The following is a 72,089-nucleotide window of genomic DNA, read 5'->3' as shown; positions in this document are numbered from 1 at the left end:
CCACATGTATTTCCTATAGGTATCTGCTGGAACGCGAAGGGAATGGGCTGAGAGAAATTTTGTCCAATGTCGAACCAATAGCAAGTGCGTAAGCCATTTTTCATGCTCTCACAAATTCCTAAATCCCCAAAATCGGCCAAACATGGTTGTTTGAATAGACATGGAAAAAACTTAGCAATCGGAGCATCGTTAGCATGAGGGATAAGCGAAGCCTCCCCCTCAACTCCTGTTGGTTCATCCAAATCAGAAGGCAAAACCTCATGGGAAACAAATTTCTCAATAACAACAAGCTTCAGATGTACAAATTCGCAATGTTGCTCGAACCCATTTTGCTGGAGACTTTCATCAAACACAACGTCCGTATTAGTTTTGAGACATTCATCTTCCTCAGCAGTTGTTTATCTTGATTGTGTATCATCGGATAATCAATTTCAGTGCACCAAGTAGGTTTGCTTATCATCTGAGTTATTTGCAAAGGCAACCCCTCTGAATTATCCGCTACCAAGTCAAATGTAGTGTCAAATTCATGGACTGAGTTTTCAATCTGGTGAAAACTTTCATTGAATACTTGGTCCACATGGCCTGAGTGTTCATCTTCCAGAACAAAATCTGTCCCGGAGAGAAGGAGATTTGTGTCGGTCGAAGTATCAAACGTCTCAAGATGTACCTTAGAATTATCCGCAGTGCTTGAGTTTCCATCGGCCAAAGCAGAAGCAATCTCTCCGCCACCGCCGTAGTAGCACTGTCAGTTGCATCTTTTAATGTAACCTCTTGCATTATTGTTGGTGGCAATCCCATGAGATTGGATATACTGGAAGTTGAGAGATGAATTTTGTCAAATTGCTTATGCATAACTGAATAATTTTCTTGCACCTTCTGTAGCAAATCGAGAATACTGGACATTTGAGAGTGCACCGTAGGAGACTCTGCGGAGGATCGTGCTCGAAAACGCAACGCTAATTTCTCCGTGAAATGCTTCCAATCCCAAAATTGTTCATTGCGATACATCCAACAGAACCAGTCTAGTGCCTCACCATCGAGATAGAAGGAAGGAAGAGGTAACTAGTATTCGTCAGAGAAGCCAAGGAAAGTGAAGTATCGCTCCACCCAATAAATCCAATCCTCTGGATTACCCGCACCGCTGAATCAATCTAATACCACTACCGCCATTAGAGTACGTCAATGAAAGCACCAATGTAACGAACCATATTCTCAACAGAAATATATATAATCTGATAGCCAAATTACAATTATAATACTCAAACTACCGAATAACAATGGAAAATACTGAAATGAAGTAACTAAAGATAGAGATAAGAATGGGGATGAGAAGTTAGATTCTGAGAAAGGGGATGAGAGGAACAGACATTTTCTTCATACTAAGCATAGTCCTATTTTGCTCTCACAAACTGCTATTTATCAACCCGGATCCCAAACATAGCCACTTAATCTGATATTGGGCTGCTTTGCCAATACCATTACAGGCCCATTCATAACACAAACACATTAGCAACCAATATGATGCCTTAGTGGTTTCCGTGATGTGTATCTATGCGGTTGGTTTTTGTTGGTCATGGGGTCCTCTAAGCTGCCTCTTTCCAAGAGAAATATTTCCGATGAACATTCGATCAACTGGGTTGAGAATAAGTGTTGCCGCCCGTGAACTTTGCCACCACATTCGTGCTGTCTCAAATGTTCTTGGCCATGCTTTGCCACTTCAATTTTGGGGCTTTCTTATTCTTTGCTGGTTGGATTGCTGTTATGACCATTTTTATTGCTATGTTCATGCCTGAGACTAAAGGTTTTGCTTTGAATTCCATGCATCAAGTGTGGGAGAATCACTGGTTTTGGGGTAAATATGTTAAAAGATCACCTAGTGCCACAACAAAGAAGTTGAGTTGATTATGCAAAAGTTTATATGCAGTTGCTTTTGTAATCTAAAAAGAGGAATTCTAACATAAGGGATCACTGGAAATAGAAGTTTATAGTTACTCTTTTAGTGATTGAGTAGTTATTTAAAGTTAAGTATTGGTTTCAACGAAAATTTAAGTGAAGGTGACTTTTAAGTTTGGAAATTACTAGAGGTGACTTGTAGGGACCACATCAAGTCAAAACCCAATTAAATTTGGGATTAAGAAAATTGGGGTTGAAAATGTATTTTGCCAAACTTGTTAATCTTTTATAAAATACAAAAAAGACCCCAAACCATTTAATCCAACCCCCCATTTATTTCAAACTCAACATCGGTCCAATATCAAACCACACGAACTTCATTCAAAACACGAACTGATCTCAACTGCTCCTTTAAACTTTCAACTTCAAACCCACGAACTGATCTCAACTGCTAAATGTGCTTCTTGAAACCGTCTTCAACCTCTTCAAAAGCCGACTCAGAAACGAACTGCTGCTCTCCATTTCTCTCAGGTAAAATCGCTCAAGTTTTTCTTCTTTTAAAGTTAGGGTTTTGAAATCAAAGTGAGAAAATGATGATTTTGGTCAGAGAAGAAGAAGAATAACATGGGTTTGTCTGCAATGTTGTTTATTTTGTTGTTCAATGCTTGAGAAACCCTTATTTGCTGTATTTGTTCGAGTTGTTGGGGTTTGTGTGTTTGTAAATAGTGTATGTGGTTGTGCAATTCTGGTTTTGGTGTTGTTTGTGTTCTCGTTCTCCATAGGAGTTCAAAAAAAGGGCTTGTTGGGCTTGACAAAACCCGTATTTGCTCTATTTGTTCCACTTGTTGCGGTTTCTGTGTTGTTAAATAGTGTATGTGGTTGTGAATTTATGATTTTTGGTACTGTTTGTGTTCTTGTTCTCCTTGGGGTTTTGAAAAAAGGGTTTGAATTTTTTTTTGGATTTTTTCCAACAGATGAGTAAGTTGTTACAGCAATTTCAGCACTTGTTTGACAATTGAGGTTGGTTTATTTTGTTTAACTTCTGATGGTTGTGTGTTTGTATTGAAACAAATGTTTTTTCTGGTTCAAAAGTTAGGGTTTTGAAATAAAAGTACGAAAATGACTAATTTTGGTTAAAGAAGAAGAGGAAGAACATGGGCAGGGTGTCTATGCAATGCTGTGTATTTTGTTCAATTTTCGACTGTTGTGTGTTTGTAATACACTGATATTGCACCCTGATAGTGAAATAGATGTTGTTGTCCTATTGTTATGTTGTTGCAACAGATTTAAAATCTATTGAAAATTGTTAAAACAGTTGCTGAGGAAGCTGCAGCAACTGTTCTGATGGTTTCAAACAGATTAGTCTGTTGGAACAACTCAATCATATGTTCCAACAACTTTACCAGTTGTTGCAACAGATTATCCATCTGCTGGAATTAATCAATACAGTTGTTGAGGAAACTGCAGCAACTGTATTGATATTTTCCAACAGATGTATAATCTGTTGTAACAACTTATGAAGTTGTTGGAACATATGATGGAGTTGTTCCAATATATTACACACTTGTTGCAACATATGCTTCAGCTGTTGTAAAAATTCATTATTTATTTACTTTAAATGGTGCACAAATCAATTGAAAGTGTTTTTGCTTATCTCCTGTGTGTAGATAAAATGTCTTCACGAAAAAGAAAAGGGGAGGAATCATCTACAGTTAGTAAAAGAGCTAAGGGGGCATCATTAGATGATCTTGCTGAACAGGCAAATATTCTTTCTGAACAAACTGTTGAACATGAAACATCTCAAGTAGGAGTTTCTGGAAGTAAATAATGATGACAATGAAGAGGATAAAAATGCATCTTTTGAAAGGTCGGCGACCGGGGCTGTTGATTCTTCTATTGGGACTTATATTGACAGACCTTCCAGTGATGAAGTTTTCAAAACTTTCAGTATTAAGAAGTTCCGTGTGCAGATGCCGATGGATAAACTAGGTGATTTGAATGGTGATCTTGTTGTAAAATCAGTCATGGGCAAGCCCTTTGATTACTTTAGGAAGATACTTCAGGAGGAGGACTTGGAGGATTTCTTCAGGGCCACATGTTTTGGCATGTATCTAGATTTGCCTGAGGACAACAGTGCAAGGTTTCAAATGACCATTGTGTATGGTTTTCTCAAACGAAGAATTATTTGCAACAAAACTGATGAGATATGGATAAACTACTGCGGCATACCAGTTTGTTTTGGCATCAAGGAGTTTGCCATAATCACCGGACTGAGGTGTCATGCTCCTTCTCAGCCTCTTCCTACAGTTACATTAAAGAAGGGAGCCATGACACCCAAGTCATCCAAGGGAGCCAAGACACCCAAGTCATCCAAGGCAGCCAAGAAAGGCAAAGCCAAGGTTGATGATGATTTGGATTTAGTAGATGTTTGTGGAAAGAGCTACAAGGCAGCGGATTTGCTAGCAGACTTGAAGTCAGAAACTATGTCAAGAAAGCACAAGGAGTCATTGTGCTTAGTTTGGTTTGTGAATTCTATTCTTTGGGCAAGGGATGTAAAGAATAATATACAACTTGGTTTGATTAAACTATCAGAGGATCATGAGGCATTTAATAACTATCCATGGGGTCATAAAAGTTTCAAGTTGACTTTTGAATATTTGTGCAAAGCTTTGAACCCTAATGTGAAGACTTCCAACATCTATGGCTTCCCTTGGGCCTTCATGGTAAACTTTATTTCTTCTATATTTTATCTTTTAATTCTTTTCCTTCATTGATTATTCTGATTTTTGGTGGCATAATTTTTTCTAGGCTTGGGCATTTGAAGTCATTCCTCACCTACGGAGTCAAGTCAGGGACTACTCGGAAGAAGTTTGTTTTCCAAGGATCCTCAGATGGTTGACTACCAAAAACAGCAATAAAAAAATGAATCTTCATCCTTTTAACCCCCCCCCCCCCCAACCCAAGGAAGCAGTAAGTCAGAATCTGTTGGAAAATATCCCTGAAAAGTTTTATAACAAGTAACTACTTGTTGCAACAGATACATTTATCTGCTGCAACAACCTCAGAATATGTTGGAAAAGTCAAAACAGTTGCTGAGGAAGTTGCAGCAACTGTTCTAATATTTTCCAATAGATAGTGAATATGTTGCAACAACTCCTAAGATGTTGGAACAACTTACTCAGTTGTTGCAATAGGTTCACAATCTGTTGGAAAATATCACAACAGTTGCAAAGGAAGATGCAGCAGCAGTTTTGGTTTTTCCAACAGCTAAAGAATATGCTGCAACAACCTAGGAGGTTGTTGAAACATATGTGGGGGTTGTTCCAACAGATTACACACTTATTGGTTGAATATATCTGTTTGTTTGTTGTAGGTTGTACATCCACGGCTTATCCCGACAAAACGAGAGGTGCAGATGCCATGCCTTGTTAGTTTAGGGCATAGGGAATCTGTGCATGATGAATTGATTGATCAGATAAAAGAAGAATTGGCTGGAGCCACAACCATCATAAGGGCTGGTGTTGTTGATGGTGGTGGTGATGAAGTTGGTGGTGGTGATGTTGATGTTAATGCTGTTGGTGATGTTGATGTTGTTGGTGATGCTGTTGATATGAATACTGTTGTTGATGTTGCAAGACAAGCAGTGGAAGGTCTTGCTGATAAAAGAAGAGATGATGATGGTGGTGGTGATGGAGTTGGTGGATATACTCCCCAAAGTGGTGGTGGTGGGCAGACCACAGATATCCCTTATAGGTTGGGTAGATATTCTTCAGTTGGTGTCGGTTCCTCCAAGGTGTATTCTTGTGCTTGTGAATGCAGTGCCTGCAGGCTGAAAATAGAAGGTTTGATAAACAAGGTTGAAGAGTTGCTTCAGGCACAAAAAGATACGAATTCATCTATAAAGAGTTTGATGTCCAAAAGGGGTGTCCAGCCATCCAAAAAGCTCAGCTCACCCTATACTCCTATTGGGATTCGCAAGAGGGCAAAAACAATTTCCAAGGCACTTGCTAATTGTAGAGCAAGGAAAATAAGTACAACACAGAAGTCTATTGCTACTCCTCCTGCTGAAGTTGTGCCACAAGTGCTGAAAAAAGTTGATATTTTCAAGCGTGTAAACCCCCCCCCCCCCCCAAAAAAAAGAAGCTTGAAACCTTGATCAACAAAAAGAGTGGGAGAGCACTGTACTCAATGCATGAATTTGGGGCCGAAGACTTCAAGGTTATGACAAACATGCACGAATGGTGGGAGGATTGGGTAAGTTTCAACACTTATATATATGTATATTATTCAGTATGCTGTTTGAACAAGTCATGTAATTCGATAAAATTTTTGCAACAAGTTAACTAGTTGTTATAACAAGTTACTAACTTGTTGCAACAAGTTAACTAGTAGTTCCAACAAGTGAACAACCTGTTGCAGCAAGTTCACTAGTTGTTCCAACAACTCTAACTACCTGTTGTAGCAAGTGGCTGACTGTTTTGATACTTTTACTGCAGTATGTAGATGAAATCTTATTGCTGATGCGTATGAGGTAGCTCAATTTCCCTGAGCACTATGATTCCTCTGATAAAATCATGGACCTCAACTTCTACCATCACTGTCGCAACAGGTACTTAGGGTTGTCCGATGAGTCTACAAATGTGGGTGTCGTGCCCTATGATCAAAGACTTGCTCTCTTGAGGTGGGACGATGATGGTCTCGATTTTCCCAGAGGTAGTGTGCCCTACCCAGGTGGCTGCGAGTGGATTGGTGCCAAAAGGATCATAGCTGTCATGAATATTAATGACAACCATTTTGTCACTGTTGAGATCATCATTGAAGAGGGTATCATAAATGCTTATGATTGCAACATCCCATGTAATGAAGACAGTGCTTTCTTCTACCACATGCAGCCGTTCATGGATTTGTTCCCCAAGTTGCTAAATCAGAGTGGCATGTTCTCACACTTACCTGAAAAGTTACTGAATGAATCATGAAAGTTTGTTCGGAATAAGGATATCCCCCGCAATGAGACCAATAAGGCATGTGCTTCCTGGTCACTTGCTTTTGTTGAAGCTTTGCTTACCCGCACGAATATGACCAAGCCCGATACCTTATTAAGGAACAATACTGTGGAGAGGATGCAATGGAGGTGGGCTTGTGGAATTATTGATAAGGTGTTGGAGCCCTAATGTGGGGACAAACAATTTCTCTTAAACTATGTTTGCATTAAACAATTTCTCTCATATTTGGCTTGCATTTGAATTATGGTGGATGAACACATTATGAAAATTTGTTAAATATATATTATATGCTCAGTACCCTTATATATTGTTTAAGTTGTTTCAGTAGTTTTACGCAAGTGACAGATATGTTGGAACAAATACCTAAATTGTTGATAAAAATAAAACAACTAGTGCAAATATTGCAACAGATGTGAAGATGTTGCAACAAGTAAGAATCTATTGGAACATATGGATCTTCTGTTGCAACAATTTACTTAGTTGTTGCAACAAGTAAGGAATCTGTTGGAACATATGGATCTTCTGTTGCAACAAGTAAGGCATCTGTTGGAACATATGGATCTTCTGTTGCAAATAATGCAGCAGCTGCTGAAGATGTTGCAACAAGTAAGGAATCTGTTGGAACATATGGATCTTCTGTTGCAACAATTTACTTAGGGGTTGCAACAATGCACTTGCAAATTGATTAAGTATTCCATTGCTTATCACTAAATATGGTTGATTTCCTTTGTTTATCACTAAATATGGGTGAATCAAGTAGTTCACATCAATTCGCTCTAATGATCACTCTATTTAGTGCATGCTGGCTTAGGAGATCCTCTTTGCTGACTCAAAATACATCAAATTGATTAAGTATTCCATTGCTTATCACTAAGTATGATTGATTTCCTTTTTTTATCACTAAATATGGGTGAATCAAGTAGTTCACATCAATTCTCTCTAATGATCACTCGATTTAGTGCATGCTGGCTTAGGAGATCCTCTTTGCTGACTCAAAGTACATCAAATTGATTAAGTATTCCATTGTTTATCACTAAATATGGTTGATTTCCTTTGTTTATCACTAAACATGGGGGAATCGAGTAGTTCACATCAATTCGCTCTAATGATCACTCAATTTAGTGTATGGTGGCTTAGGAGATCCTCTATGCTGACTCAAAATACATCAAATTGATTAAGTATTCCATTGTTTATCACTAAATATGGTTGATTTCCTTTTTTTATCACTAAATATGGGTGAATCGAGTAGTTCACATCAATTCGCTCTAATGATCATAGTGCATGCTGGCTTAGGAGATCCTCTTTGCTAACTCAAAATACATCAAATTGATTAAGTATTCCATTGTTTATCACTAAATATGGTTGATTTCCTTTGTTTATCACTAAATATGGGTGAATCGAGTAGTTCACATCAATTCACTCTAATGATCACTCGATTTAGTGCATGCTGACTTAGGAGATCCTCTTTGCTGACTCAAAATACATCAAATTGATTAAGTATTCCATTGTTTATCACTAAATATGGTTGATTTCCTTTGTTTATCACTAAATATGGGTGAATCGAGTAGTTCACATCAATTCACTCTAATGATCACTCGATTTAGTGCATGCTGGCTTAGGAGACCCTCTTTGCTGACTCAAAATACATCAAATTGATTAAGTATTCCATTGTTTATCACTAAATATGGTTGATTTCCTTTGTTTATCACTAAATATGGGTGAATCGAGTAGTTCACATCAATTCGCTCTAATGATCACTTGATTTAGTGCATGCTGGCTTAGGAGATCCTCTTCGCTGACTCAAAATACATCAAATTGATTAAGTATTCCACTGTTTATCACTAAATATGGTTGATTTCCTTTGTTTATCACTAAATATGGGTGAATCGAGTAGTTGATCACTAAATATGGGTAAACCAAGTAGTATCAGTTGCAGCAAGTATAATATCTGCTGCAGCATGTGAGGAATCTGCTGCAACAACTATAGTATCTGTTGCAGCGGCTATAGTATCCGTTGCAGCAAGTACAATATCTGTTGCAGCAAGTACAGTATCTGTTGCAGCAAGTACAGTATCTGTTGCAGCATATGTAGAATCTGTTGCAACAATTGTAATATCTGTGCAGCAAGTGATTAAGTTGTTGAACAAATCCTTACTCGTGTTGGATAAAACACAAGTTGTAACACATAACTTAGTTGAAAAAACACCAACATATAACTTGGTTGTTGCAACAGATTTATTAGTTGCTGGAAGTTAAACATAAATTACCATGCTAAGAAACAATAACATTACAATGTCATAAAGTTCCAACAGATAACTATTATTAAAGCATAATGCAATTTACAACTATGGAGCATTTAGGCTTGGACATGTTTTTTTGTGGCCGGTTGTTTTGCATAAGGAGCATTTGTTTTTCCTCATTGGAAATGATTCCCCGATTTCACGCCTCCTCTTTGTCCGCCTTCTTCCGGGTTTGCTTGGATCAACATATGTAGGAGGTATCTCTTTCTCTAAAATCTCCAAAGGAACTTCCCAAGATTCTTCAGAAGGCACAGGACAAATTTCCTCACAATATGCAATTATGTAATTCTCCACCTTATAATATGGAGATGAGTAGTCATAAATCTGCCTTCCAAAGTCGTCACCATATTGGACACGAAGCGCTGCCATTGCATATGGACAAGGTATTTTGTCCAGGTCAAAAACTCTACAAGTACAAGATCTACTTTGCAGATCGACTGTCGCAACTGCACCGTGACCGATGACGCTGAACTTGTAGTTGGCTATTTGATGGGCTAACAACTTGTTCCCCAAGTTGACAAATTTTGAAAAAAAAAATTCAACTGAAGGAACAAAGATGTTTGGTGAGTCGATGGACTCCATACGTCTCTCATGAAATTTTTCTGCAAATCTCCTGTTTATGGCATCAAATAAAGCAGTAATGGGAAACTCTCTTTCAACATTGAACATTGAATTCACCGACTCAACAATGTTTGACATCATAAGATTATACCTGTGAAAATAAAGAGCTTCAGTTATGGTCTCTGTTACCAAAATGCAACAACTAAGTGAGTTGTTGGAACAACTAAATTACCTGTTGCAACAAGTGAGTTAGTTGTTCCAACAGATGTGTTACTTGTTGGAGAGAGCTTCAGTTATCGTCTCTGTGTCATAACAAAATGCAACAACGAAGTGAGTTGTTGGAACAACTAAATTACCTATTGCAACAAGTGAGGTTGTTATTCCAACAGATGTGTTACTTGTTGGAGAGAGCTTCAGTTATTGTCTCTGTGTCATAACAAAATGCAACAACTAAGTGAGTTGTTGGAACAACTAAATGACCTATTGCAACAAGTGAGTTAGTTGTTCCAACAGATGTGTTACTTGTTGGAGAGAGCTTTAGTTATTGTCTTTGTGCCATAACAAAATGCAACAACTAAGTAAGTTGTTGGAACAACTAACTTACCTATTGCAACAAGTGAGTTAGTTGTTCCAACAGATGTGTTATTTGTTGGAAAGGTAATGTATGAGTACCTATTTCCGGGGAATAATACCCTGCTCCATCTGTGGAATCCAACACGTTCAAGATGTTCGGTGGCCCCAGGGACAGTATCTCTGATTTGATTGAAATGGTCATTGAACTCATCTATATTGTACGATTTTGCTACTTTATAAAACTGAGATATGATCTTCGTATTGTGAAAGGTGGTTCGGAGATTTTCCCCAAGGTGCTTCATGCAACAACCATAATGAGATAAAGGGAAGACAATTGAAACTGCCTTTTTGATACTTGGATGCCTATCTGAAATTATGCACAACTCTTTGGTATCATCTACAAAGCTTCTCATTTGTTCAAAAAAATATTTGTATGAGGCATCACACTCCTTGTCCACTACACAAAATGCCACAGGAAAAACATGATACTCCGCATCTTGCGCCACGGCTGACAATAACACTCCTTCGTACTTGCTCTTCAAGAATGTCCCATCGACAGTTATGACTTTTCTCATTTGCGCAAAACTAAGCATCCAAGCCTTGTAGGCTAAAAAAAGTACTTGAACTTCCTATTAGCATCAACCTTCAATGCCGTCTTACTTCCTGGATTTGCGTAACGAAGCATATAACGGTACGCGTCAAGCACTGCATACCCGTGCTCATATGTCCCCCTTGTCAAAGATTTTGCAATCTCCATGCCCTTCCAGACCTTCCAATAACTTACCTTACAACCCAATTCTGTGCGGAATGATTGGCTCATATCTTTTGTAGATGGGCCTTTACCATCGGGAAACCTATCTTTGAAGTATTCACCAATGACTTTTGTTGTGGCGTGTGGATTATGGCTAGTAATATGCTCAGAACCACATGTGTGATACTTTACGTAGGTTGTAATACAAAATCTGTCAGAACTTAAAAGCTTCATAGCCCTCAGCCACCACTTGCACTCCGGATGTACACATCTAAAGCAATACACAGTGCGCGAATTAATCACCTTCTTGAGTGTAAAATCTTTCTTCACGCAAGCAAGTTTCAACATAGTTGCTAGTTGTTCCTTGTTCTTGAATGACATTTCTTTATAAAATCCTGTTTCATCATCTTGAACATGGCTGCACTGTGAAGATTGAGTAGAACACAGTGTATTGCTCGCAACTTCGGGTGTAGGAATCGGCTCACCCCCACTTCCATTATCTGAAATATCCATATCCATATCTACCCCATCCAATTTATCATTTAACACATCTTGTTGGTCTTGACCTAAATTATGGTTCTCTACCGGGCTTCCAACCACGTATACCCTTAAAATGGGCCTAGCTACATCATTCAAATAAGTACGCAAACGATCCTGATCGGTTATCTTAAAAGGCAAGACCCTCTGGTTTTCAAAAGAGCTATGCATATAAGTGATGGCAAGATCTTTCGGTTCACAAGTTAATTCACAATAGGTGATGATTAAGTTCACAAAATCATCAAACACAACATCTCTTTGGACACTCATCGCTATCGTCTCTAACATGTGACTACCCTTCCATCGCCAAATATATCAATTGTTCTTCTCGATCCATTCGCCATGGCAATCAACACCTATTGTTATTGAGTCCCCCATTAATGCTACCTGAATATATTTTGTTTTTTAAAAAAAGGTCATGACAGTATAGTAACAAAATACAATAACTTAATGACTTGTTGGAACAGATGAATCAGGTGTTGCAACAAGTGGATTACCTATTGCAACAAGTACTATCCTTGTTGCACCAACTAACTAATTTGTTGGAGTCAGCTTCAGTTTTTTGAGTTCTGTTTAATCCAAAGACAGTTGAAGATGTCCAACAGATTAGTGAGTTGTTGCAACAAGTGCATTACTTGTTGCAACAGGTAATACACTTGTTGCAGCAACTAACTAATCTGTTGGAGTCAGCTACAGTTTTTTTGGTCCAGTTTTTAGGTTCTATTGGACTGAAGCTGAATCCAACGGATCAGTGAGTTGTTGCAACAAGTAAGATACTTGTTGCAACAGGTAGTACACTACTTGCAACAACTTACAAATCTGTTGCAACTTATACATACTACGTATTTAACAACAATTAGTATAGAAGTTGCAACAACTACATAATCTGTTGTAATTGTGGCAGCAACTACAATAGTTGTTGCATAAACTACAGCAGCTTCTGCAGAAACTACAACAGTTGTTGCAAAAATTTAGAAGCTCTTATACAGCAGCTTTAGCACTTGTTGCAACAAGTACAATTGCTACTGTAAATTGTTGGAAAATCAGCAGCAAAACCCACATAAATAATTGAAACAAAACAACAATATTTTACTTACCAAATGAGCGGAAATTACTTCTGAAGTAATGCCCAGCCAAAAAATTGCAAAATCTGTTGGTTTCATTTTTTTCTTTGTTGAGCAAATTCTTCAAAATGCCACACCAATGGAAGAAGAAGAAGAAGAAGCAGGGGAAGCAGCAATACTTATGAAGTAATGCCCATGTAGACACTAACGAAATCCAACCAAAAAAAATACAAATCTGGTGGTTTAGTTTTTTCTTTTGTTGAGCAGATTCTTCAAAATGGAACAGCAATGGTTGAAGAAGAAGCAGGGGAAGCAGCAATGGAAGATGAGGAAGAAGAATGGAGGGAGAAAAAGAATGAGAACAGGCAGATGGAAAAGAAGAAGAAGAAGAAGAAGAAGAAGAAGAAGAAGAAGAAGAAGAAGAAGAAGAAGAAGAAGAAGAAGAAGAAGAAGAAGAAGAAGAAGAAGAAGAAGAAGAAGAAGAAGGAGGAGGAGGAGGAGGAAGAACGAATCGAGGAAGGAGAAGAAGAACAGTGGAGGGAAAAGAGCAAAAACGGCTGCAGCTATTGGCGCCCTTTTTTTTTTGGACCCATTTTGGTATGTTAGGGTTTATATTGGCTGGGTCAAAGTGTTAAAAATAAAACTTGCGGGCAAAGTGTTAAAAATAAAGTTAAAGTGTTACACCTCGGAAAATTTTTCGTTGGTACGCAAGTGGATAAACTAGTGATGAATATGACTGCATGATGTCCATGAGCAAGAAATAACGTTTGATGACCTTAGGCGAGATTTCGAAAGTATCTGATGTGAGACGAGGAAGTTGGCTAAGTTAAGATGAGATACAAGGTGAGCAATGCATGTGCATGGACGGGGGTGATTAAAATGAGAAGTCTAAGAAATATGGAAAGTTGCAGAATTTTAACTGCCCAGTGGTCGTAAATTGCAAAATACGGACCGTAAAGTGCAATACGGTCCGTAAACTGGCAGTCGTAAACTGCCATGCAAGGCTTCAACTTTCTGCCAGCCGAGGAAATGGTTAAATACGACCTGGTGGACGGACCGTAAAGTGATTTACGGCCCATAAACCATGGTCGTAAATCACCATGCATGCAGCCTTAAGTTTCTGGTTCTGCTTAAGCTTAAAGACGACCACGAGGGACAGTCCGTAAACTGAAATACGGACTGTAAACCTCCATGGAGGACCACTGTTCACCCAACACAGATTTTCCAATTAATTAAATATGAGGATCAAGACTTATTTTATTTCATTACAACATTACACCACTTCTCTCTAAAACTTCTCTCTACATTTATTATATGAGTTTTCAAGGATTATAAGCCATCAATAACATTAAGACAAGTGAATCAAGGATAAAGGGAATCATCAAGGATCATCCAAGTCAAGAAATCCAAATGGAGAAAAACTAGGGTTTTGCTCAAGGAGGAGTATTATCAACCAAGGCTTGTTCCTACAACTTCTAAGGTAAGATTCATGATTTTTACAAGATGTTTAAGGTATTGGAGAATTAAAATACATGGATTGTAGAAAATGTGGTCAACTAGGTCATGAATGGTGAATAGTGACATTTTGAGGAATAGTTTGAATTGAATCATGAATGTTGTTGTGTTGTGATATGAATGCATTATGAATGGTACTAAGATCATGAACTAGACACTTTAGATGAATGGACGAAGTTGGATGTTATGACCATGAATATGGGTGAATTAGAGGCAAATTAAGGAGTCTAAATAATGTGGATAACGTGAATGACTAATGGCCATTGTTATGATATTAATGAAGGTATAGACACTAGCATTGGAAGGAAGCGTGCAAGTGTAGAATAGTTCGACGAAAAGGTATGTAAGGCTAACCCTTCTTTCATAAGGCATGGTTCCTTGGCCAAACTCTTACATCCTCTATATGAGTATGTTGTATTCAAGTGATTGACACTCCGAGCTCATAAGCTCACGACCCTCGATATGTGCTACGAATGTACCACGCACCCCATTGACAAGTAAGCATAAGATAGAGATGTAGCGAAAACGATGATGATAGTGATGACGATGATAATAATAATGATGCTAAAGGTGCCTACGGGCTATTATATTCACATGTGCCTATGAAGGGCTATAATGACACCCCAAGCCTAGAATGCCGGGTAGAATATGTGTATATGGATGTATATATATATATATATATGTATGTATATGATTACGTAACGCGCGCACACATCTGCAGATGGTACGGATAACCCTGAAGCCTTGGTAGGGCCAGGTAGAAATAACATTGAGCCTTGGTTGGCCAAGTATGTATGAAACACCGAACCTCATGGTCGGGTACGCTATGTATGTATATAAGTGTATGGCTATGTATATGATATGAATATGAATGTGAAAAGACTATGTATATGAATGCGAATAGGGGCATGTATACGAATACGAGCACTATTATGAAATACGCATGAGAAATGGAAAGTCCCTATGAAAGGCAGGTAAGTGCCATGATGATGATATTATTGTCTCTCCCCCTCCTATGCTATTTCATATGTTGTTCATGATGCTTATTTATTGATGTTGCTCATGCTTTACATACTCAGTACATTCTTCGTACTGACGTCCTTTTGTTTATGGACGCTGCGTCATGCCCGCAGGTGCACAGGGAGACAGGCTCGATCCTTAACTGCTTATTCAGAGATTGCATAGCAGAGCTCCATTTCATTCGAAGCGATAGCTTTTGGGTATTCATTATTTTGTGTACATACTTATGGGCATAGCGGGGTCCTGTCCCGCTAGTATGACATGTTATACTCTTAGAGGCTCGTAGTCACACGTATGTGGGTAGAGATGTTCGGCCATGTCGGCCTATGTTTTGTATACCTTTTGTTGGCCTCGTTGGCCTTGTACTTATGATGTGGCATAGATGTCTACGATGTGTTAGATGATGATGGTCGTCTAATGGGATTAACATGATTAAACGATTGAAATGCATGAATTGATTTATGGTTCACCTAGATGTTATGTTATGAACGATAAGGGGGTGCCCGGGTGGGGTAGCACCGGGCGCTCGTCGCGGCCCCTAGCCGGGTCGTGACATAAAGGGTCAAAGTGTCAAAATGAAAACTTTTGGGCAAGGTCAAAACCTCTTAATCACTAATCAAAAAACATCACCTTCACTCAATAATTAAAACTTGAGTCACCTCCACTCAATAAAAAGACTTAAGAGTCACCTATAGTTAAATGCCCTGGTTTCAATGTAACAACTGACATGTGTAAAATGGAATTATGAGATGACATATGTTTTGAAGCCTATAGGACCCTGTAAAAGCAAAAATCAAAAGTTCAGTACATCCAAATAGAAACTTATCCTAATTATAACAGAAAACAACACCCAATGAAATAATACAATAGAAATTATAGAGTAGATAAACATGCTCGCAATATGTTCGAGAAAAGGACCAAAATCATACATTATGTTTGGGTTTGGATCAAAATCATACATATATTTTCACATGGAGCACTAATAGTACATTATGTTTGCATAAGTGGTGCACTTTTAGTCAAACTCCCAAATATTTTTTTAGAAATTTAACGCAAAAGAACAAAAATGCCCCTGAACTTTTAGAAAAGGTATGAAAATACCCTTTATTCATCTATTTTGCTAAAACTACCCATCAATTCAACTTTTTGGCTCATTTATTCCCCTTGACTAACGGACAACACTAATTTTTTTTTAAAAAAATATTTAAATTGCACATGACATTTTATTACTGAAAAATTGATTTATTTTTTTAAAAAGAAATCTGAAAAATCGTTATTTGTAGAATAAGGAAAAATAATTTTTCAACACCCGTTTCTTTAAAAAACAAATGTAGTAAGCCTTATATATATATATATATATAAACAGAATTGGATTTTCATTAAAACATGTGGAATTTTTTTAAATTTGGAAAACTTTTTTTTAACGAGTGGAAACCCCATTTTTTTTAGAAAATTCAATTTTTAAATCTGAAAAACTGATTGTTTTTTTAAGTAAAATGTGCAAAACTAATACTCCATAATTTTCTTCTAGATTTAAAAAAAAAAGATAGTTTTCTGGGTTTTTTTTTTTAAACACAGTTTTTCCATAAAAAAATTTAATTTTTTCTAATTTTTATAAAAATCCAGTTTTTCACATTTTGAAAATAAAAAAAATTAGTGTTGTTCGTTAGTCAAGGTTTTACTCGTTAAAAAAAATTTTCCAAATTTAAAAAAATTCCACATGTTTTAATGAAAATCCAATTCTGTTTTTTTTTTTTTCATATATATAAAAGGCTTACTACATTTGTTTTTTAAAGAAACGGATGTTGAAAAATTATTTTTCCTTATTCTACAAATAACGATTTTTCAGATTTCTTTTTAAAAAAAATAAATCAATTTTTCAGTAATAAAATGTCATGTGCAATTTAAATATTTAAAAAAAAAATTAGTGTTGTCCGTTAGTCAAGGGGAGTAAATGAGCCAAAAAGTTGAATTGGGTGGTAGTTTTAGCAAAATAGATGAATAAAGGGTATTTTTATACCTTTTCTAAAAGTTCAGCGGCATTTTTGTTCTTTTCCGTTAAATTTCTAAAAAAATATTTGGGAGTTTGACTAAAAGTGCACCACTTATGCAAACATAATGTACTATTAGTGCTCCATGTGAAAGAATATGTATGATTTTGATCCAAACCCAAACATAATGTATGATTTTGGTCCTTTTCTCCAATATGTTCCATCCACAAACCTTCTCAGTAGTGGTTTCGTCCCAATTATCGAATTTGGAACTGCAAAAAGCTTGCAATTATGAGTTTGTTTCCTAGATTTGGAACAAAGATGGTGCAGCCTGCTGCCAAATAATAGGCATAATCCAGAATTGAGATAATATTGGTAAAAACATATAGATGTGTGCAAATTCTAGGTTATAAAACAATATGACAATTGCCTGTTTTCAAGAATTGGGATTCTTGAGGGTCTTCTTTTCCTTTTTATCTTGGGTTCTACGTTATTTGTTTGTCGATTGCATGAAACGTTCATCTAGAGTATTAGATTCTTCAGGTTAAACTTTTCATACTATCTTTTGGTTATTTCTAGTTGAAATATATCTTTAATTTTTTAATTATTGTTATTTGATATTCCGTTGTCATCCGTTTCTCGGATCACATCATAGTACCTCCAACAAGATGATCTTTTACAATACAAAGATTGATTAGAATGAAGAAGTAATACAAACCTAAGCAAGTAATGCAAGAAATATGAAGGAAGCAATTAACGTTTCTATGCCATAAGCTCAGCATAATGGTCTACCATTTGCTTATTGTGATTATGTAATATAAAAAAACGAAAAAGGTACAAGTATTATTTTCCACTCTTAAAAGTTACAGACGTTAATATAACCAGAATTTGCTCAAGTTTTTCACTTTACTTGGGACAAAATGCATGTTTTGGTCCCTTTTTTTTTTCACATGCCTGCCTAATTGATTTCCCTCTTTAATGACATTCAAGAATGTGAAGCATGTCAATTATTGTCGACTTTCTCATTTTCTGAACCAACCAGGAACATGGTGTCCTATAAATTTGAAGAGATATTGACTTCCCATCTAAATTAATAAAACCTGTTTTTTTCCAGTAATTGGAAGACTAAGCTTGAATAAATTGGCTTGCTACAGCTAACACATCTTTGCAATTGTAAATGAAACAGAGAAACCATAACTTGTAATTTAAGGCTATATTTCTGTACACATCATTTGAATTCAACAAATACGATTCAACTAGATAAGGACTATAATTAATGAACATACTTTAAATTGACTGAAAATTTGGTGCCTTCAACTTTATTATCTATTGGTAAAAATATACTAAGCTAGGTTATCTACACCAAATATGTCTTATATTTAACATGTTGTACTTATGCATGAGCTTATATTTGGTGGGGGCTGAAGAATAACGGTAGTTATATTTTCGGTACTTTGGCAATTACCAAACACTTAAAAATCAGGAGAAAGAAGAGAGCTCCGTACTGCTAGCGTCCCCACTTGACTCTATCAATTTAGCTAGATTCAGTATTACACTCTATTTAACTTGATACTATAGCAATTTTTGCCGATCTCATTATAGGGAAATTGACACTTACAACAATTTCGTGCGATTCAGATTATACTCGTTCGGCTTGATATTTTAGCAATTTGGGCTAAATTCTCAGTATGTCATTTGTTGGGTCGAGTGGACGTGTATAACCAAATTCTCAGTATAGAGAAAAAAGGAGATTATATATATATATATATATAACGAAATTTTTCAGTTTACAAAACATAGCAATAGATTTCTTACAAAATATATACGAAATTTTCGCTCAATTTAAAAAAAAAATATTTTGTTTATTTTTAAAAAACATTTTTTTATTTTTTAAAATAATTAAATTTTTTTCTGCTCAAGGCTTAAAAAAATCACTCAAAATTTTGTGTATGAAAAATGTATAAAATGTGTATATCTCGCTCAAAGCTTAAAAAGTTTGCTCAGAATTTTGTGTATGAAAAATGTATGAAATGTGTATATTTGGTTCGAGGCTTAAAATTTTCCCTCATTTTGTGTATAAAAATAGTATGAATTATGCATATCTCATTCAAGGCTTAGAATTTCTTTCACATTTTTTGTAAATAACGTTCATGTGAGGTTTCTCGAAAAATTATACAAGTACAACAATATTTTATATTGCATTCATACAATATTTAACGCTTTAAAAAAATACTCAAAATTTTGTGTACAAAAAATGTATGAAATGTGTATATCTCGCTCAAGGCTCAAAAAGTTCGCTCAAAATTTGTGTATGAAAACTGTATTAAAAATTTTGCATGCATACACACATTTCATACAGTTTTTATGCATAGAAAATTGACTGAATTTTTTAAGCATTGAGCGAATTTTTTTAAAAAAATATATATTTTTTTAAAAAAAAAAATATACACATATATATATAAGTATGAAAAATGAAGATCTGTTATATTTTGTAAATAAGAAAAAAATATCGTTATGTTTTGTAATAAATAGTCCTAAGTAGGTAGCCTATGTTATTTTTCTATAGAAAAATGAAGAAATTGCATGGTTTGTCCTTCAAATTGGCTGGTCTTTAACTTTTGCCCTTCAAAATCGAACTTATGCCTAGCGGGGTATCAGTTTTTTAAGAACGCCGGCATAACTTATGAAATATTATGATGTGAAAATATAACTTTATGCAGTGACAGAGTTGTTTGTCTCGAGGGGAAAAAATTAAAGACCAGCATAAATAGGACAAAGTGCAAACAAGCCTAGGGAAATTGATACATATACTGCAAGTAGATTCGGATTATATTCGATTTCGTTGGACACTAACAATTGGGCCAAATTCTTACTAGGTCAGTTATTGGGCCGAGTGGATATGCACCTGTCAAAATTTCATTAAAGGTTTTTGCGCGGATTGTACTTTTTTTGGGGTGGTCTTTAGTTTTTGTCCCTCAAATTGGTGATCTTTAATATTTGTCCTTCGCTTAACACCCAGATGTCCTGAGTTCTAATCCAGGCTCAGTCAAAAAAAAAAAAAAAAACGTAGTGCATAAGTTGGATTCACAGGACAGAAGTTGGAATTCGCAAGGCATAAGTTGGAACTCAACTTATGCCTTCAGGTAGAAGTTGGCCTTAAGTTTAAACTTTTATCCAAAATTAGGCCTTAAGTCAAATGTCTGCCTTAAGGCCTAACTTTTGCCTAAAGTTAAGCATTAAGGCAGAGGTTTGTAAAATTTCAGCAATTTTTTTTTCTTTTTTTGCCATAAGGCAGAGTTTGAAAGCCATCTTATCCCTTAAGGCATAAGTTGGGGTCCAACTTACGCCTTGCGAATCCCAACTTATTCCTTGCGAATTTTTTTAAAATTTTTGACTGAGCAGAGGTTCGAACCTGAAACCAAGGGGCTTTTAGCGAAGGGCAAAAATTAAAGACCATTGATTTGAGGGGTAAAAATTAAAGATCGCCCTAGTGAAGGACAATCCTGCAAATTGCCCAGAAATTAATAGTAGTGATTGCATGACTTTCCCTTCAAATGGACTGGTCTTTAATTTTTTCCTTCAATTAGGCTGATCTTTAATTTATTGCCCTTCTTTTGGGGTGGTATTTAAATTTTGTCCCTCATATTTGTGGTCTTTAAATTTTGCCCTCCATATTTGTGGTCTTTAAGTTTTGCCCTTCGCTTGGATACCTGAGGTTCTGGGTTCGAACCCCTGCTCAAGCATAAAATAAAAAAATAATTTGGCAAGGTAGGGCTAGGGGGAATGTATGCCGGATCCGGCATACAGTCCTTAAAGAAAAACTAAAGTTATGCCGGAGGGGGCATAACTTTTCCTTAAGGAACTATGCCTTATGAGGCAAACTTTTAATTAACGCATAACCAAAAGTATGCCCCATAAGATAGAACTTTTTCTTAAGGCATAGACTTTGTCTTATAAGGCAAACTTTAAGTTATGCTTTAAGAAAAAGTTCCGCCTTATGGGGCATACTTTTAGTTATGTCTTATGGGGCACACTTTTAGTTAAGACATAACTAAAAGTATGCCCCATAAGGCGGAACTTTTCCTTAAGGCATAACTAAAATTTTGCCTTGAAAAGTAAATATATATATATATATATATATATATATATATATATATATATATATATATATATATGCCTCAAAGCAAAGTCTGCCCCCTCCAACATAACTTTAGTTTTCCCTAAAGGACTGTATGCCGGATCCAACATACACTGCCCCCAGCCCTGCCTTGCGTTTTTTTTTTTTATTACTTGAGCGGGGGTTCGAACTCAGAACCTCAGGTATCCAAGTGAAGGGCAAAACTTAAAGACCACAAATATGACGGATAAAATTTAAAGACCACCCAAAAAGAAGGGCAATACGCGCAAAAAAATGTTAATTTTGGGAAAACAACGTTAATTACCCATAGACATCAATATAATTACCCGTGTTTGCCCCCACTAAAACTAATTAGATGGTCTATCCATTCGGCAGTTACTAGTTACTAGAGCTGTCAATATGGGCTTGGCCCGCGAGGCCGGTCCAACCCAACCCTTTATTTAAGTAGAGTTGGGCTAGGATTTCTTTGGCCCATATAGAAGTGAGGCTCAAAAGCCCAGCCTCTCTTGGACGGCCGCCTCAAGGGTTGGGCTGAGGCCAGAAAAAAAAATTAATTAATTTTTTAAAAAATATAAGTAAATTAAACAAAAAGATAAAAAGTAATGAGAAAAAAAGTATGTAGTTACTAGGGGTGTCAATGGTACGGTTCGGGTAGTTATTTTATAAAATTTGTACCATACCAATTTTTCGGTTATTTCATTTTGTATAACCAAAATTGGACTTTTCGAAACCGTCCCATCATCTCAGTTTTTCTTCGGTATCGGTATGGTTCGGTTATTTTTCGGTATTTTCTTTTAAAACGCCATATAAAAGTCACAAGTAGAAGTTGTACACGATACCATGCATACTTGTATAAGACTTTGGCAAGAACTCTCTAGACATTTTATTGTTTAAAAGGTGAAGAATTAAGAAAATATGAATCATGACAAGAATAGAAATCCATTCCACTATTTTATAGTAGTGTACGATAATATTAAATAAAGACAAAAAATTTAGATCACACGAACGGAAAGTAATCAATCAAGATGAGACACAAGAACTGAATCTAATAAGATTCGGTATCCAATAAAAGAATTTAAATCATAAGAAAGGAAAAATATCTAATACCTTGTAGCTTGTTACTAAAGGTTGTTGGAATACCTTATAACTAGTTATTACTTGAGGTGCTAGAACTAATTTAGTTTCAACGTGGGTAACATAACAGGTTTCGTAGTTCGATTAGTGTTAATTACTTGTTGCCGACTTGTAGTCATTTTCATCATCCAAGGCGCAAGGCGAAACATTTAATGGTTTATTAATTTTAAACTTAATATATAAAATATATATTACACATATAAATATATTCGGTACGGTTCTGTATTATTCGGTTTATTTCTATAAAATAAAAAACCTACCCAATTTTTCGGTACAGTTAGAAATTTATATAAAAATCGTCGATTTTATTAAGAATTTCTAATAATCGGTTCGGAACGGTTCGGTTCGGTCGGTTAAGTCGGTTTTTACAAAACCATTGACACCCCTAATACTTACTACTAAGTAGTAAATTAGAAACTAGAGTAATACTTTTTAGTCTTAAAAATTATTTTATGTTTAATTTCTTTTGAACGTGATATGAATTAGTGATCAAAAATAATAATTTATATTTGTTCTCTTAATTTTTTTTCTTCTATGATATGAATTTGCGCAAGAATGGGTGGTAGAAGATTCTATTTCATATTGGAAAAGTTTCATGTTCAAATTGTACCAAAAATCACTTAGAAAATGTTATTCCGGAAGACGAAAAAACTTAAAGGATTGACCCGTCCTAGCCCGCGGCCCGCTTAGGACTGAGTTGGGCTGCCATTTTGCTAGCCCTTCAATTAAAAGAGTCAGTCCGTCCTAACCCATTTAATTCTTTGGCCCTTTAGGTTGGGTTGAGTTGGGCTGGGCCGGCCCGGCCCTACCCATATTGAGACCTCTACTAGTTACCCACATACCCCGCTCTAAAGTTGGCTTTTCCCTTCATTATCGTATAACATGATTGAACTTGTGCTTATTTCATTAAAAAATTATTTTAAAATGTAGCATGTTTGACTATGGCTGTGTGTTCCGCTTATGAATTTGTCTCTCACTTGATATGGGTAGAAATTGTCCCATAGTCCTTATATATTATTCTTTTTCATTTGTTTTTTGTCTCTTTCTATTTTATCCTTTTGCTTTTTATTTTTTTTGTCTTTTTGCTTATCTTTTTAAGGTAAAAAATAAAATACAATAATAAAACCATTAGCTAATTATTTATAAACTAATAAAAATAGTAAAAAGTTAAATAATTAGACCACAACAAGAAGTAATTAAGAAAAATAATTAGACTAAAGTGACTAGCTTATTTATTAAAATTTAAGTAATAGAAACATATTTTTTTGTAATTTTTATATTTTAAAAATGCAAATTAAACTAATCTAATACATGACTATTTTTTTGTTTTTTTCACAAGTAAAACTTGCTAGAAATGATATAAAAATAAAAATATCAAAATGAACTTGTCCTCTATGATATCATGTCAGTATATGATGTATATACGAGGTCGGTGTTGACACCTAATACCTCCCATAATTATTTTAATTACCCAGAGTCTTTGAATATTAAACATCGTGAAATATGTATTTTTAGAAGTTAAAATGATTTTATAAAATTATTTAGATAATATTTACCATCCTTATTTGGTAAAATAATTTCTATAATGTTATAAACAATTTGGAAATTAATTCGCAACAATTATGATATATTCGCTATATTTAATCAAGGAAATAGTTTAAAATATTTATTTATTAATTGTTTGAATTATCATAAATCTATTGGCAAATATTTTACCCTGTTTAGTTCAAGGAATCTGATTAATTAAGTGAATTAATCATTTCTGCCCCCCCCCCCCCCCCCAATTCTTAATTTGGCATTTATCATAATTAATTGGGTATTTAATTATGGTTAATTCCACAAATTGCTGGTTATGAGGCTTGTAGTGGCTATAATTGAAATGATCAATTATTATAAATTTTAGCCTTAATTGAAAACCAATTTTATGTTTTAGCCAATTAAGGCCATTATTGCAAAAACTAGCCCTTAATTGTTTAATTAAGTTTAATTTTGGCCATGATTGAAACAACCAAATTCATGGTTGAAGTTAAATTAGGTCATAAATGCAATTAGCTTTTATTTGTTTAATTAAGCCGAATATGGCCACAATTCAAATAGCCTATTACATAGGTCAAGGTCAATTTGATGTTATGTTCTACGTTCGCAATTAAGTCCCTCTGCTTAATTATCCATGATTATTTGGTTAATTAATATTGAGTTGACCATGATTAAGAGGTTAAATTAATTGGTCTTTTCTTAATTGTGGTCAGTTATTAAAAGTAAGTGTCAAATTCTCGTGCGTATATATATATATATATATATATATATATATGGTCGTCCAACTGGCTCCTTTTTCGTCGTCATTTCCAAGTTAAAAGAAGAAAAAAAATTATGGGCCCCATATATATATTAAAAAATAATAACTAATATTAAAAAAAAAAATTGGGCTCCATATTAAACACCAACCAGGATTAAAAAAAAAGAAGAAGAAAAAAAGTGAAACCCACCACATCCAAACTCACGGGAAAAAAAAAAGTGGATCTCATATTAACAAAATCAAGCAATATTAAAAAAAAAAAAGTGAATCCCATATTAAAAAAATAAACAATGTTAAAAAAAAGTGCTTAGAAAATCAAACAATTAAATCAAAATGATGGATTCATTGCCACATGCGTATCAACCCATTAGTGGGAGCAAATGAAATTATTGTACAACAACATACTTAAAATACTTATATATTAAAATAAGATAGAATTTAATTACTTTTTCATTTTTTCCTTACTCTAATAAATGTGAAAAGAGATTAATGTCATAAAAGAAAAAATACTATTAAATGGAGATCAAATAATTAATAAGGTAAATTAGTGAAATTTGTCTTATTAAAAAATAGAAGTTCTTCATTGACCCATATTAAACACCAACCAGTATTAAAAAAAAAAAGAGAAGAAAAAAAAAAGTAGAACCCACCACATCCAAACTCACGGGGAAAAAAAGTGGACCCCATATTAACAAAATCAAGCAACATTAAAAAAAAAAAGTGAATCCCATATTAAAAAAACAAACAATGTTAAAAAAAAAGTGCTTAGAAAATCAAACAATTAAATCAATAATGATGGATTCATTGTCACATGCGTATCAACCCATTAGTGAGAGCAAATAAAATTATTGTACAGCAACATACTTAAAATACTTATATATTAAAATAACATAGAATTAGTTACTTTTTCATTTTTCCCTTACTCTAATAAATGTGAAAAGAGATTAATGTCATAAAAGAAAAAACAATATTAAATGGAGATCAAATAATTAATAACGTAAATTAATGAAATTATAATTCTAATTAACGTTTCCTTAAAAAATCATGCAGAAGACAACATGACAAGTAAAATGAGCTAAACCGAGAATATTTACCAAAAATTAAAAAATAGCATTTCTTCGTTTAAATAGAAAATCAATTTCTACTTTGTTTCGTTTTAAACATGTAAAATTAATTTAATAATTTGAATTAGAATTATCCAAATCAAAATTTGATAAAAAATAATAAGTATTTTACACCTTTAAATTAATCGAATTAAAATTGAAAGTATCAACTGATGCTTAAATATTGCTATTATTTTATCTCAAAGAGAGGAAAATATTTTTCTTTTAAACGATTCTTCTCTTTTAAAAAGTATTAATAAATTTTCGTAGTAAACATGAATATAACAAAATTTTAGATACGGAGCACAAACTACAATGTTATATTAATCGTATTTTGAACGTTGTGTGTGTGTGTATATATATATATTATCACTATCTAAACACAACTACATATACATAGATACACTATAATTCGAAGTGTTGGGCCCGTGCGCAGCACGGGCATAGGCCATCTAGTATATATATATACACACACAAAGGCCCATTCCCCTATCCTTTTAAATTTGGCCAAGTCCAAGCCCAAAGGACCAAGACCCGGCCCAATCCCACATATACACACACATACACAGACCAAACGAACCCCAAAGTCTTTCATTTGAAAGACCAGGGTTTGAGAACAATCCCTAAAGTCGCCGCATCTTCGTTCCTTTTATCCTTCTTGCGTCATATGCCGGAAACGACAAGATTTGCAGGCCCTCGAGGCTCCATGTTGACTTGGCATGGCTGAGAATGGCAGGAGCATTTATTGCTCTGCCATTTCTCAATCAAATCCACCGCATTTCAACCCAAATGAGGTATTATCCCTCTTTCCCCTTTGCCTTTTCTGCATTGTAACATTCAAGAGGGTATAAATCCTTAATGGATTTTGTCTTACCTTTGTTTAAATCCTCGATTTTTTATTGGTTCATGAGGAACCAAAAGGATTGATCAAGTTTTAGGTCAAATCTGGCCATTTGTTTGTTTGTTCATTAAATCTCAACCTTTGAATGTGGTTTTGAAAGTAAGCAATTCTCAGAATTGTAAAGTCCCACATCGAGTTGAGATTGGAGTTTTCTCAAATTTGGGGTTCTATATAAAGAACCCTATTTCTCACTATTTGGCAGACTTTGAACTGGATATACATATATATTCACTCAAAAAAAAACTCGATTCCTTTTAAGTTTTGGCAAAAATTGCTTTGAAAATTCAATTTTCGAGTTAAGTAAAATTTTAATATTGGTTTTCTTTGTGGGTTGGCTCAGTTGGGTTTTTGAGGAGAATAAAGAGGTTTTCAAGTTCAAATCTCAATCAAAGGCTACACACGAGAAAGGTAATCTTCTTTCCCTTTTAATTTTTGCCATTCTTTTCCTATTTAGGTATAATTTGTGTGTTAGTTATGTGCAATTAGTTTAATTAGGCCTGTTTTATATGCTATTTGGTTGAATAAGTTGATTAGATTGGTTAAGCATGGTTGAGGTGTTATCAGTCTTAAATCTTATTGTTAAACATATGTTTAGCCTAATTTCTGGCTATTACTTTCCTAAGCATATGATCTAATCCTGTTTACAATCCTGTTAGTTCATTTATTATGTTAGATGAAGTCCTATAGCCTGATTAAATGAGATAATGGCACTGTAAAAAGGACTAAGCATGTTAAGGCTAAGTGTCCATGCCTGTTTGAATCGTGTTATCTGTCTTAAGCTAATCATATTCAAAGTGTGTAAATACCACTTATTTAGTTTGAATCCCATTTGATTAGGGTCTAATAAGGGCCATTATCATGCCTAGTCTGTTTACTTCTATGTATTGTTTAGAAAAAATGATGTTGATCCTTTCTTGTTCTCTAAACTTGAGTTTGTTGGTTCACTGCTATGACATCTGATGAGCGTTATGTTATGACCTAGAAGTCTGCTAATCATGCTAATAGGGATAAAATTTGCTATGATCGGTTATCCTATAAACTGCTTGTGTCAAATCTGGATTAATGTGTGTTGGACTTGATCAATATGACTAAATATATATTAGACAGTGCATAAGCTTTCTTGTTTGACACCATGATTAGTGTACTCAACTCTGTGTCAAGTTTCAACTAGCATGTGAATTGATTTTGACTGCCTGAGACATGTCTGTACCTGCTTGAATCAAGTTTAGAGTCATTTGTGACCTATGTGTTTGATATACTAGAATGATTTCTCTGTGGTGTGTTGCTTGAGTCAAGTACCGTCCTCAAAATGTGTTATTGATGGTAAAATGGAACCCTTATGTCTACCGGACTTGAAATTGTATCCATTGAAGCTAGAAATGACATTTACTTGATTTAATAGAGGAACCATACCATTTATACGCTCCCTTTAGGAACTCTGTTTCAAATATGCGGCCTGTACCATCTGGTTTAATGTTAATTTAGTGTCATGAGTCTTATATGGTGTTTCTGAAAGAACTAAAGAGATGTTGAACCTAGTTTAGTATATGTGAGCCCACATTAATGCTTTATTGAGTCTTATGATGATGTTTGAAGTTCTTTATTGACAGAATATGCTAGCTAATGTGCCAAAGACTTGTTTGCATAATTCAATGCCACGACTGATGCCTGTTTTGTTCACACATCATGCTCAAAGTGCTTATGTCTGCTAGCTGGGATACTGCTTGTTTGTGCTTCCTCTTGTATGACTGATGAATGGAATTGAACATAAGTAGGGAAGCATGTATGTGATCTGTTGTCTGTCTGTGCCCATATCTATAACTTTATAGGCTTATTTTCGTCTGTTTATGTTTGTTAAACTAGGAATTGATTGTAAAAATGGACTTAAGTGTAGTTTGAGATATTATCGAAAGTATTGAGTTAGTTAAAGAGGTGTCACTTAGTATATGGATTAACATGAGTGTGACTTACCTAGGACTAAAGGGAAGGGAAGTGAGCTTTGAGTTTCTAGCTAGCTCAGCTTAAATCCCACTCCCTAAGTTGTTGGGGTTCCCTCATATGAATCCATGACTTACAGGACCCTCCTAAGTAAGTAAATGAACCAATAAAGTTGGTATATTGAGTGTTGAACCTTCCCTTGTTGGCTTAAAGTTACTGTCCCATATAACTACTTCTACTGAATTTAGAAACTTGTATATCATGCATATTAGGCTTGTATATTGTTTGTTGTTTCTCTATTCCTATTTGCTGATGTCTACATGAAATCCTCTAAATATTGAACATCTTAGTCTCTTCATTTGTGTAATTGAGTTTCTAGGTATACAGAGGGGATATGCTCGAATATATTACGTCCCCGGCGCGCGCGCCCGCGTGCGCGTCGGGTGACTAACGAACCCCGGCGCGAAAAGCGCCAAGGAAAAAAAGATATTATATAATAAAAAAAAAATATAGAGTATATTCAACTCTGTATACACCCATGTGTTAGTATACTTGGTGTACATGACATATATCACCTTATTTAGTATGAGCTGTTTGCTGAGTATTTCCCTTATTTGGAAGCTTGCTTCATCTCTTATACTTGTTGGGCCTTTGCATTAAATCCAATTTGTGTTTAGCCCAATCTATTTGTTCTCGTCTTTGATAGCTTACTTGGGCCTGGATTTGTTTTATGTGACAAGAAGCCAGTTTGTTTTATGTCACTTATCCACCTACATTTTTGTTGGGCTCATATGTTTTTTTTACTTTATCTAATTACATGCTATTTGAGCATTTAGAGTAGGTACTAATTTTTATCTCTTTATGGTCCATCTGAATCCAGCTTGGGGCCATTCGGGCCACCCTTGGATTAAACCTGTTGGGCCAGAAGCCCAACCCCATTTTCTTGCTCGAGTCCGAAGGAAGAGAAATGGAAGCTAATATGTTGAAGGCCCAGTCATGGGTAAAAATGGCACTGATGGGCTTGGGTAGGCCCATCAGTTGAAATTTACTCTCTTCCCGTTTCTATTCTATATATACCTGGCATATATATATATATATTGTATATGTACTAAATGTGTAATAATGAAATCCTCGTGCATGCTAGAACTTAGGAAGAACACATAGTATTTTTAGGAAGTTGCCAATTTTTTTTTTTTAAAAAACTCGGATAATGATCAACTTTGCATGAAATTGAAACTTGGCTTGATTTTGGGTTTAAAATTGGTGTAATACTACGGTTTAGTGTACGATAAAAAATGGAATTTTTGGTTAAGTCTAAATTGGATTAATGCAAAGAGAATTTTTCAAATGTTAAGTAACGAGTTTTGGGCTTTAAACCCGAGATAAAAATGATAGAATTGTTTGACGGGTTCAATTAAAATGGAGACAAAGTTGGGAAATGAGTTGACTTCAAAAAATTGGCATTTTTGTATGCCAAAGGAGCAATTTTTTGACTTGAATTGATTTGTAGGTGAAAACTTGGACATTTTATAAGCTGGAAAAAAAAAATAGAACCTGGACTCATGAAATTTTTGGAAAAAATGAGACTGTTTTTGGGCATGAAAGCCCAGAATTTATTGGGCTGAAAAAACAAAGGAATTTATTGGACTGGTTTGAGGTTAAGATGGATTTGGACTTAGAATATGGGCTGATTATAAGAGCTTCAATGATAAAATTGGACTTGAATGAATACTTGTGCTTTCTATATGTATATACATACAAAAATCGGAGATATACTCCATATTTTTCTATCTATATGTAATTAAAACCTATAAGTACATAACTTATATCATCAGGACCAAAATAGTAGTAACTCTATCCGGGAGAAAATCCGAGTGTGTCTTGGTCCGGAAATGAAGTGAGTCGAACATTTATACAGATTTTTGAAACCAAAAACCTCTTTTTCAAGGGGATTTTTTTGCCAATTTTTTTCTTGAGTTATGATAAAGAAAATGAATGACATTTTTGTCGAAAACTAAACACTTTTAAGCAAATAATATATTAATCATACATTGAAGCTCGTAGGTCAATATTCTACGGATCTTTAATACTAGAATGGGTAAAACCTTCCATAGGGGATCACCAAAACCCTTACTTTGAACTTTGCTACCAAAAAGATTTCTTGAAATTTTTTTACCTGGTTTTCCTAGTTTTACTTTAATAAATTAAGTGACGACTCTAAAAATATTAAAATTCAATTAGAGCACCAACAACCTTGTAATAGCTTTTGCGCACCAGCGTAAAAGTGAACTGTAACAGTCAGTATCATATAGGATTGAGCCTATTTCTTAAAATAAATCAGTCCACTATGATACCCTATCAGTATATAATATATACCAGATTGGTATCATAGAGGACTGTGCTTCTTTTGGAATGAATGAACAAGTTCTCTATGATACCCTGTCGATTTATGATATATACCATGTGAGTATCATAGAGAACTAAAGGAATTTTTTTTTTCTTTTCAAGAAATGAAGCGGTCATCCATGATACCCTCTCAGTATATGATATATACCAGGATGGTGTCGCAGAGGATTGAGTGTTTTTCTTGTAGGAATGAACTGTCAGTCCTCTATGATACCCTTTCAGTATATGATATATTATATGGGTATCATAGAAGACTGAGTAGTATTGTTTGAAGGAATGAATCAATCTTCTATGATACGCTATCAACATATGATATGTACCAAGTAGGTATCATAGAGGATTGAGTTATGTTTTTCTTGAGGGGATGAATCAGTCTTCAATGGTACTTTGTTAGTATATGATATATACCAGGTTGGTATCATAGAGGATTGAGTGTTTTTCTTGAAGAAATGAACCGTCCGTCCTGTATGATGCCATGTCAGTATATCGACATATGATATATACCATCCAAGTATCATAGAGGATTTCATTGTGTTTTTCTTGAAGGAATGAACCAAGCCTCTATAATACCTTGTCCGTATATAGTATGTGATATATACCATGTGAGTATCATTGAGGATGCAGGAATGTTTTCTTGAAGAAATAAACTAGTCCTCTATGATAATCTATCAATATATGATATACACCGTGTGGACATCATAAAAGACTGAGTAATATTGTAATGAATTTGCCATCTATGATGCCCCATCAGTATATGATATTTACCAGGATGGTATCATAGAGGATTGAGTGTTTTTCTTGAAGGAATGAACTGCCAGTCCTCTATGAAACCGTGCCAGTATATGATATATTATATGTGTATCATAGAAGACTGAGTAGTATTTTTTGATGGAATGAATCAACCTTCTATGATACTCTATCAGTATATGATATATATTATATAGGTATCATAGAGGATTGAGTTGTGTTTTTCTTAAGGGGATGAATCAGTCATCTATGATACTTTGTCAGTATATGCTATATACTAGGTTGGTATCATAGCGGATTGAGTGTTTTTTTTTTTTTTTGGAGAAATAAATCGTCCGTCCTGTATGATACCATGTTAGTATATGATATATATACTGTGTGGGTATCATAGTATACTGTAATAGTATACTTCAATTATTACTGATTTGATATATTATATGCTAGAATAAATTATTTTTTGAGATATTAAAAATAAAATAAATAATAAAAATAATATATCAGTTATCTTTTTTATTGATATGCAGAAAAGAAAACAAAAGAAAAATAAATGAGCCAAAGGTTTATAGAATTAGATTATGAAAAAAAAAATAGGAAATAAAGAAAAAATAATTTGAAAAAAAAGGAAATTAGATAAGGATAAAAAAGTAAATAAAAATAACCAAACAAAAACAAAGAATAAATAAAAATAACAAAAAACGTGAATGATATTACATTATGGAGATAAAAAAGAAAAAGGAAGAAAAGAAATAAATGAAATTAAAAAAAAAGAACAAGAAATAAAGAAATAAAAAAGGAAAGAAAATAGAGAAAAAAAAACGAAAAGAAATGAGCTAGAATTGAATATGGAATCAGATTATGGCGAGAAAAAAATGTATGGTATGATTTGGGGAAAATTAAATGACAAAAACAGAGAAAAAAAGAATATAAAAAAACAAGAAGAAAGAAAAGAAGATAAAAACTAGAGAAATGTATATATATATATTTATTTTTTTTAAATGAAGAAGAAGAAAGAGAAAATTACCTACAAAAACTACAATGAGTATAAAGGGTGAATAGTTTTGGGGTATGAAAGTAAGGGGGGTATGAAAGGGTAATTATTTTGTGTGTAGTTGGTATTGATGTTCTTAGCCCTTCAAAATCAAACTTATGCCTATAGGGGCATAAGTTACGCATAAAGACCAGCCCAGTTTGGGCGTTGAACACAAGTTTCCGGTGAAAATGTACCGTGATAGTCAAGCAGCTTTGTATATTGATCGAAGTCCGGTGTTTTGTGAACGGACTAAACACATTAAAGTGGACTGTCACTATGTCCAGGATGCAATCCAATCCGGTACAATATTCCCCATTCATGTGTCAACCAGTGAGCAGTTGGTGAATGTGTTTACAAAGGCTGTGGAAAAGTCACAGCATGAATATTTACTTAGCAAGTTGGGCATTCGAGACTCTCATGCTCCGACTTGAAGATTGGGGGTTGGGGGTGGGGGGCGGGGGGAGATGGTGGTTGTGGGTATTGAGACGGGATATATGTAGACCCCATTCTAATCTAATTGTAATAGTTTCAACTATTTATGGTACAATCATAGTTATGGTAAATATAAAATTTGTAGTCCTATTAGAATAGGGTTAGCTTATTAGATTAGGTTGAGGAAGACCTTACTTGTATATAAGGAAGTCATTAATTATGATGAATACACAGCAGAAAGAGTTCTCCCATTATTCTTGTTTGTCATAAATTCACGTCCCTATCTCAATTTTAACAAGAATTTATCTGAATACTGATTTTATTTCTGTAAGTATTAGCTTTTTTATACTTTCGTACGTGAACAATTTTTATGATTCTTGCTGACATGTAAAAATTTATTGTTTCATGTTTTTAGCTTCAGAAGAGAGTAGCATCCACACCAAGGCTAGTCTAAAAGTATCAAATATGTGTTTAATAAATATACTTTAATAGATTTTGGAGTTTCTAATTGAAACAAGTCATAGTTGAGGTGCCAAAATGAAATTTTCTACCAATTTTAAGGGGCTGCCTATGTATTTGGCCTAAGTTAAACTATATGACTATACTTTGCCTACTATGAAAGAATAAGTTTTGTCACATACATCAAATTAACACTAACCATTTGCAAGACGCGCTCCTAGTACAGTGTCTATGTTGTGCATTTTGTCGCCGAGATTTAATCGGTTTAATTTGTACAACACGAGGAGTGACAATAACTACTTTTTTTTTTTTGACATAATCAATAAAAATATTTTGATAAATATGTAAAGATTCAAGTTATCTTATTAAGTAAGTTTTGTTTATTTCCTAAGAGTTTCAAAAGATATATATTTCAAAAAGAAATTCTCCTTTTTAATTAAATGTGTGAATAGAGATTTTCAATAAATATGTTTCTCCACTTCAATAAATTTCATGCAAAACAAATACGGAGTACATAAAAACTTCCAGTATAAATTGTAATTTGTCAACAAAGATTATATCTTAATATACTTAGTTCGAGATATATCTTATAGGGGGTATAATTATAGGATTTATATAGTATTCGAAACTTAATCATATTATAAGGGTTTTAGTGTAAAATTAATTAGCCCCCTCATTAAATTGTACAGTTTTGCAAAAACTGTCCATTGCAAAAACGGGACAGTTTTGCAAATCTGAAAACTTGGGGCTTATTTTGTTATTTTTGGACTTGGAAAAAGTGGGGAAGTATAAAAGGAAGACAAAGGAGCAATTACATTCATCTTTGGCCATTTCATACAAGTCTTGGAGAACTTAGGGTTTTTGCACCACACTTTGGGGTTGAAGATTTGAAGATCGAGTTGAGAACTTTCTTAAACTTTTCTCTATTTCTTTGATTCCTTGCTTTGTAATGAATATCTATGTATTTAGTATTTATTTTCTTCACTTGAATCTTGTTTATGGAAATATTATATGATTAAAGTGTTGGATGAAACTCTTGTTTTTCTTATGTATTGAATGATTTTTATTTCTAATGAAGTGGGTCTTTGTTTCTTTAATTAATCTCGTTTTGAATGATTCTTAAGGGAGTAGCTAACCCTAAGACTCACCCATTTACTTTGATTGAGCTCGGAAGAGGAAATCTAGGTTGGGAAAGATTAACTAACAAGAATTTGAGTCATTAAACCCATCTAAATCTAATAACTTGAGCTCGGAAGAGGATAGTTACTTGAGGTTAAATTGATTGTGCCTAATATCAGACTCTAAGGCTTGGAAAAGCTTAGAGTGAAATTCATTGATTTGGTTGGAAGACTTTCAATAAGATTTTATAAATCATTATCTATTAACATAAACCCGCTCTTAGCTGTAATATCGTGAAATATATTGGATCGTTACTTGAGCGTAATTTCCTTTGTATCCAAACTTGTGGCCATTGATCATATTATTTGCTTTCTAGATTAGTTTATATTTTCGCATTAGTTATAATTTTCTCAAAAACCAAATATTGAAAAAGTGTTTGGCTTAGCTTAATTGGTGATAATTCCTTACTTGTTTAAATCGCCTAGTATATTGTTCCCTGTGGGATCGACCCCGACTCATAGTTGGACAAATTATATTGCGACGACCGTGTACACTTTCTCTTTTAGGAGTGGATTTGGATGTTATCAGGCACGTACCCTCATTTCCAAAAATTAATTATTTTTCAAACTAAGAGTTGACTCACTTGTAAGTGTATTATTAGATTCCCTCTAAAATAGCATTTGTATACATAATACAAAATGCCAGAATTCACTCAACTTGATAGGTTGAGGGAAAGCCCAGGATCAACTAGGGGCAGAGTGAATTGCTTCATAGTGAAACTAGACAAGGACTGCATTTGGATTAAGGCATGCTCATTAAAACGCTTGCTTTTTAGAAGAACAGGCAAATCTGCATTAGAAGTGTGTCTCTTGGCTTTTTTTTCTTGGACCATCCAAGCAATAATTGCAACTACATAGCCTGCAAACATGATAAAAAGTATTGAAAGGCATGTCCATTAACGAAATGACCATTGAATAATTCTGGAGAAAATCTCCCAATATCTCCATACCTTTAAGCTTGGCCACACTTTTGTTTAGGTGTGCGAACAAAGTACCACATTGGTAATGTGAGGACTTTTGGGGAAAACCGTGCGGGCTTGGCCCAAAGCGGACAATATCGCATCATGTTAAGAGTATCTTTGGGCCGTTTTAGCCCAACAACTGGTATCAGAGCCAATGATTTGGCGGGACGAGTATGAAGATGGCGGAGTGTGGCGTGGGGCCGGGCTTAGTGCCCTTGCCCGTCTATGGGCCGGTTTATGACCTTTACCTATAGCTTTGAAGACGCATTCACAGCCTTTAGGCTTCGGTGACCGTAAATACTCTGACAATGTGGGTGACACATAGACATGTTGAATCTCTGATCCGTGGTATGATAATGAGCCACGTGGAACTTAGTTCGAGGGGGAGATATCACATCACATCATGTTAAGAGTATCTTTGGACCGTTTAGCCCAACAAAGTTGTATCAGAGCTTGTGGTTGTATTTGGTTGTGTCAATTGTCTATTTGAATGATAGAGTCAAATATGAGCAAGATGGTTTGTTTAAATGACAGTAATTACCATATTTGTAAAAGCAAGATGAAAGATCTTCTATTTGTCAAGAAATTGCATTTACCTGTGTTTGCTTCTAAGAAACCCGAGTCTATTAAAGATGAGGATTGAGAATTTGAGCAGTTACAGGTTTGTGGCTATATTAGGCAATGGGTTGAAGATAATGTTCGAAATCATATTGTGAATGAGACAAATGCTAAAAGCTTGTGGGAAAAGCTCGAGAGACTTTATGCTTCAAAGATTGGAAATAATAAGTTGTTCCTACTGAAACAATTGATGAATATTAGATACAAAGAGGGAAACCCTATTTTTGATCATATCAAGGATTTTAAGGGTGTCCTTGATCAGCTGTCTGGAATGGGTGTCAAGTTTGATGAAGAAATATAGGGACTTTGGTTTCTTAATACTCTGCCAGACTCTTGGGAAACTCTTCGAGTTTCTTTGACTAATTCTGCTCCCAGTGATGGTGTAACTATGGAATATGCTAAGAGTGGTGTTTTGAATGAAGATATGAGAAGAAAATCCCAAGTTTCGTCTTCTTCAACTTCACACTCCGATGTTTTGGTTACTGAAGACAGGGGGAGAAGTAGTTTCAGATGTCAAAATGATAGAGGTAAAAGTAGAATCAAGTCAAGAACCTCCAGGTACAAGAATCTTACATGTGACTATTGTCACTTGAAAGGGCACATCAAGAAACATTGCTACAAGTTTAAGAGATCCCAGAAAAGGCAAAAGAAAGAAGGCAATAATGAAAATCGTGTTGCTATTATTGTTGAAAATGATTTTCTTGTTGCTTGTGGTAAAAATGATATCAATCTTATTTGTGACGAGTCTACTTGGTTTGTGGATTCAGGTGCCACTTCTCATGTCACGCCAAAGAAGGAATTATTTTCTTCTTATACTCCGGGTAATTTTGAAAATTTATGAATGGGCAATAATAGTGAGGTTGAGGTACTTGGCATTGGCACAGTTTGCTTGAAAAGTAAGAACGGTTCGAGGTTGGTTCTTAACAATGTCAAGCATGCTCCAGATGTTCGTCTGAATTTAACTTCTATAGGAAAGCTTGATGATGAGGGTTATGATCAAACCGTTAGTGGTGGCCAGTAGAAGCTTCTTAGAGGTTCAATGATTGTGGCTCGAGGTAACAAGATATCTGACTTGTACTTATTTCAGGGCTCCATTTGTGGTGACTCAGTAAATTTGGTGGAGAATGATACTTCATCAGAGTTATGGCTTAGAAGGCTAAGTCATATGAGCGAGAAGGGGATTGATAATTTGGCTAAGAAGAATTTGCTTTCTGGAGTGAAACAAGCAAAGTTAAAGAGATGTGTTCATTGCTTAGCCGGGAAACAAAAAAGAGTTTCTTTTCTGAGTCATTCACCCTCAAGAAAGCTTGATTTGCTGGCGTTGGTACATTCTGATTTGTGTGGTCCTTTTAAAGTAAGCTCCCGTGGTGGTGCACTTTACTTTGTGACTTTTATTGATGATCATTCTTGCAAATTCTGGGTATTTCCTTGAAGTCCAAGGATCAAGTACTTGATGTGTTCAAGACTTTTCAAGCCTTGGTTGAGATACAGACAGGGAAGAAACTAAAATGCATCCGCTCAGACAATGGTGGTGAATACATTGGTCCTTCTGATAATTATTGTAGACAGCAGGGTATTCGGCATCAAAACACTCCTCCAAAGACTCCTCAGTTAAATGGTCCAGCAGAGAGGATGAACAGAATTCCACTTGAGAGGGTTAAATGCTTGCTTTCAGATGCTAAGCTGCTAGATTCATTTTGGGCAGAAACACTTAATACTGCTGCTTATGTTATCAATTTATCTCATACTGTTGCTTTGGATGGTGATGTCCCTGACAGAGTTTGGTTTGGTAAGGATGTCTCTTATGCTCATCTGAGAATCTTCGGGTGTAAGGCTTTTGTGCATGTTCCAAAGGATGAGAGGTCAAAGTTGGAAGTTAAAACTAGGCAATGTATCTTCATTAGTTATGGTCATGACGAATTTGGCTATCGTTTCTATGATCCAGTTGAGAAGAAACTTGTTAGAAGTCGTGATGTTGTGTTCTTTGAAGACCAAACAATTGAAGATTTTGACAAAGCTGAGAAGGTTGATTTTCAGAGCAATGAGAGCTTAGTTGATGTTGATCCCGTTCTTGTGACTAGTGCACCTGAAGAAAATCTTCAAAATAATGAAGATAGTGATCATGTTCAGAATGATCAGCATGATGTTGTTGATGCTCCAGTGGAAGATGATGTGGTTGGCCAGCAACCAGTTGCTATTGATGTTCCAGAGAGTTCTCTCAGAAGATCTATTAGAGAGAAAGTACCTTCATCTTGTTATTCTCCCAATGAGTTTATACTCTTGACTGATGGGGAAGAACTTGAAAGTTTTGATGAGGCCATGGATAGTGAAGAAAAAGAAAGGTGGTTTAATGGTATGCAAGATGAGATTAAATCCTTGCATGATAATCATACATTTGATCTGGTTAAGCTTCCTAGAGATAGAAAAGCTTTGAAAAACAGGTGGGTTTTTAGGGTGAAACATGAAGATGGTAACCCAGTTCCACGATACAAGGCTAGATTGGTTATCAAGGGCTTTAATCAGAAGAAGGGAGTTGATTTTGATGAAATTTTTTCTCCAGTTATGAAGATGTCATCCATTCGGGTTGTTCTGGGTTTGGCTGCACGTCTAGATTTAGAGGTTGAGCAAATGGATGTTAAAACTGCTTTTCTCCATGGTGACTTAGATGAAGAAATTTATATGGAGCAGCCAGAAGGTTTTGAAGTCAAGGGTAAAGAGAATTATGTTTACAAATTGAAGAAGAGCTTGTATGGCTTAAAACAAGCTCCCAGGAAATGGTACAAGAAGTTTGGTGTTTTTATGAGTCAACAGGGCTTCAAGAAGGCTTCTTCAGATCACTGTGTTTTTGTGCAAAAATTCTCTGATGGTGACTTTATCATTCTATTGCTTTATGTTGATGACATGCTTGTTGTTGGTCAAAATGCTTGTAGAATTCAGAAGTTGAAGCAAGAGTTGAATAAGTCTTTTTCCATGAAAGACTTGGGACCCGCAAGGCAGATTCTTGGCATGCAGATTGTTCGTGACAGAAAGGCCAAGAAGTTGTGGTTATCACAAGAGAAGTACATTCAGAAAATACTTCGCAGATTCAACATGGATAAAGCTAAGGTTGTCAAAACACCTTTAGCTATGCACTTCAAATTGAGCACGAAGCAGTGTCCTTCCAGTGATGGTGAGAAGGATGATATGAAGAAAGTTCCTTATGCTCCAGCCGTTGGCAGTCTAATGTATGCAATGATTTGTACAAGACCTGATATTTCTCATGTCGTTAGTGTTGTTAGCCGTTTTCTTTTTAATTCGGGAAGAGAGCATTCGAATGCTGTGAAGGGGATTATGAGATATCTTTGTGGAACTTCTAGTCTGAGTTTGTGTTTTTGGACCGGAAAGCCTATTCTTTATGGTTATACTGATTCAAATATGGCCGGTGATGTTGATACTCGTAAGTCTACTTCGGGCTACTTGATTACTTATACAGGGGGAGCTGTGTCTTTGCAATCTAGGTTGCAAAAATGTGTTGCTCTATCTACTACAGAAGCTGAGCTTATTGCTGCCGTTGAAGCTTATAAAGAGTTTCTCTGGATGAAGAGATTTATGGAGGAACTTGGATTTGCTCAAGAGAGGTATGTGCTTTATTGCGACAGTCAAAGTGCTATTCATCTTGGCAAGAACTCTACATTACGTGGTAGGTCGAAAACTATTGATACGAGATACCATTAGATTAGAGATGTGTTGGATTCTAAGTTGCTTGAACTTGAGAAGATTCACACCGATGATAATGGTTCGGATATGTTGACCAAAGCTTTGCCAAGAGGGAAGTTTGAAGAGTGTTGCTTGATCGCCAGGATGGCGGTTTCCTCCACATAGTCGAGAGGGGGATAATTGTTAGGTTTTTGGGTTTTCCCTTCTTATATGGAATTGGATTAATAAACAAAAGGGAGGGAAGACACAACATTCCAATGCTCTCTTCCCAGATTAGAAAGAAAACGGCTGACAACCCCAACGGCATGAGTAATATCAGGTCTTGTACAAATCATCGCATACATCAGACTGCCAACGGCTGAAGCATAAGGAACTTTCTTCATATCTCCCTTCTCACCATCACTGGAAGGACACTGCTTTGTGCTCAATTTGAAGTGCATAGCTAAAGGTGTTTTGACAACCTTAGCTTTATCCATGTTGAATCTGCGAAGTACTTTCTGACTGTACTTCTCTTGTGATAACCACAACTTCTTGGCCTTTCTGTCACGAACAATCTGCATGCCAAGAATCTGCCTTGCAGGTCCCAAGTCTTTCATGGCAAAATAATTATTCAACTCTTGCTTCAACTTCTGAATTCTACAAGCATTTTGACCAACAACAAGCATGTCATCAACATAAAGCAATAGAATGATAAAGTCACCATCAGAGAATTTTTGCACAAAAGCACAGTGATCTGAAGAAGCCTTCTTGAAGCCCTGTTGACTCATAAAAACACCAAACTTCCTGTACATTGCCTGGGAGCTTGTTTTAAGCCATACAAGCTCTTTTTCAATTTGAAAACATAATTCTCTTTACCCTTGACTTCAAAACCTTCTGGCTGCTCCATATAAATTTCTTCATCTAAGTCACCATGGAGAAAAGCAGTTTTAACATCCATTTGCTCAACCTCTAAATCTAGACGTGCAACCAAACCCAGAACAACCCGAATGGATGACATCTTCATAACTGGAGAAAAGATTTCATCAAAATCAACTCCCTTCTTCTGATTAAAGCCCTTGACAACCAATCTAACCTTGTATCGTGGAACTGGGTTACTATCTTCATGTTTCACCCTAAAAACCCACATGTTTTTCAAAGCTTTTCTATCTCTAGGAAGCTTAACCAGATCAAATGTATGATTATCATGCAAGGATTTAATCTCATCTTGCATACCATTAAACCACCTATCTTTTTCTTCACTATCCATGGCCTCATCAAAAATTTCAGGTTCTCCCCCATCAGTCAAGAGTACAAACTCATTAGGAGAATAACAAGATGAATGTACTTTTTCTCTAATAGATCTTCTGAGAGAACTCTCTGGAACATCAATAGCAATTGGTTCCTGGCCAACCACAACATCTTCCACTGGAGCATCAACAATATTATGCTGGTCATTCTGAACATGATCACTATCTTCATTATTTTGAAGATTTTTCTTCAGGTGCAATAGTCATAAGAACTGGATCAACATCAACTAAGCTCTCATTGCTCTGAGAATCAACCTTCTCAGCTTTGTCAAAATCTTCAATTGTTTGGTCTTCAAAGAACACAACATCACGGCTTCTAACAAGTTTCTTCTCAACTGGATCATAGAAATGATAGCCAAATTCGTCATGACCATAACTAATGAAGATACATTGCCTAGTTTTAACTTCCAGCTTTGACCTCTCATCCTTTGGAACATGCACAAAAGCCTTACACCCGAAGACTCTCAGATGAGCATAAGAGACATCCTTACCAAACCAAACTCTGTCAGGGACATCACTATCCAAAGCAACAGTATGAGATAAATTGATAACATAAGCAGCAGTATTAAGTGCTTCTGCCCAAAATGAATCTGGCTGCTTAGCTTCTGAAAGCAAACATCTAACCCTCTCTAGTGGAATTCTGTTCATCCTCTCTGCTGGACCATTTAACTGGGGAGTCTTTGGAGGAGTTTTTTGATGCCGAATACCCTGCTGTCTACAATAATTATCAGAAGGACCAATGTATTCACCACCATTGTCTGAGCGGATGCATTTTAGTTTCTTCCCTGTCTGTCTCTCAACCAAGGCTTGAAAAGTCTTGAACACATCAAGTACTTGATCTTTGGACTTCAAGGAAATACCCAGAATTTGCAAGAATGATCATCAATAAAAGTCACAAAGTAAAGTGCACCACCACGGGAGCTTACTTTAAAAGGACCACACAAATCAGAATGTACCAACGCCAGCAAATCAAGCTTTCTTGAGGGTGAATGTCTCTAAAAAGAAACTCTTTTTTGTTTCTCGGCTAAGCAATGGACACATCTCTTTAACTTTGCTTGTTTCACTCCAGAAAGCAAGTTCTTTTTAGCCAAATTATCAATCCCCTGGTCGCTCATATGACTCAGCCTTCTGTGCCATAACTCTGATGAAGTATCATTCTCCACCAAATTTATTGAGTCACCACAAATGGAGCTGTCACGACCCAACCCCGTGGGCCGCGACTGGTACCCTAACTGGGTACCCATACGTACCTACCCGACCGAATTTCGAATCTTACGGATTTTTTTTTTTTTAAAACAGAAGTACAGAAGTAGGCCGATACAATTACGGCACGCGCGTAACTTACATATATATATACATATACCTGAACATACAGACATTTACAGATAAGCCGAAAAGGCTAACATACAGACGAAACCCGTAACCCACATATCCATCTACAGGCCTCTACAGACATACAAAATCATATGGCGGGACAGGGCCCCGCCGTACCCAGAATATACACACATACGGAGTACACAGAAGACAGAAAATATATACCAAAAGATATGCTCCGGGTCAAAGGAGCTCTTCAAAAAGCAGAGTCGGGAACCTACGCGGGCGGCGTATCACCTGGTGCGTCTGTACCTGCGGGCATGTAGCGCAGCCCCCGAAGAACGGGGGTCAGTACGGAAAATGTACCGAGTATGTAAAGCAGAAACGTAACAGATATAAACATAGTCCGAACTAGAGTCACAGAAATATAACGGGCAAAATCATAAGTCAAACTAACGGACAGAGTTATGATCCAGACAGACATACAGAATCGTGTTACACACAAATGAACAGAATTACAGTTCGGACAGACAGACGGAATCATAATACGGACATACAGAAGCAGAAGCCATACGGACATACAGATATAGTTGTAACACAGACGGACAGACAGTAGTATGACGGACAGAATTATGCATGCAGAGTAGCACAGAGTCATACAAAATCATACAAAGGCGTGTGCTTTATAAATACAGATGGCACACGCATATATTCATACAGATCCCGGCCCTGTCTGGGGGCGCGGTAACAGAACCCGGCCCTCTTAGTACGGGACGCGGTGGACAGACAGAATCAAATCAGATCATATGCCATCCTGGCCGCCATCCCCATACACAGATCATACAGACATACAGATCCCGGCCCGTACGCCGAGGGACGCGGTGAACAATGCAGAGAATTATGCACGATAGCAGAACCTGGCCCGGGTCGCAGTGAAAGAATGCATTGAGACAGACACGAATCGATAAATGAGAAACCACCTACCTACAGACTCAACATACAGACTCGATCAATCAGAAGGGTGCCAAACGGCGAGCCAAAATCAGAATATCCAGATAGTATGCATAGCACGCGCTCATATCCTAGTTAGGAAGGCACGACAGATTATCAGAATGGGATGCTCGGATGTTCAGAAATAATATTGTATAAATTACACAAAAATATCCATAATATTCACAAAATAATAGTTCAGAAGTTTTTGGAGAAGATCGGACCAAAACAGATGTATTTTAAAATCGTACCGGGAGTATCGGGCCTTGTGGGCCCACCTCGGACCAACCCAAGGCTACATACGTAAATTACTGATGATTGACCTTATGAGGTCACCCATACTCATTCGGAAGTGTTCCGACTCCGTTTGGGGAAGTTTTGTGCAAAATCTCACTTTAAGGACAATTTGTAAGAAAATAGGTTCAATTGAATTGAAGGAATTGGAGCGGTTTTCCGTCTCGAATTCCGGGGAACGGAGTCGGACTTAAGGCTCGCGGCCGAGCCTACCACATCCAGAACATGCCTAGGAGCGTATAGAAGTGCTTCACATACCTCGATGGCGCCTTATGCTCGCTCGGCGTCAATCCAAATTTCGTCCAAAATCTGGAAATGGTCAAGTTTACCATTTGGTTAGTTTCATTCTTTCAATACTCTATCTTTACACATAATTGCCTACCGAAATTTCGGCAGCATTTCCTCTGTATATACGACATCCCCGAGACTTAGCTCGGCTCAATTCCTCAACACAACAGCCCAGAGAAAACATCCAAACAACAACAAACATCAATAAACACTAATTCATACACTATGGCATTATTAGCCATCTTTCGACACAACGAGTTATTTTTCGTTTTAAACTTGCATTTCCAACCAAACTTATTATTTTCATATCCATTATCCATCAAAATCATTACGACACACATCGGAGGCATCCATACCATATTCACATAACATTCATAAGTTACTCAAACATTCAACTTCCTATCAAATCACTACCTTTCCAATCTTTCCTAACTTCCAACATACAAGTTCATAAACACATTTTCATATTCCAAGTTCGTTATCGTCAATCACAATTTCAAGACATTAGGCTAACGCAACATACTTTCCGACAACGACTTAACAAACAATTCTTCGTTTTGGCTTAACCATTATCCTTCAATCTACTTCACAAAGCCATAACACAATTAGCATACAACCAAAATCAAATTCACATCCCATATTACACATAGTACCATACGGCCAACATACTATATTTTCCAACTCTCACTAATTCATCCCACTTTCCTTTCTAATACAATTTCCACCATACTACAACTAACTTACACAAGAATTCAAACCATTACAATCATGCAATACATATATATGCATTCGGCCACCACCCAAAAATTCCAACACACCAAATTTCCATATTTTTCATTCATTCACACATACTACAACATACATACATCATTTTTTTAACACAACAAAAGCATGAAATCCTTACCTTTCTTCAAGTTCTTCACTTGGGGTTGAAGTTGTTTTCTTGCCAAAATCTTTATATCAACTTGTAGAAAATCTTGTGCTTAGCAATAATCTCTCAAGAGAGGAACTTTTTAAACCCAAGAATTAGCTCCAAAATTTTTTTCTTTCTTTTCCTTTTCTTTCTCCTCTCACCCGAACCCTCTCTCTTTTTTTTTTTCTTGTTTTGATCTTGTTTCTTGAATGATCTTGTGATAAGGATGAATATATTTATCACATGGTAATTATATAACAACCATGGGCTTGGGCTATGCCTTGTGGCCGGTTGGGCCATTCCCAATTGGGCCTCTTCTCTTATTATTATTTTTTTTTTTGAGCCCACTTGGCTAATTTTTGTAATTCATGGAACAAGTTTCCAAAATTCCAATTTTTTGCCCTTGGGCTCCTTTCGTAATTCCACACCAAGGTATTCCTAACTTACACATTCATGCCAAGTAAGGTCCAATTGTGGCCTTATTCATCACAAGTCAATTTATCCTGAATTTTCTGAATGAACAAAAATGTCGGATGTAACAGGAGCCCTGAAATAAGTACAAGTCAGATATCTTGTTACGTTGAGCCACAATCATTGAACCTCTAAGAAGCTTCCACTGGCCACCACCAACGGTTTGATCATAACCATCATCATCAAACTTTCCTACATAAATTAAATTCAGACGAACATCTGGAGCATGCTTGACATTGTTAAGAACCAACCTCGAACAGTTCTTACTTTTCAAGAAAACTGTGCCTATGCCAAATACCTCAATCTCACTATCATTGCCCATTCGTAACATTCAAAAATTACCCGGAGTATAAAAAGCAAAATAATTCCTTCTTTGGCGTGACATGAGAAGTGACACCTGAATCCACAAACCAGGTAGACTCATCACAAACAAGATTGATATCATTTTTACCACAAGCAACAAGAAGATCGTTTTCAGCAACAACAACAACACGATTTTCATTATCGCCTTCTTTCTTTTGCTTTTTCTAGCCTCTCTTAAACTTGTAGCAATGTTTCTTGATGTGACCTTTCAAGTGACAATAGTCAAATGTAATATTCTTGTACCTGGATGATCTTGACTTGCTTCTACTTTTGCCTCTGTCATTCTGACCTCTGAAGTTACTTCTCCCCCTGTCTTCAGTAACCAAAACATCAGAGTGTGAAGTTGAAGAAGACGAAGCTTGAGATCTTCTTCTCTTCTCTTTATTCAAAACACCACTCTTAGCATATTCCATAGTTACACCATCACTGGGAGCAGAATTAGTCAAAGAAACTCGAAGAGTTTCCCAAGAGTCTGGCAGAGTATTAAGAAGCCAAAGTCCCTGTATTTCTTCATCAAACTTGACACCCATTCCAGACAGCTGATCAAGGACACCCTTAAAATCATTGATATGATAAAAAATAGGGCTGCCCTCTTTGTATCTAATATTCATCAATTGTTTCAGTAGGAACAACTTATTATTGCCAGTCTTTGAAGCATAAAATGTCTCGAGCTTTTCGCACAAGCTTTTAGCATTTGTCTCATTCACAATATGATTTCGAACATTATCTTCAACCCATTGCCTAATATAGCCACAAACCTGTAAGTGCTCAAATTTCCAATCCTCATCTTCAATAGACTCGGGTTTCTTAGAAGCAAACACAGGTAAATGTAATTTCTTGACAAATAGAAGATCTTTCATCTTGCTTTTCCAAATATGGTAATTACTGTCATTTAAACAAACCATATTGCTCATATTTTCCTCCATCATTCAAATAGACAATTGGCACAACCAAATACAACCACAAGCTCTGATACCACTTTGTTGGGAAGAAACAAGCAATAACCAAATTGCACGACGAGGTAACAGCCGAAGAAATGCCCAAGTCGAAGCTTCCCACACTATTTGAACCAAGAGAAGACAATAAACACTAGCACAAATGGAAATCCAGGCAGCAGCTATACCAACAATAAAATACCAAAGCAAGCAAAAATAAATCAAATGGAAGAGACACCAAATTTACGTGGTAAAACCCCTTCAAGGTGAAGAGGAAACATCCACGGGACCTCCGGCTCACAAAAGCTCCACTATAATCAACAAGAGTTACAAAAATGTTCTCTAAATGGCTACAACAACAAAGCCAAGCACAGAGCAACAATACATAAATGATAGCACCAAAACTAGCGAAGAAAGGAGAGAAATCACCCCAAAAAATGAGCTACCGTTCATACTCAAAAACTGGTGTTAGCGACAACAATATCTGATCGCCATCGTTGAAATCGAAGAACCAGATGTTGAGAACCCCCAGTTAAAATTGCAGCACGATCCAACGGTTAACGAATCAGGAAACGCAATTTAAAGTGGACTGCTGTAGCAGAAAATTTCTAGACGAAAATCTGCTTTCTCTCTTACGTTTTTCTCTCTATATGGCTGCTGTGAATTCACTCTTGTGTTATCAAAATAAGACCTAAATTGATCCTATATATAGAGGAATTTTTGGGCAAAAGTGGCCTGGTCCAAATTGGATTGGGTTTTATTAATCCAAAATCCACATAGGAAGGAAAAACCCAAAAACCTAACAACTTTAAACCTTTTAAATAGTTGGTATTCACTTCCATGTATAATAGTCTTCAAATCTAAAAGTTGGTGTAGCCTTTTGAGGTGTAGTTTTTGCTTTTTATCTATGTTTTTTTGGTGTTGTAGTTTCTGTGATTTGACTGGACTTTCTTGGTTAAACTTTTTTTTTCCACAATTCTCATAAAACCTAACACCCAAATTTGTTAAATATTTAACAGAGACCGAACATACTTACTTTTTGGCAACTTTAATGGATCAAAGTGGAAATAAGAGAGGACACCAGGAACGTTGACTCCATAATCTCTTCTAATGATTCACTACACTATAAAATTGTACCCTGCACTAGTTCAACAGTAACAAAAACAAGCAACTGAAATCTTTTAGCCACGATGATGGTTCACAGAATATTTTCTTTACTTCAGTTTTTTGTGCACTTTTTTTCTCTTGACAGTTACTTTTTCTTCCACCGAGGAAGCAACTACTCTTCTAAAATGGAAAGCAACTTTCCAAAACAAGAATAATTTTTTATTGGCATCATGGACACTAAGTCCTACTGGTTCCAAGAATTCTTCCAGCGATGAAGAAGGAAGTCCTGATGCATGCATGAGCTGCTATAGAGTTATATGCTTTAATGGTTGTGTGAACAGGTTGAATATTACAATTGCTGGTGTCATTGGTACACTCCACGAATTTGCATTTTCATCACTCCCTTTTCTTGATTATGTTGATCTTAGCATGAACCAGCTCTCTGGCACCATCCCGCCTGAAATAGGTAAGCTCACTAATCTTATCTATCTTGATTTGTCGAAGAATCAGATTTCAGGAACAATCCCACCACAAATTGGCTCACTAAAAAAGCTTGAGGTCCTCCACATATTTGTCAACCAATTAAATGGTTCCATTCCGGGAGAAATAGGTCACCTAAGTCTCTTACCGAGCTAGATTTGAGTACTAACATTCTTAACAGTTCTATTCTTGTTTCATTGGAGAATTTGAACAACTTGTCATATTTGCATCTTTATGAGAATCACTCTTTAGTTCCATTCCTGCAGAAATAAAAAAACCTATCAATCTTGTTGAACTTTATCTTGATACAAACTAATTAATAGGTCTTATTCCTCCAGAAATGGGTACCTTGATCAATGCCAACTCGTTCTTTGCTTCATCTAATAAATCGTTCGGTCCAATTCTTGCTGAAATAGGGAAGATGAAGTCACTTGAAGAGTTAAGCGTATACGAAAACAATCTTTCTGGTCCAATTCCCAAAATAGAAAGTGACTTAGGTGAGCTCAAACTCTTGCACCTTTATTCCAACCAACTTTCTGGTCCCATTCCTAATGAATTGGAAAATTTGAAAAACCTGAATAAGCTGCAATTATCCACTAATCAACTTATTGGTCCAATTCTTCCTTCCTTTGGCAACAAACTTCTTGGTGGAGAAATACCCCCTCAGTTGGACTAGTATTGAACCAGTAAGTTGATTAGTGGATAATTGCAGATTATTCAGGTTTTTTTTTATTACAGATTGTTGATTAGTGGATAATTGCAGATTGTTGCCAAAGAAAGGAAGAACTGGACCAGTAAGTTGATTAGTGGATAATTGCAGATTATTCAGGTTTTTCAGATTTCCCAATTCAATAGGAATGGGACCAGAAAGTTGGTTGGAATAAAGGTGCAAGAGTTTGAGCCCAGTTAAGTCACTTAGTATTTTGGTAATTGGACCAGAAAAATTGTTTTCGTATATGCTTAACACCTCAAGTGACTTCACCTTCCCTATTTCAGCAGGAATGGGACCGGACAATTTATTGGATGAACCAAAGAACGACTTGGCATTGATCAAGGTACCTATTTCTGGAGGAATATGACCTACTAATTAGTTTCTATCAAGATAAAGTTCAACAAGATTGATGAGTTTTCCTATTTCTGCAGCAATGGAACTAGAGAGCTGATTCTCATAAAGATGAAAATATAACAAGTTGTTCAAATTCTCCAATGAAACAGGAATAGAACCGTTAAGAACGTTAGTACTCAAATCTAGCCTGGTAAGAGGACTTAGGTGACCTATTTCTCCAGGAATGGAACCATTTAATTGGTTGACATATATGTGGAGGACCTCAAGATTTTTTAGTGAGCCAATTTGTGGTGGGATTTTTCCTGAAATCTGATTCTTCGACAAAATCAAGATAGATAAGATTAGTGAGCTTACCTATTTCAGGAGGGATGGTTCCAGAGAGCTGGTTCATGCTAAGATCAACATAATCAAGAAAAGGGAGTGATGAAAATGCAAATTCGTGGAGTGTACCAATGACACTAGCAGTTGTAATATTCAACCTGTTCACACAACCATTAAAGCATATAACTCCATAGTAGCCCATGCATGCATCAGGACTTGCTTCTTCATCGCTGGAAGAATTCTTGGAACCAGTAGGACTTAGTGTCCGTGATGCCAATAAAAAATTATTCTTGTTTGGAAAGTTGCTTTCCATTTTAGAAGAGCAGTTGCTTCCTCGGTGGAAGAAAAAGTAACTGTCAAGAGAAAAAAAGTGCACAAAAAACTGAAGTAAAGAAAATATTCTGTGAACCATCATCGTGGATAAAAGATTTTAGTTGCTTGTTTTAGTTACTGTTCAACTAGAACAGGGTAAAATTTTATAGTGTAGTGAATCATTAGAAGAGACTATGGAGTCAACATTCCTGGTGTTCTCTCTTCTTCCCACTTTGATCCATTAAAGTTGCCAAAAAGTAAGTACGTTCGGTCTCCGTTAAATATTTAACAAATTTAGGTGCTAGACTTTATGACATTATGGCCCAATTCTCTGCGACAACAAACTTTCTGGTTCTATTCCAAAAGAACTTGCATATTTGGATAACTTGGTTGTGATGGAAATCGATGAAAATTAGTTTTTAGGCCATTTACCAGAGCATCTTTTCCAAGGTGGGAAACTTGAGAAGTTCACGGTGAATGGTAACAAGCCAGGTCCAATACCTAGAAGCTTGCACAAGTGCTCAAGTTTAAAAAGGGTTCGTTTTGATAACAACAACTTCACTAGGAACTTATTTGAAGCTTTTGGTATCTACCCAGAGCTTCGGTTCATTAATTTGAGCGATAATGATTTTCATGGTGAACTTAGTAGCAACTGGAGGAAATGCAAGAATTTGACTGATATGCGCATTTCCAGAAATAGAATTGGTGGTTGCATACCATCATAGATCGGAAACCTCAAAGGGCTTCACGGACTTGATCTTGCATCAAATCATTTGGTTGGGAAGATTCCTAAAGAATTTGGAAAATTGACCTCTTTGGTTAATCTTTTTGTGCAAAACAACCACATTTCTGGCAATATACCTGGGGAACCTGGGTCACTAACAAAGTTGTTGTCCCTTGATCTGTCAGATAATAGATTGGGGTCCATCCCAACATTTATAAGAGATTACACGAACATGTTTCTCTTGAACTTGAGCAACAACAAATTCGACCAGAAAATTCCAAAGGAGATAGAGGGAATAACTCAACTTAATGTACTCGATTTGAGCCATAATCTTCTTGTTGGAGAAATACCCCCTCAGTTAGCCAATTTAAAGGTCCTGGAAATCTTAAATCTTTTCCATAATGGCCTTTCTGGCTACATTCCTAAAGAATTTGAAATTTTGATGGGTTTGGGGGATGTCGTCTTGTCATACAGTGAGTTGGAAGGTCCAATCCCTAATAATAAAGTTTTTATCAATGCCTCATTAGAAGGTAATAAAGGTCTGTGCGACAATTTAACAAAACTCCAAGCTATCAAATGGTAATCTTCTGTGGTAAAGAAGCACTTAGTGGCGAAGGGACGTAAACTCAACCTCATCGTTGTACCTGCTGTTATGGGAGCACTAGTACCACTATGTGCTTTCATTGGTGTTCTTTTTATGTGTGATAAAAGAAAGAAAGTTAGAGACGTTGAAAGACGTGATGATGGTTGGATTTCGATATCCATATTAGATGGAAAGGCATTGTATAGAGATATCTTAAATACCACAGAGGAATTTGATGCAACATTTTACATCGGCCAAGGTGGGCATGGAAGCATTTACAAGGTAAAGCTTCCATCATTGGGGAATATAGCTATGAAAGGACTTCATTTTTCATTTGAGAATACACATCCCAAAAGCTTTATGAATAAAGTAGGCATTTACTTGGATTAAGCACCGAAATAATGTGAATCTCTACAGCTATTGTTCGAATGCACAACACTCATTCTTGGTATACGAATATGTGGATAGGGGGAGTTTCTCTGGTATTTTGAGCAATGAAGTTGAGTCCAAAAAAATTAGATTGGCTTAAAATGGTGAATATCATCAAAGGTGTTGCTTTTTCTTTATCTTACATGCACCAAGATTGCTCACCGCCAATTGTTCATCGAGACATATCAAGCAGTAATGTTTTGCTTGATTCTGAGTATATATGAAGCTTGTGTTTGAGTTTTTAGCATCGCTAAGCATCCTAAGCCATACTCATCCAATTGCACTGGGCTTGCTAGAACATATGGCTATGTCGCACCTGGTAAGGTCTAAGTTTAATTATTTTACTTTTATTTAAACTTCATGAACTATTGTGAAACACTCTATAAATGTTTAAATGTTCATATGTGTTTAGAAATTGTATTTTTTCAGAGCTCGCATATACAATGAAGGTTACGGTAATGTGGGATGTCTATGGCTTTGGAGTATTAGGACTGGAGATAATCAAAGGAAAACATCTTGGGGAATACATTACTCTGCTAGCACATTCATCAACTACAGATCACGTGCAGCTTAGCGATTTGTTAGATGAATGCCTTCCGTATCCTGAAGATAGTGTAAAAGAGGTTTTGATTTTTATCATCAAGCTAGCAAGATCTTGTTTGCTTGAAACTCCAAACTCAAAGGCCAACAATGCACTTCATCTCTCATAGGTCATCATCAATGGATCCACGTCCACCTACTCATGTAAAGCTAGCTATATAGTCCCTGAGATGTAAAGTGTCTTTGTATGAATATGGATAACCTTTGAAACCAAGTGGTTGTGAAGTAATTTATTGTGATGAGACGGTCCACACCAAAATTATTACTGGGACTAGTATTGTGTATTGTCAAGGTGCTTATCTGGTTTATTGTATTGAGTGTATAATGTAGAAGGTAATTTTTCCTTGTGCCAAAATATAATGAAAACAATCTTCATATTTGCTAAGTACTTATGTTATAAGTGGGATTGGCTTGCATAGTTCTTGTAGCTCACGAAAAATCTCAAACTGTGAATACTTCTAAAATATGATTCACACTGCAATGCATGCCAATGAATGATAGCAGTATATTTTAAAGATGAAAGTAGAGAGAATAATGTATGAAACTAACATGTCAATCAATATGTATGCAGAGATGCCTCTTGTAAAATACTGGAGATATTTCACTTGAGTTAATAGAGAAATAAATTTTTTCGAGTTTCTTTTGCACTATTTAAAAAGTTTAGAATCAAACTTTTGCGAAGTTGTGTTCCTCTGAGTTTGGAAATATCAGAACAGGGAATTTTGGTACTATTGAAAATCTTATGGGAAGGAATAATTTCTTCAAGCCAAGCGACGACAGAGTCACTATTGTTTATAACGATAAATTTGTCGTGCCATTACTTTTCTGAGCAAGTGGAGTTTTCCAAATAAAACACTGCCTTGAATACATTAAAACTAATTAAGAACCCAAGTTTAGAAAAAAAATGACACAAAAGAATAGTTTGATAATAAGTTGTCACGCCCCGAACCATGGCCTGAGCGTAACACGACACTCGGTGTCTGACTGCATGTGACCGAGCGAATCTACTAAGAGTCTATCTGAAATATCATAAAAGCGGAAATACTGAATGAGTCTGAGAGTATAAATACATAGCCAACACGGCTAACACAAAAGTCTGCCAAACTCGGACTGCTGCAACTATAGTCTATGGAGCCTCTATGAAGTACTAAAAATACTAATTGTCTGTAAATACTGAAAGACTATAAAGTAATGATAATGACCCGAAAGACTGGGGCTCACCAATCAGCTGATACTGGAAATCCAAGCAAGCAGATTCGTCGTCCTGTAAACATGTATTTGTATCGCGAAATGCAGGCCCCATGCAATAAAAGGGGACGTCAATACATTTGAATTTCACTGGTATGTAAAGCAACTAAAAGAAAGAACTGTAAATGCTCAAACTGAAACTGATAACTGATAACTGTAAACTGTGATAGCAAAGGAAGTACAGATATGGATACTCATTGCTCTGTATCTAAATCATCTATTTTATCTGTGTTTGTATATGTGGGGCCTCGGCCCAATAATAAATGCACGCTATGGCCTCGTCCTAGTAGTGCGTCAATCAATGGCCTCGGCCAAGTATACGTATACATAAGACTGTGCCCATGGGAAAAATCACATATATTCAATAATAGTTAAGTAATAAAGACTGAGACCATAACAACAATGAACAATATTGAACTGAAATAGACATGCTGGACTGAACTGAAAACATTGACTGTTTCTGAGCATACTGAATTTCTCGACTGAGACTCATGTGGTTACAAAGCGTAAGGCTATAAAGATTTCGTGTTGTGTTAATGATATTCAAATTGACAACCATGAACGAATTCTGTAACTGCAACCCTAGAAGATAACAGTTCTACAACATATCATGAAACTAGGGCTAAACTATATTCTGAGTCAAATTACTGACAAGTATGAAGAATGAGGTGTAGGGAGAATCATGAATATTCCCTAACGTAGATAGTTAGCCTCACATACCTTGACTTCCTGCTTTTGAGCATATCACAATGTTCATCAATCCCTTCAACTTTAATCTATAACAATACAAGTCATAGGGAATCTATATTAGCAACAATATCCATGCTTTGGTCATCTAAGCATTTCATCAAACACTTGGTGGGCATGAAGCTCCACAACCTTCATTAATGGTATTTTCTTCACATAATTCCCATTCTATTACTTCTAGCTGATTCTGCAATCTTAATTTGATGTCATTAACATCATTCTTCATCACCCACATGATTACAATAATCCCAATTCAACAATCCAAAACCCCAGCATAGTTCATATAATTCTCTTTATCAAACCCATTTACTATTCTCCCAAGAACTCATCAATTCACAACTATAAATGATTAGAGAGTAGAAGCATTACCTTTTTGAAGTCCAATCCTTTTGAATTCAATTTCTAGGGTTTCCACGTCCAACAATAATGTTCCAATCATAACTCTATGGATTAGAAGGTTCTACTCAAGTTAGAAAGGAATTAGGGACTTGAATTCAACCTAGAATCATGATAAAACTGACCTTGGAGGGTTCTTAAGGCTTGGGAATTTTTCTCTCTGACTTCAGGGTGATTTTCGTGACTAGGGGTGTTAGGGAAATAAACCCCAAGCTTAAATATAACTTAAAACGCGAAAATCCGACTTTTGACCCGAAACCAGACCTTATACTCGATGCGCCCGTGACGCACATGTAGCACGCGACCCCCTGCAGGTCAGTATCCTGAGAGGGTGTTTTTGTGCGATTGACCCTGATATGGCGTGATTTTACGCCACAATCGATGCTTTTCGGCTATAAGTTTTAATTGTTTTAAGCAAGTCTATGTGATTTTACATCGTTTTTATTATGTTTCAGGTAATACAAGGTCCCTAGAGCCTAAATGTGAAAAACAAGCGAAAAAGAGGAAAAACGTTGATCATTGGAAACAACTAGAGATTCTGGAAATTTTGGTGGAAAATTACTCTGCGCGTTCGCGCAGGTAAGTGACGCGTTCGCGCCCATGCGCGTTAGTGACTCTGCGCGTTCACGCTAGTATGTCACGCGTTCGCGCTGAAGTAAGAGAAGTGATGCTGACGTCAGCCACGCGTTCGCGCAGACACGTGGCGCGTTCGCGTTGAAGGTTTTCCGGCCCAGTCCGAGCAGAACTTGGACTTTGACTATTTTTGCTATTCCAGTTCTTTTAAAAAGCCAACTGAGAGCATTGTAAAATTATCTTTGACATAAAACACAAGTTTGGAGGCTAGGGTTCCTACGTATATTTTCTTTCTTTTATTTAATCCTTGTTTATGCGAATTTCTTGGTGACAATTAAGATTGATACTCTTGTTGTGCTTATTTATTGATCGACATTATTTTTAATCAAGTAAGTTATTGTTATTTTAATATTCTTGTTCTTCAATGTTTCTCAAGGGAGTAGCTAACCCTAGGACTTGCCCATTTACTTTGTTTGAAACTTGGAAGAGGAAGAACGAGGTTGGGATAGAATAATTAACATGAATTTGGGGCGTTAACCCTCATCTAATGGAAATTGACCTAGGAATAGGCGATACCACTTGTAGCCATATTCGGGTGTTCTTAATGCTCCTAATTTCTTGAGGGATCTTCAATTGGGTAGTCTAGTTAATCTTCGGGAGAAGTTAATTTAGAGTCATTATCCGAGGCTAAATAAAATAAACTTGCTATTATTTATAATTCGTGAAATATATTGATCGTTACTTGAGAAGTAGTTTCTTTTATTCCATTCTTGTGGCCATTGATCAATTTACTTGCTTTCTAGATTAGAATTTATATTTCCGTATTTTATCAAAACCTTATCAAAAACCACCATTGATGCGTTCGGTCTAGCTATTGTTAGTGATAATTCCCAATCTGCTTAAATTGCCTACATATTGTTCTCTGTGAGATTCGACCCCAACCTTGTTGGGTTACTATATTTGACGACGTCCGCTTTATACCATTAATAGATGTAATTTGAGCGTATCAGGCCCGCGACGGGGGGCCATCACACCCGCCCTCACAAGCGACATGTGTTGGTTCTGCATAGTGTTCGCTAAAATGGGCATAACTTCTTGTACATAGCTCTGTTCAGGATCCATAATATACCATTGGAAAGCTATTTCAAAGGGGTAAAAATTTTAGGTTTTAAGTTTCCTCAAATTCTCAACGAATTTTCACGAAATAGGACTGGAAGGCAGGCGTATCGAAGACTTAGCCAATTCTATAGAATTTTAAGCGCCTTACTATTAGCCATCTTGAGATGATCATATCTCCTTGCTCCGATCTCTGATTGGCCTGATCCTTATATCGTTAGAAAGGTATTTCTACGTACTACAACTCTTATTGCGGGTACATTCCCAAATTCCCAACTAATCAAGGAATTATGGCTGCCCGAAGCAGGTCTATTAACCTTTTTCGTAAAACGTTCAAACCTTCAGTTTTTCCACTAAAACTCTAATGATACGAGTCTAACCTTAGTTCTAAGATACGGGGTGTAATATTATCTCCCCCTTCGGATCATTTGTCCTCGAATGATGGTCTTGGTTATAATTGCAGCTAATTCTGAGACTCTATGGAAGTTTGGCAAAGTTTACTGTAACTAAGATACCTAAAGCTGACTGACTGAGACACGTGATCACTGAACTGACTGAATGAATACATGATTACTGAACAAACTGTCTACTGAACTGACTGAATACTGAGCTGACAGAATACTGAAAACATGGAGATTATACAATAAGGATCTGAATGAAAAGGTTAGTTACCTTCAGCATTTTATGCTTGCTCTTCAAAGAGATGGGGATATCTGGACTTCATGTCCTTTTTGGCCTCCCACGTAGCCTCTTTAACTTTCTGATTTCTCCATAGTACTTTCACTGAAGAAATCTCTTTAGTTCTCAACCTTCGGATTTGACGATCAAGAATAGCCACTGGGATCTCTTCATAAGACAGGCTATCTTTAACCCTTATAATCTCCGCGGGAACTACAAGAGATGGGTCTCTCATGAATTTCTTCAACATAGACACATGAAACACTGTGTGTACAGCAGCTAATTCCTGTGGAAATTCTAATTCATAAGCCACTTGTCCGATCCTTCGCAAGATTCTATATGGACCAATATAGCAGGGACTAAGCTTCCCTTTCTTTCCGAATCTCATAATGCCATTCAAAAAATTTCAGAAATACCCAATCATCAACTTGGAATTCTAAGTCTCTACGTCGCACGTCTGAATAGGACTTTTGGCAACTTTGAGCCATTTTCAATGGCTCCTGAATTAACTTGATTTTCTCCATATCCCGATAAACTAAGTCTATCCCAAACAACTCTGCTTCATACAAGGCCTTAAACAGTGCCATCTGGATACTAGAGTGGTAACTGTTATTATAAGCAAACTCAATGAGTGGCAAATGGTCATCTCAATTACCTTTGAAATTTACGACACATGTCCTCAAGAGTCAGAATAGTACACTCTGCATGGCTATCTGTCTGAGGATGAAAATCTATGCTGAGGTTTTCCCTTGTGCCCAATCCTTTCTGAAAGGATTTTCAAAAGTTCACGGTAAACTGAGCACCACAGTCTGAAATGATGGACAAAGGAATCCCATGCAATCGGATGATATCTTGAATATATATATATCTTGGCATAATCTTCTGCTGAATCTGTAGTCTTCACGGGCAAAAAGTGAGCTGACTTGGTAAGTCAATCTACAATCACCCAAATTGAATCATGCTTTCGATAAGAGCGAGGTAAACCTGTTATGAAATCCACGTTTATCATATACCATTTCCAAATAGGAATGTCTATGTTCTGAGCCAACCTACCAGGCCTCTGGTGCTCGACTTTCACTTGTTGACAGTTCGGACACTTGGCCACAAAGTCTGCGACGTTTTTTTTTTCAAGTCGTTCCACTAATAAATCTCCTTAAGATCATATGATACATCCTTATGGAACTTGGGTAGATAGAATACCTAGAATTATGAGCTTCTAACATAATCCTCCCTCTCTAAGTCCATCTATTTTTGGGACACATAATTTGTCTTAGTACCTCAAAGTACCATCATCTCCCCCTTCGACCAAGGCTAACGTTTTATACTTGCGAATTCTTCTCTTTTGTTGGGATCCAATTAACTTTCTTTATCTTCTACAATTTTTTTTTTGTACTCTACAACATTGACAACTCACTTCTGAGCAAACCTTCCTTACTGGGAAAACTTAATTACTTACGTGAACGGGTTGCTAATGTATTCATAACTGGCATACTCTGTCTTAATGACTTAACTTTGCTCATCCTGTCACTTTTAGAGAAACTCTTTTATGATAACTCTTAAAAGCTCTTCTTCTGTAGCTTGCTCTCTTACCGCTTAGATGGTTTTCTTCTTTCACCAATTTCTATACCTAGAATTTAACTTAAGCCTTTTGGGTTCTAACACGCATTTGGTGTATTCAAACAGTTACCCACTCACTAGTGTAAACTTGACTGAGTAACTCAAATTGTACTTCTACTAACTCTGCTGAAAATTTCTAATTCACTGTATCTACTCAAAACAATTCTTTTGTTAACCACCTGCTAGCATCATATACTCTAATTCTGCTCTGACTACTAAAGTGAAGTATAAGGTCATTTCTAACTTCCCTTATCATCCGACGCTATTCTACAGTTGTATACTATCTTTCTGAACTATAGGCATAGATCACACTTAAGGAAATTTCATCTGTCTTAAATGAAAAAAATTGGAACAATTAACCCCAAACTTTCTATGCACCTCAAAACCATATCAGACTATAAACATCTGGGGTAAACACTTAGTCACATAACCTAAGAGGGAACTGTCATGTCTTCTATCTCATAGTAAGATCTGTTTCTTGTAGTAACTTACTAACGTAGTACTTTCTAGTTCCAATATGAATAAACTTGAACAAATTAAACTTATTCAATATCGTCTCCTCTTGGTTCCTATTTAGTACACCATATCTTCTTACTCACGTGCATGATTCGTATGAAAAATATAACTTTGTAAAACATTTCGGACTCCTATGTATTCTTCCCTTAGGCTCCATTCAGAACCATGGTAATCTATTTATTTCCAATGTGGCTAAGATTATAACAGGTTGCCCTGTAGGGTTTGACATTTTAGTTATCGTTATCATGCCTGTGGCGAAATCTCTAGATGCTTTTGAGTCTTGATAACCCGCTAAAGTATACAAGTGGTTCTGACCTATGATGTATCACTACCCTTAGTTACAATGCGCCCTGCTTAAGATTGAGAATTACGGAGAACTACTTAATTTAGGGACTGTGCCACATTATCTCTGGAGAGTTGTCTCACTGGTGGGCATTCCTTTAGATAATGACCCTTCTTTCCGTACCCAAAACACACATTCCCTGACTGAATGATACGCCTTATAATGCCTCTTATCACACTTGTTGCGCCTAGGATTCTAAAAATGCATGTGGCCCATAATGGCCTGTGACTGAGAGCTTGGTGCTCTGAAACTTTGTTTCTGGCTGAACTAACCTTTCTGATCATATTTATACCTTGGACTGGTGTATTGGATGTAGATGGAGTGGGTCCTGATGACCTCCTATAGAAAATTGTCTGCCTCCACCACCCTGAGATCCTCCACGATTTACGTTTTCTGCAGACTTAGCTCCTTTGTTAATTTCTCTATCTCTCTCTTGCAATTTCTCATTCTCTTTCCTCAAGTACATCGTTATCATTCAAATTCCAAATTCAATATATAACACCCTTTCTCGGGCAATATCACCTTAAGTCTTATTCGTTACCAGCAAGTACTTCATAATTGTACCCGTAGGGGTAATCATCCTCAGTTGGACATTTTATTTCCTCCTCGTCGCTTGCGCAATCGATATGTACGTAATTCGATAGGAAGAAAAGGCTACTTATTGCTCTAAGCTTCATGGCACGATCTAGAGTAGAAAGAAATGAGACAATCCTGAATGTCTTGGTAGTTAACCGTTTATATATGTGGCCGACACACACATATAAAGGAAACTCCACTAGACACGGCTTCATAGACTCCCTAAGAAACTTGAACCTATTGCTCTGATACTAAGCTTTATCACACCCAGAACCATGGCCTGGGCGTAACACGGCACTCGGTGCCTGACTGCATATGACCGAGCGAACCAACTGGTTGGCTGAATCAACATGTGACATCAAAACATACTAAATAGAAATAATACTAACACATGCTGATCTACTAAGAGTCTATCTAAAATATCATAAAAGCGGAAATACTGAATGAGTCTAAGAGTATAAATACATAGCCAACACAGCTAACATAAAAGTCTTTTAAACTCGGACCGTCTGTACCTATAGTCTATGAAGTACTGAAAATACTGACTATCTGTAAATACTGAAAGACTGTAAAGTAATAATAATGCCCCGAAAGACTGGGGCTCACCAATCAGCTGATACTGGAAATCCAAGCAAGCAGATCCATCGTCCTGTAAACATGTATCTGCATCGGGAAATGGAGGCCCCCGGGCAATAAAAGGGGACGTCAGTACATTTGAATTGCACTGGTATGTAAAGCAACTGAAAGAAAGAACTGTAAATGCTGAAATTGAAACTAAAACTGATAACTGATAACTGTGATAGCAAAGGCAGTTGAGATATAAATACTCCCTGTTCTGTATTTGAATCATCTGTGTTTGTATAAGTGGGGCCTCGGTCCAATAATAAATGCATGCTATGGCCTCGGCCTAGTAATGCGTCAGTCAATGGCCTCGATCAAGTATACATATACATAAGACTGTGCCCTTGGGCAAAATCATATATTTTCAATTATGGTTAAGTAATAAAGACTGAGACCATAACAACAATGAACAATACTGAACTGAAATAGACATGCTAGACTGAACTGAAAACATTGACTGTTTCTGAGCATACAAAATTTCTAGACTGAGACTCATGTGGTAACAATGCATAAGTCTATAAAGATTTCGTGTTGAGTTAATGATATTCAAATTGACAACCATGAACGAATTCTGTAACTGCAACCCTAGAAGATAACAGTTCTACAATATATCATGATACTAGGGCAAATCTGTATTCTGAGTCAAATTACTGACAAGTATGAAGAATGAGGCGTAGGGAGAATCATGAATATTCCCTAACGTAGATATTTAGCCTCACATACCTTGATCCTGCTTTTGAGCCTATCACAATGTTCATCAATCCCTTCAACTTTAATCTATAGCAAATCAAGTCATAGGGAATCTATATTAGCAACAACATCCATGCTGTGGTCATCTAAGCATTTTATCAAACACTTGGTGGGCATGAAGCTCCACAACCTTCATTAATGGTGTTATCTTCACCCAATTTCCATTTTATTACTTCTTGCTGATTCTACAATCTTAATTTGATGTAATTAACATCATTCTTCATCACCCACATGATTACAATAATCCCAAGTCAACAATCCAAAACCCTAGCATAGTTTATATAATTCTCTTTATCAAACCCATTAACTATTCTCCCAAAAACTCATCAATTCACAACTATAAATGATTAGAGAGTAGAAACATTACCTTTTTGAAGTCCAATCCTCTTGGATTCGAGTTCTAGGGTTTCCACGTCCAACAATAATGTTCCAATCATAACTCTATGGATTAGAAGGTTTTACTCAAGTTAGAAAGGGATTAGGGACTTGAATTCAACCTAGAATCATGATAAAACTTACCTTGGAGGGTTCTTGAGGCTTGGGACTTTCTATCTCTGACTTCAGGGTGATTTTCGTGACTAGGGGTGTTAGGGGAATAAACCCCAAGCTTAAATATAACTTAAAACGCGAAAACCCGACTTTTGACCCGAAACCCGACCTTATACGCGATACGCCCGTGACGCACATGCATCTCGCGCCCCCCTGCAGGTCAATATTTTGAGAGGGTGTTTTTGTGCGATCGGCCCACGACGCGGGGCCATCGCACGCGCCCTCACTAGCGACATGTGTTGGTTCTGCATAGTGTTCGGTAAAATGGGCATAGCGTCTTGTACATAGCTCTGTTCAGGATCCATAATATACCATTGGAAAGCTATTTCAAAGGGGTAAAAATTTCATATTTTTAGTTTCCTCAAATTCTCAACTAACTTTCACGAAATCGGACTGGAAGGAAGACGTATCGAAGACGGCCGATTCTATAGAATTTTAAGCGCCTTACTATTAGCCATCTTGAGATGATCATATCTCCTTGCTCCGATCTCTGATTGGCCTGGTCCTTATATCGTTAGAAAGGTATTTCTATGTACTACAACTTTCATTGAGGGTACTTTCCAAAATTCCCAACTAATCAAGGAACTATGGTTGCCCGAATTAAGCCTATTAACCATTTTCGTAAAACGTTCAACCCTTCAATTTTTTCACTAAAACTCTAATGATATGAGTCTAACCTTTGTTCTAAGATACGGGGTGTAACATAAGTAGACATCTATTTCCACAAGAAACAGTACTGAACTTTTTCCGCTTGTGCATCTTTTGTTATTCAACAATGTACTAACTAAATTTCTTTTGCATTTAACACATCTAGAATTTATCTTTTTTTTTTAATACAATTTTTAGAAATTCGAGTACACCATTCGTCCCAGATATTTTAACTGTAAGGACCACTAAGAATTGAAATATTAATTAAGCCTTTACTCCATTTACCTACCCTTCTCATGCATTGCTACACAGAAAAGGAAGTTGAAAAGCGAAACGACTAGACTTGTAATTAGTTATTTATTGAGGTGGCACATGTTCTGTTTCTATATGCAATTAATTGGCAATTTCGTGCCTACTTTAGTGGATAACTTTGTGTTCACATAGGTGAACCTACTCTATATAAAGACCAATATTAGAAGTATAATACTTCGTTTTAGATCTCTTCAAGTAGCTGAGAACTAAGTAGGAAAAATGGCAATTGGCGGCATGGCTGTTGATGGACAAGTTAGCGATAACCACTTTAATAGGAAGATAACATTTGAGGTTGTCATCAATAGCATTGTTGCTGCATCAGGCGGCCTCATTTTCGGATTTGACATTGGAATTTCAGGTAAATGTACTTCTTTTCTTTTTCATTGTCCATTTTATTAGACTGATCGAGTTCCAGTTTTCTGGCTTTGAAACAACTGGTAACTGTAGAATATAGTTGCACTCAAAAAACTCATTTTGTTTTCCGATAAGCAGTTTATAAGGAACTTCCTGAGCATTTATTTTTGAGAGTTGATCCGAAATTGTGAATTCATAAGAGTCATATAAAATTGCCTATTAACAGGGAAAGGAAAGAAGATATGCTATTTATTTTTGGAAAGAAAATTTGTAAGATATTATTGAAACCACTGGCTAGACGTTGTCTCATTCATTTGTGAACTTCAGACTGATGTACAAATCAGAAATAAATAAATGAACAAAAAGGACATTGTGAGGGTTAATTTCATGTATGATCACTTGAACTTGTTAATGTTATATCCCGTAATTTATACGTTCGGACATTTCAAGGAAGTCGTGGCAAGTGAAGGGCAAGACCATTGTTCAAAGTTATTTTAATATACAAGTTGGTTATGGATATTATTTATGAACGTTAGTAGTATGGAAATATTGAGAAAAGGTTAAGGGCAAAAAGGAAAATTCGCAAAATGGTTCATGGTAATATTGTGGAAGCCTAGGAGCAAAACGGTAATTTCACAAAGTGTTCAAGAATGTTCTTGGAGGACCAAAGTGTTCAAGAATCTTCTTGAAGGGCCATGTTGGCCGTGTGACATGTGTGGTATATGCCCACATTTTTTTTATGGGGAACAAAGCTTACATAAGAAGAAACTTGGTCTTCTTGGACCAATTTAAGAAATTTCAAGAAAAGGGGGAGAAAACTCTAGAAAAAGAAGGAAGAGGGGGCATGTGGCTATTTCATATTTAAAGGGGGCTACTTGAAAAATATATAGGGACCAAAGTTGACATAGCAAGACAAGTGGCCATGTTTAGTCATTTTAAGAAGCTTCTAGAGAGGGCATGTGCCCCTCACATGCTTATGGAAATATATATATATATATATATATATATATATATATATATATATATATGGACCAAGGTGTACAAAGCAAGACAATTATTCATGAAATTTTAAGAAGAAAAACTTGGAGAAAAAGTTAAGGGCCATTCGGCCAAGGGCTCCAAAAATTTAGTCCATGGAATTGGTCAAGAAAAATTATTTTCTTCTAGTATTCTAAGCACTTGGAGGGTCCTCTACAACATGGAAGAGTTGTTAGAATAAGGAAATCATTCGTTTGGACAAATTCATGACCTTAACCAAGAGGAAACTTGAAGGGAACAAGGTAAGAACTAGCCTTCCTTTATATGTTATAAATGGTTTGTGAATATTGTAGTATGTAGGAATGAATGGAACTCATGAAATATGCATGTGTGTGGTATGGCCGAATGGGGTATGTGTGTGGAAAAATGGATTGAATTCGTGTAGTAGTTTGATTGTTGTTGTGTTGTGGATTCCATGATGTTAAATGAAGGTTTGGAAACTTGGAAGTGAAGTTGTGGCCGTGTATTGTGTGATGTGGGCCGTGTGTGTGTTGTATTGTGTGGAAGTAATGAACTAATTTCACCTAGTATTCTAATTGTTGTTGTAGTAAATTCTATGATGTTGAATGAAGATTTAAAGATTTGAAGTGAAACAGAAATCGTTTGTGGATTATTGGAGAAGTTAATGTAATGTTAGTATGTTTCCCTATATTCGTATAAATGAATTGCTAGTGTATAGGTTGTGAATATAGTTCACGAATTTGGAAATGAGGTATGTGTTGGAAGATTGCAAGTTGAGTTGTTGTAATCGAATTTGAAAGAAGGAAGTGTGTTGTTATGGTTCTTGTTGCTTTTGGGAGGTCTCGGGTGAAGCGGTATATTGTCTAGATTGTTTTGAATATTGTATGACTTGTTTGAAGTATTCTCGAATTGTGTAAGGTCTTTGGCAAGAGTTGTTAATGTTAGAATATATTTCGAAGTAATTGTTGAAGTTGTAAATATGATTGTGGGTAATGTTGTTAATATTTTGGCCGAGTTAAATTCTCGGGTTCGCTGTTGTTAAATTGGCCGAGATAGATTCTCGGGGATGATGTATTTATAGGGGAAATGCTGCCGAAATTTCGGTAGAATATAAGTGAATTCATTTGAAAGATTACGACAAGTATATGTCAATGAATCTAATGATTATGTAAATTCTTTCGTATGTAGACTAGTAAGTTTGGACAATAAGCATAACCAATAGGGCGTGGAACAGGTATGTAAGGCTTACCCTTTCTTTCTTTTGGCATGTCCTAGAGCCAAGTAAGTTATGATGTGCACTTGAGGTAACTCTACTCTTGATTTAGAGTTTGTTCATAATTCGTATGTACCTTTTTATATAAGTATTTGGCAATTCTGATATAAGTTTTCTGATATAAGCATTTTGATGTAGGTACCTTGATATAAGTATTTTGATATAAGTGTTCCGATATAAGTATCCTGACATGAGTATCCTGATATGAGTATTTTCTATAAGCCTTATTGTCCCCAACTTTCGTATACGATCTCGGTTTGCCTTAAAATGTCCGTAGAGGGTTCTGCACTGGAATGCCATAACTTTATGATACGTACTTATGGTCCAAAATCTCTATTTGATCTGGTCCATAACGATACCCGAGATGTACTTGACATGATTATGGCTCCGATTTTTCAAAAAATGGCTTCTGAAACGATCATAGAAGGTTCTATACTTCAAACGCTCGTAACTTTCTTATAAGAAGTCGAATTAACCTGAAACTTGTTTCTGAGCCCTCGAATGTCGGTAAATGTGCGTATCCATCGAGTCTTGATTTATGTGCATATGGTTTCTCACGACTCTGCTCGTGCATGGCTTAATGTATCTTTCACTGCGTCCCAGGCCAGGGTATGTTATGTTCTTGTGCGTACTCCACGGTATGATTCACTGCGTCCCGGGCCAGGGTATGTTATCGTGCGCCTTCTACTGCATTGTTCACCCCGTCCCTCATAGGCAGGCCGGGATCTGTTATATGCATAGTTGGGAGTGGCGGCCAGGATGGCACATGATAATTTTGTCCACCGCGTCCCGTACTAGAGGGCCGGGCTCTGTTACATGCATATATGATACATGATTTTGGCATATGATGATTCTGTTTACCGTGTCCCTCACTGAAGGGTCGGGATCTGCTATATGATGATTCTGTTATACCGCGTCCCTCACTGAAGGGCCGGGATCTGCTATATGATGATTCTGTTATACCGCGTCCCTTATCATAGGGCCGGGTTCTGTTATATGCATACATGACATATGATCTTGGTGTATGACCTCATTTGAGCATTCTGTACGTTATGTATTCGGTCTGATATATGACATCATCTGAGAATTCTGTACGTTTTGTACTCCGTCCGATATATGACATCATCGGAGCGTTCTGCACGTTCTGTATTCCGTTCGGTATATGACCTCATCTGAGCATTTCGTACGCTCTGTACTCCGTCTGATATATGACATCATCTGTGCGTTCTGTACTTCCTTTGACATATGACCTCGGTATATATGATCTGTGTCTGGGAAACGACCACTCTGATATTTTGGGTCTGCACTTTGTCTGTCTTATGATCTCTGTGTACACGAATCGTGATTGAAAAATAAGCGCCTTGGTAAATCAGGATTATGTATTTACTTTTGTACTATCTATTTCGGTTATTGTTCTGTTTTCTGCATTTTATGCTTTACATACTCAGTACATATTCCGTACTGACCCCCTTTCTTCGGGGGCTGCGTTTCATGCCGCGCAGGTACACCCACATGATGTGCAGTTTGATAGAAGATGTTCCAGCGGAGATGGCAAGCTCCATTTGCTCCCGGAGTGTTGCCGAGTCAGAGTTTGTATGTTATGATTTCCGGATTTATGTTAGAGACTTTGCAGACAGCGTCGTGGGTATTGGTTGTCAGTCTGTAAGCGGCTCCATCAGCCGATATGTCATTATGTGTTATGAAATAAATCTTATATATAATTACAGATTTTGTTTAAATTTTGAGAACGATAAAAGAAAGATTTCAAAAGCTTAATATGTATTCTACTTTTATCTGTTTTTCAGAAGTCCGAAGAAATTTTGTATGTAATAAGAATCTGTGGGTTCGCTCGGCTCCGGATATGGGGTCGGGTGCCCATCACACCCTAGGGATATTAGGGTGTGACAGTTAGAGTACCACATTGATTAGGGAATGGACTGTATATGAACTTGAGCAATCTCCCTCATGAGCTAGCTTTTGGGTGAGTTAGGCCCAAGTGTCATATCTTTACAAAACTTTACCTACTATAAGTCTATAACATTAAAGTTACAAAACTATTTCACATACGTGATCATAATGTTAATGTCGTACACAAAGATTTAATCAGTTTAATTTGTATATCAGGTGGAGTGACAATAATGAAGCCATTTCTTGAAAAATTCTTCCCATCAATACTGAAGAAGGCATCATTTGTTGGTGCTGAAGATAACGTGTATTGTGTATACGACAGTAAGGTTTTAACAGCCTTCATTTCATCACTCTACATAGCTGGCTTGGTTGCGTCTCTCATAGCTGGTCGTCTCACGGTAGCCATAGGACGAAGAAATATAATGGTAGTAGGAGGCTGCACTTTCTTTGCTGGTGCTCTTATCAATGGAGCTGCTCAAAACATTTCTATGCTCATCTTGGGTCGCATTTTGCTAGCCTTTGGTGTCGCCTTTACTAACCAGGTTGCAAAACATAGAGTCTAGTAATCTTATTTTGGTAAGTACAACAAATAATCTGATATAGTGTGAAAATTGTTTACATCGCAAGTCATTATTTTAGGTAAAATTATTATTTTGATTCAAATTAACTTACTGATAAAATTGAAACTTCAATCTAAGGATTTCTTAACATTAAAATGAAGAGATTCAAGAACATGCATGCTTTATATTTTGACAAAAAAAGTATTTACCATTTGTATGTTTGATCATCATGTAAAGAAGTAAAGGGACAAAGGAGGCATAGTTTGGAAGTATATTTAATTACCGTATTCCATCATCATATTTGTGCATATATTTGAAGGCTACTCCTGTATACCTGTCAGAAGTGGCACCTTCAAAATGGCGTGGTGCATTCAGCACAGCCTTCCAATTCTTTATAGGCCTTGGTGTTGTTACTGCAAATTGCACAAACTATGGCACCTCGAAGCTTAGCTGGGGATGGCGCCTTTCCCTCGGCGTAGCCATAGTTCCGGCCGCAATAATGACCATAGGTTCACTTCTCATCCTTTTTAAAAAAAAAATATAATGGTGGTGTCAGGGTCAATTTGCAAACACCTCAACTATTTTGTCAAGTACTTACCACCTCCCACTAGCACAGATATTAGGTATTTCTGGCCGTCAAAGCTTAGTCATATGGAAAGAAATCACCTATCCCTTATTAAGGGACCTTTACTTTTGAGTCCTAAAGCAAATGCTTCAATTTCCTTGCCCTTGAGCCAGCCCTGCATTTTATATCTTTGACAAGATTTGAACCATTATCTTCCATAATTTATATCTCATTTTATGACCACAACTTGGGCATAGGTGTATTTCTCATTTCCAACACACCTAGCAGCCTAGTTGAGCGAGGAAAATTGGAGTAGCCAAAGAAATTGCTGGCAAAAGTTTGTGGAACCACTAGCAACACCGAAAGCGAAGCAAAATTAGCTGATCTTATTAAGTCTTGTTAAATTGCAAGAGCCTCAAAGGAAGAGCCTTTTGTGACAAGCTTTAAGAGACAACATCGGCCTCACTTGGTCATGTCCAATGCCATACCATTTTTCCAGCAAATGAGTGGTATTAATATCATTGCATTCTATGCACCTGTGCTTTTTCGATCAGTAGGTTCAGGAAATAACTCGGCTCTACTTAGTGTTATGTTTCTTGGAGTAGTCAATCTTGGTTCAATCCTTGTGTCTACTGGTATTGTTGATCGGTTTGGTAGGAGATTTCTCTTCATACAGAGCGGAGTACAAATGCTCATCTGCCAGGTGCACGCTCAACTAGATATATAACTGGCACAACTCGTTATGCACATAAAAAATCCAAGATAAACTCACCCTAAATAATTAGTTGATGAGTTTAAGTTCTCTATACTGAGACATAAATTTTTTTCTAGGGAATCTTTCATTTATTTCACTTTGGACAAACTTAATTACCAGCAGTGGCCCATATATACAAAACTTATACACTGATATGTATATTATACGTATAGTATATGTATATTATATGTATAGTATATGTATATTATATGTAGAATATATGTATATCTAAGTATAAATATATAAATTTTGCTGGATATTATGTAAACTAGATCACTTAAAGGTGTTGGGAAGTAATTATCTCTTTCCTCTGCAACAAGCCAAATAAGGTAACTTGAAAAATAGAAACACACATTATTAATTGAAGTGCCACTGGTAAGGTCCTATTAAGGGTCCAGGTATATAATTATCAAAGAGTTTTAACTTTTATGTAGTGTGGTGCATAGTTCTCTTACTTTATCAAGTTAAATTGACTGGAAATAACAAGTAACTGTTTACAACAAGTTTGATCTCTTAACCACGAACATAGAGTAGTTAGCTTGTTATAACAAGTTAAATTAGACTAATAGTGCAAAACAACTTTATACTGCTCGTATCTATGGCTTAGATCCTTATGCTAATTGCATCATTGGCTTAATGTTGGTGAAGGTAGCAATTTCTTCTACACTGGCAGCTTCAATAGGTGAAAATGGAAGCAAACACATTAGCAAGCAATATGCCGCCTTAGTACTTGCCCTGATGTGTATATATGCTGCTGGTTTTGGTTGGTCATGGGGTCCTCTAAGTTGGCTCATTCCAAGCAAAATATTTCCGATGAACATTCGATCAACTGGGCTGAGCAGTGGCGGATCCAGAATTTTCACTCAGGGGGTTAAAAAAAGAAGAAGCTAAATATAAAAAACTATGTTGTCCTTGGGGATTGAACCTAGGATAGAGACAATTTTGAACACCCTGGACCGCTTGAGATAACCTTTTGCATTTGTTCAGGGTGTTCAAAAGTTAATATATGTACATAAACACGAAAAATTTACCCTATACATACACTGTAATTTTTTGCCGAGGGTGTTCACCCCGGGGGCTGAGCATAAGTGTGGCCGCGAACTTTGCCACCACATTTGTGCTGTCTCAAACGTTCTTGGCCATGCTTTGCCACTTCAAGTATGGGGCTTTCTTGTTCTTTGTTGGTTGGATTGCTGTTATGACCATTTTTATTTTGATGTTCATGCCTGAGACTAAAGGTGTTGCTTTGAATTCCACGCATCAAGTGTGGGGAAACCACTGGTTTTGGGGTAGATATGTCAAAAGATCAACCCTAGTGCCACAGCAAAGAAGTTGAGTTGATTATACAAAAGTTTATATGCAGTTGCTTTTGTAATCTAAAAAGAGGAATTCTAATATAAGGGATCCCTGGAAATAGAAGTTTATAGTTACTTATTTAGTGATTGAGTAGTTATTTAAAGTTAAGTATTGGTTTCAATGTAACAACTGACATGTGTAAAATGGAATTATGAGATGACATATGTTTTGAAGCCTATAGGACCCTATAAAAGCAAAAATCAAAAGTTTAGTACATCCAAATAGAAACTTATTCTAATTATAACAGAAAACAACACCCAATTAAATAATACAATAGAAATTATAGTGTAGATAAAGATGCTCGCAATATGTTCCATCTATATACCTTCTCAGTAGTGGTTTCGTCCCAATTATCGAATTTGGAACTGCAACAAGCTTGCAATTATGAGTTTGTTTCCTAGATTTAGAACAAAGATGGTGCAGCCATCATTGCCAAATAATAGGCATAATCCACAATTGAGATAATGTTGGTAAAAACATATAGATGTGTGCAAATTCTAGGTTATAAAACAATATGACAGTTGCCTATTTTCAAGAATTGGGATTCTTGAGAGTCTTCTTTTCCTTTTATCTTGGGTTCTACGTTATTTGTTTGTCGATTGCATGAAAGGTTCATCTAGAGTTTTAGATTCTTCAGGTTAAACTTTTTCATACTATCTTTTGGTTATTTCTAGCTGAAATATATCTTTAGTTTTTTTAATTATTGTTATTTGATATATAGTTGTCATCCGTTTCTCGGATCACATCATAGTACCTCCAACAAGGTGATTTTTTACAATACAAAGATTGATTAGAATGAAGAAGTAATACAAACCTAAGCAATTAATGCAAGAAATATGAAGGGAGCCATTAACGTTTCTATGCCATAACCTCAGCATAATGGTCTACCATTTTCTTATTGTGATTAT

General features: G+C 36.3%; 3 protein-coding genes across 3 annotated transcripts; 2 read left to right on the top strand and 1 right to left on the bottom strand.

Moving 5' to 3' along the window:
* The first annotated feature begins 48,151 nt into the window (after window positions 1-48,151).
* Window positions 48,152-49,363, top strand: LOC132628428 (MDIS1-interacting receptor like kinase 2-like). Its single transcript, XM_060344209.1, has 3 exons — window positions 48,152-48,188; window positions 48,353-48,673; window positions 49,011-49,363. Exons 1-3 carry the CDS (start codon window positions 48,152-48,154, stop codon window positions 49,361-49,363), a joined length of 711 nt encoding a protein of 236 aa, XP_060200192.1.
* Window positions 49,364-49,774: 411 nt separating this feature from the next.
* On the bottom strand, window positions 49,775-50,387 carry LOC132628427 (MDIS1-interacting receptor like kinase 2-like). The gene is made up of 2 exons (XM_060344207.1): window positions 50,108-50,387; window positions 49,775-50,055 (listed from the first exon to the last, which is right to left on the bottom strand). The coding sequence occupies exons 1-2, from the start codon at window positions 50,385-50,387 to the stop codon at window positions 49,775-49,777; spliced, it is 561 nt and encodes a 186-aa protein (XP_060200190.1).
* A 13,244-nt stretch (window positions 50,388-63,631) lies between these two features.
* LOC132629377 (sugar transport protein 5) lies at window positions 63,632-71,161 on the top strand. The gene is given in 6 exon segments (XM_060345045.1): window positions 63,632-63,770; window positions 68,163-68,488; window positions 68,826-69,015; window positions 69,329-69,774; window positions 70,474-70,666; window positions 70,887-71,161. Coding segments are annotated over 6 exon segments (1,569 nt in total).
* Window positions 71,162-72,089: the final 928 nt, after the last annotated feature.

This window comes from Lycium barbarum, chromosome 2 (assembly GCF_019175385.1).
Source record: "Lycium barbarum isolate Lr01 chromosome 2, ASM1917538v2, whole genome shotgun sequence".
Lineage (NCBI taxonomy): Eukaryota > Viridiplantae > Streptophyta > Magnoliopsida > Solanales > Solanaceae > Lycium > Lycium barbarum.
Note: the sequence above shows the minus strand (reverse complement) of the source record. Positions and strands in the feature narration are given on the sequence as shown.

Coding starts and splice junctions, on each gene's coding strand:
- LOC132628428 (XM_060344209.1), top strand. CDS start 48,152: ATGGATCAAAGTGGAAATAAGAGAGGACACCAGGAAC. Junction 48,189..48,352: donor TAAGAGAGGACACCAGGAAC/GTTGACTCCATA, acceptor TTCTCTTGACAG/TTACTTTTTCTTCCACCGAG. Junction 48,674..49,010: donor CACCATCCCGCCTGAAATAG/GTAAGCTCACTA, acceptor ACTAATTAATAG/GTCTTATTCCTCCAGAAATG.
- LOC132628427 (XM_060344207.1), bottom strand. CDS start 50,387: ATGGAAAGCAACTTTCCAAACAAGAATAATTTTTTATTGGCATCACGG. Junction 50,056..50,107: donor AACCATCCCTCCTGAAATAG/GTAAGCTCACTA, acceptor ATCAGATTTCAG/GAAAAATCCCACCACAAATT.